The sequence below is a fragment of the Dryas octopetala genome, chromosome 8 (assembly GCF_963921425.1).
Source record: "Dryas octopetala chromosome 8, drDryOcto1.1, whole genome shotgun sequence".
Taxonomy (NCBI): domain Eukaryota; kingdom Viridiplantae; phylum Streptophyta; class Magnoliopsida; order Rosales; family Rosaceae; genus Dryas; species Dryas octopetala.
In genome coordinates this window covers 15,603,149-15,675,237 of record NC_141373.1, presented here as the reverse complement: position 1 = coordinate 15,675,237, position 72,089 = coordinate 15,603,149, and the positions used below count along the sequence as shown (strand labels likewise).

Genomic DNA, 72,089 nt, shown 5'->3' with positions numbered 1-72,089 from the left:
AAACTTTTTGGTTTAGTACAAGTTGGATCAGAGATAAATAATAAATAGCGGAAAACGATTAAATGACATCACCAATTAAATTAAGGTAGTTGACAAGCCTCACATGTTGCTCTGCTCGACCTTCATCCAAATTCGTCTCTTTACCGTGCTTTGTGCCTATAAAACATCTAATAAATAAGGAACAAAAAAAATGTAGGGGATACACATCACATTCGATCATAGCTTCCCCTCAGGGAACCTTACTATGCCACGCCCCGAACCCTGGGCACATGCGGCACGTACTTTAAGGATTTCAAGAGTACAACAGCTGACTGCCTAACATTGTATTCTCAAATTCCCTAAAATACATAAGCCTATTAAAAATTTAAAACCCGAATTTATTACAAATATATTTTACTTGCGGAAGCTAATATTTAAAATACAATTAATGAGCCAAAAATAAATACAAATACAAGTTAAATTGTTTAGTCGGGTCCCACTGCCTTGTCCTCTCCACACTGACTCCCTAAATAATGAAATAAGAAATAACTCACGTTTCCTCAAAATAAACAATCAAAAGTCCATAATACTAACTAAAATTTACTCATGAAATTCATAATTCAACTATAAAACACAAGTGTACTCACAAATCACCTTTTCTAAATTAAGCTTCAAATAGCCAACATGAAACAATTCATTCATGTTAATTTATTTCTCAATCCAATCTCAAATGCCCAACATAAATCAAATAACTCATGCTAATTTATTCCTTTCTCTTTTTGCCAGTTCATTTTCTTCTCATTTGCACCCCACAATCAGTAAAACCAACAAACATTCCACAACAATCCACTTATCCAATTAATAGTAAAACATCATCAATCAAATCAATTACAGCCATCACAAATCACAAATCACCAACAACAAGAACATTAACATTCTTTAATAATCCAATTATTCAATTCATATTGAATATATCATCAATTCCATCCCAGACCTACCATTTGATTCAATATACCGAAATTATAATTAACCGAGTCATCATATATCACAATCAACAAAACCAACCTAAATTAAATTCATTTAATCATGTATTCAATTATCAATCCCCAATCAGCAAAACCATCAACATCACCAATTCAACCATGGCAATTCACAATGATCTAATTAAATGACTCAGCAACAAATCAATATGTATTCCCTTATAAAGTTAATAACATCAGGATATTATCAATCAAATGGACAATCCATAGCAATCCATATAGTGCACTATCAGCCCAGAAACGTTATCAGAACAAATTCTGGAGTTTGTCCACATGTCAAACAATGTAAACCTTATTCGCTCCCCACACTCATCATTTCAATTTATTCCATTTACATTCTAAAATCAGAAGAAAAGAAACCAGATTAATCCATTTATATCGATTCATCTTCTTTCCTTTTTACCATTGCCCTGGTCATTTGGCCCAGTGTCGTGTTTACAAGCTTTCATTGACAGTCACGACTAACCGCCTCGGATTAAGGCTACCAAGTACACCAGTCGTATTTACGAGCTTTCATCGACGGTCACAACTAACCGCCTCGGATTAAGGCCACCGATTACACCAATTGTATTTACGAGCTTTCATCGACGGTCACGACTAACCGCCTCGGATTAAGGCAACCGAGTACACCGCGCACTAGCGGATCTTGATCGAGTTTAGGATCTTTCACCCAAGGGAGATACAGTCCCTGCTTACTTTTCAAACTTGGGCAACCAGTCTACCATTTTATCATCAACTTCCAATTTCCTTTCACATAAATACATTTCTTTCAAATTTCCACATCATTCCATTTCACTCATCAAGTGCAATTAAATATCAGTGCATTACTTCTTTTCAAATCAATTCTTTTCAGAATGCTTTTCATCTTTTCAAAACTTCCTTTCAACAAGAAGGATACCATTCATCATGCTTAGACTATCAAATAATAATGACATATCACAATTCAACACCAAGTCATCCAGATACTCGTCCTTTCAAATCACCCAAAAGAATAATAATGACATAATATTCAATTCTTTTTTATGCCGAGTAGTTCACATTATCAAATAATCTTGTAAATCATAATCCAATACCCAAATTATCTCAAAGAAATCAATTTCTCAATTTAATCTCATGCATCCGTTATGCATCCCCAACAATTTATATCATTCCAAAATAATCTCAAAACACCACATCATAACCAAAATAGCATCAATTCAATCAAATAAACAAATTCCATGCACACCAAAATTCACATCATTGTATCCCACAGTAACAGCAATTTTTATGAGTAATACTTATACTCAATTGAAAACAACTCAACATAAATATTTATAACTAATGCTCCTTCACGGCACCATTGCTCGGATATCAAATCCGGCAGCATAACGGCATCGGGAATGAGGTTTCCCGAGCCCGTATACCTGTTAAGATCAGACAACCAACAATTCAATATCCAGGGTTCACAAATGGCCGCTAAACGACTGAAATGGGCGGTAATCACTACTCACGGTGGCTGCCCGGCCTTAAACAACACAGAAATTTCACAGAACTCACCAAATAACCACAGAGGGTCTTCTAGAAATTCAATTTGGGCAAAATGAAACAAATGACCGCTGACCCGCCGCCACAAGCGGCGGAGGCAATGGTCGCAGTGACGACACATTCTAAAAAAAATTAGAAAGGTATTGTATCTATTGATTGATGAAAGGTGATGTATAGCCTGTATTTCTATTGTTGTGGCTGTAATATTTCTATTGATGATTGATGCAATTGAAAGGCATTGTATCTCATCTCATATGTGTTCTGTTTCAGGGAAGAATTAGAGAAGTTCTTGTTGTGAAAGTCTGGAAGATATTTCTATTATGACTAGAAGCCTGAAAGATTTTGAGTCTTCATGTGCATCAGATATTTCATAATTTCATTTACTTGTTTGTTTTCTCTTTTGCTGTAATTTTGGAACATTGTATTTAATTTTGGAACATTGTATAATTTGTATTAAAGTTTGGGTTGTTATTTATTTTAGAACTTTGTTTTGAATTTTGGGCTGTTAATCCTATTATTTATTTTGGAACTTTGGACTGAATTTTAGGCTATAATTTTTTATTTATTGTAAGATATATATTAATTATAAGTGCGTTTAAAAAATAGTAATTTTTAACAGGTTGAACGGGTCATGTCGTGCTCACCCGTTTTAATTCGTGTCGTGTTCGTGTTCGTGTTGAGGTTTTTGTCACCCGTTGCTTAACGGGTCGTGTCGTGTTTGACCCAAACCCGCAAAAAACGACTCGTTTGCCAGGTCTACCAGTGAGGGATGGAGAGGCAAAGAGAAATTTAGGAAACTTTTTTTTCTTTTTTTTTTTTTTTTTTTTTTTTCATTGGGTGGGATGGGCAAAAAATGTGGGTGTATTATTATTATTTTTTAAATATGGTGTGGGCTATAGCCCACCTAGCCCACAGTGTACATCCGTCACTGGCCTCTTGTAGATTCAATGGCAGCCTTTTCTAAGGCTGCCTACCACCTTTTTAATTTCCTGCTTACTCTGCTGGACAAGAAAGAATGGGCTTGTGCCGGACAGTATTAGTTTGTTTTGATAAGGGTGTCTATCAATTGAATACTGTTTCTTCACCTGGACAATGTAATTATCTATGCCTTCTATCTACATGGGTATGTGAACTTTGATTTAGCTGTGAATAAATTAGCTAAGATCTCTTTGTTCTCAAACCAATTTTTTGTTCTTCAAAACTGAAAATTGTTGTTAGGTGTCATTCTTAAATTTGAACAAAATTTGCAACACTGCATGTGCAGATAGTCCTTTAAATATATACTCTACTTTTAAATTTGCACCACCGTATGTGTTTCAGACCATAGTTGACAATTATTGAGTTTCTAATTTATTTTCATTTGGTCTATTGGCTTTTATTGAATAGATGAAAGTGCACAATGCTTGCATACCCCAGTCTCCAGTTCTTCGTCCTCATTTCTAATCTATTAGCTGCTTGTTACTGATATTAGTTAAAAATTTGATTTTTCATCAGTTATTAACACCATTGTTATTATTGTGTTTTGTTGGCAGTGCCTTCACAAGAAACAATGATTTCTGAGGAAAGAACTGCGGTGAGCTGGCAATCCGAACTGAGGCATCTTCTTTTACATAATAATGCAAATCTTTCTTGTTTTGCAAGCTTCAAATATTAAGTTACACCAGACTTGGGTATCCTTATTAATGAACCTAAGCTTCATTTTATTTCCAAGTCTATGATCTAAAGTATTCAAATTTGAAATTTTTTTTGGGGGAATCATGTCTTGAAGGTTTTTGCTCAGTCATAGTCATAACCATTGAGTTTCAATTGTATGAATGACAGACAAGTATCACATTGACCTGGATCAGGACAAATATATTTTCAAGACTTCCATTTTGTTTTTGTTTTGTTATGTGTCAACTGTCAATTCCTACTGAATCTTAAGTTTGATTTTTCATTGTTTTGTTACACACCAAGTTGAATAAAAACTTCTGGCCAGTCACAGTCCCTTAGATTTTGAATGTGACAGTGTATCTTTTCTCTTATCTCACTTTGGTCCATTAGCACACAAAAATGCATTTCAAAGCTCCCTTTTTTCCATTCTTTTCCCCACAACTTGTATTTTACAACTTATTAGATATTAGATGTCACTACAATTAGATATTGGTGTGATTTTCGTCTGATGAATGTTACATATGGAGAATGGCCTGGTTTGATTGTGATCGATAGAATGCTCAATGCAAGGATATTTCGTTTTTTTTTTTTTTTTTTTTTTTTTTTTTTTTCTGTTAATGCAAAATTAGCCACAAAATGTTGATGGGGGTTATCGTTTGCACAGCACACTCACCTTTTGGAGCCACTGTATCAAAGCCAAAAGTAAACTGAACAAGAAGGGTTTAGGGCACCTTCAAAAAATGTTTCTAAGGTCTTCTGGATATCATTCTCATGGGCAGAGGTCAATACTTTGCTTTTGGACTTGGGAGAGTTCAGATTGAATCCATTAGGAGTATGCCTAAGATTTTTCTACACATCACTTTAACTTGAACTCTCTTGTGGGCTCCAGCTGATAAATTTATTGTCATTATTTCAGATTCAGAAAATAGGACCAGCTAGTTAAAACATTTAAAAGGCATTTGATTGAAGTCATTGAACTAAAGGCTAAAGCAAAAGATCCAAGAAATGAAAAAAAATAAAATAAAATAAAAAGAGCAAGTACAATTTAAGTTCTAAGATATGTTTTTTTGACATGCTGAACTGACAGCAGATTTGTCCTTAACAGGCGCTAAAGATTCATAGTGATTTCATGATTATCTAAAATTCTAGTGGTTCAATTCTATCCTATGTTTATTTTACCTGGGCCGGGTGAGTAGATTGGCATCTTTGACCTTCAATAATCAATAATCAATACCATATACCTTTGACTCATGTTTTACTATTTAAGTAAAAAAAAAAATTTACTATACTTACACTGTTACACATATACAAATACATTTTTAACTCTTAGATCAATCTTAACAGATTCACTTTTTAACTACTTAGATATATATATTTTCTTCATTGTTAAATCTATTTTCGTATATAAACATATGATGCATGTTTGTAACATAGATAAACTCATCATGAGAAGTTTTAAGCTTAGGTTGTGAATATTTAATTAAAAGCCCTTTTTTTGAATGTGGTTCTGATTTAAATTATTTCAGCTCACTTATCACTTTGCTGAAAGGCTGCTATAGTCTACTTTACGCAGGAGAATGCCAAAGACTGGTAAATGCTATTCAAAGAATACAACTTCTGTTTGTTAGGGAGGGAGTGTTATACATTCACATCTTTTTACTGTGTATATGTAAGAAAAAATCTCATTTTGCATTGCTCTCAGTAGTATATGGGTGCTCTATCCAATTGGCCTTCTGCCTTCACATTCTTCATGTGGTGAAAATTGGTTACTGTATTTTTAAAGTCAAAATTCAATGTATTACATTAGCCCTTGAAATAGGTTTTTTTTTTTTTTTTTGGTACAAGCCCTTGAAATAGTTGAAAAGGCACAAAAACTGTATTTTAGGACTAAATTTACACGAGTTAAATTTATGGGGGCATCAAAAGTATAATTTAAGCTGAAAGATCCTGACCACGTGGAATTCTGTTTTAAAATTACAAAACTAAATTTTGTTTGTCTTTTAAAGTTTTAAATCAAACCTGAATATTATTTAACATTCTCAAATAAAAGATTTTTTTCTGCATGAGTCTAATTTTAATAGTTTTCGTCAGGTTCCCAATTAAAAGAATAATATGTTAATGTAAATCATATTAATCTGTTAAAAAAAATATAATATTTTATTTATTAGATATCTTATAGGGCCGGAGACTTTCATTCAGGTCATTTAATTTTATATTTTACTGACTAAAACTTTATGGCTTTTAGAATTCTAAATAAACTCCAATATATTATTACTATTCTACGTTACATAATATTGTTCTATTATTTTTTTTTCTTTCACGTATACCAGGCGCTAAGCGCTCGGCAGTCATTGCCAAGTATTCGGGAGTGCATTTTTGCTTCTTATTTGAGCTCTCGATACTGGTTTGTCAGAGTCCAAAATTTAGAGTTAAAACCTAATATGTAACCTCCACAAATATCATTGTACACCTTAGGAGAGTATAGGGTGAACTCATACCCTATACCCTCAAAAATAAAAAAAATGATGATATATGTCTTTGACGTGGCAATGGTCAAGGGCTTTATTTAAAAAAAAAAAAAAAAAAAGGGAAAAAAACATTTTTAGTCCCTGTGTTTTACCCCATAAATAGATTTGGTCCATGTTTCAAAACTCTACATTTAGTCCCCATGTTTTTATGGTTTTTGTAATATGAAGACAATTTTAACAAACTCAAAATTTTAATTTTTTTTTAAAATCAAATTGAAGGTTACATACATGATCTTTTATCATTTTTGAGTAAAACTCGCAGTTTATTATTTTAATTTGAGAAAAAAATTTCATCTTGGTTATAAAATGAGAATGCGTGTCTTTTGCAAATAATGTAAAACAGAAGGACCAAATGTAGAGTTTGGAAACCACATAAACCAAATTTGTTTTTGGGGTAAAACACATGGACTAAAATTGTTTTTTTCCCAAAAAAACCCATAAGGTTTCAGTCAAAAAAAGAAATGTAATAAGGACTAAACTCTAATTTTTTGTATCTTATATGTTATTATATAAGATATTTGTCATACCCTGAACCCCGTGTATGCAACAAAAGCACCCACCTTGAATGCCCCAAGAAATTAATACTACTAAATTAAGTATATATTAATTTTCCAATATACCCAAGGCGGGTTAAACTTTTTGGTTTAGTACAGGTTGGATCAGAGATAAATAATAAATAGCGGAAACCTGAGAAGTAATAATAAAATTTTTTTATAAAACCAAAACCCAAGGTTACGGTATTTCATTGCAATCTTGAAAAATTTAATAAATTTGAAATACACAGCAAGAATAAAATAAAAGTTCCAAAACTTTGCAACACATAATATCAAAGTAGATAACTTAAAACCATCTCCAAACAATGGAGGAAAAATCATTTAAAACATGCTCAACATGAGAAAACGATTAAATGACATCACCAATTAAATTCAGGTAGTTGACAAGTCTCACTATGTTGCTCTGCTCGACCATCATCCAAGTTCGTCTCTTTACCATGCTTTTGTACCTACATAACATCCAATAAATAAGGAACAAAAAGAATGTAGGGGATACGCATCACATACGATCATAGCTAGCTTCCTCTCAGGAAGCTCTGCTAGGTTTGAAAACCTATAAATTCTTCTCTAGAGAAAAACATAGTGGAAATCATTTTATATCGGACCTTTAAATCATCAAAATAAGTTCTTCAAACCTTTCCTTTGAAATTTTTTCAAAACATTTAAGACTCGGCTGTACAGCAATATTATTAACATTCAAATCCATAACAAATCATTCATACCTGATGGTCGATACACATTAGGTGCAACTAAAGCCAGCTATAATCAAAGAAATAGCTACCATAGTGAGAGTGTCATGGTCAACAGAGGTAGGAATTCTCAATAAAATAACCATACCACCTGCCACTTAAAAGTTATGAGCTTATGCTTCGCACTGGCACACGTAGCAATGTAATGTCTTGGTTAGGCCCTTCACAACTTAGAATACTTCTAGAAGGTTTAGGGACTTGAACCCAAGGTCACAAGTAATGCTACCTTTACTCTCAAACCAATCATAATAAACATAGAAATTAACATGTTATAATAATTTAAAATCATGCACACACACAAAGTACATAGTCAATAATGTAGGATAAATTCCCCTACCTAGAATCCAATGCTCTTCTTGTCTATGCGTCCCCATCTGTCTCGAGTTCATCCTCCTTCTTGTCATGTTACAAAGAAATCTTTCGGTAATTGGTGTTCTTAGTGTCTGACATACAACAACTTAGTCAATAGTTAAGTTCAACAAAATTTCATAATGACCATTCCTCTTGGGTCACACGTTCTTAAGAAAATCTAGACCTAAGTGGACAAACTTTACTTTTTAGGTATTTATAAGTTTCAAGTTTTATATTAAAGTCAAATAACTTGACTAATTGTTTTAACTCAAGGGGATTCCATAATTTAATTTAGGTTAGAATAAATCAAACATAAGTACTATCTAAGTATCTTAATTAATTAGTATTTCTCCAAAATAAACCACTAATTAATTAAGCTCGAATAATAGTTTAAATTTAACTTAATCTCTACAATTGAAACTTGCTAAACTTAACATGTTATTGATGTTTAATTAAGAAATTAGATCTTCAAAATAAAACTAGGCATGCTTAATTAATAAATAAATTCTACTTACTTAATCTAAGCATGTAAACTTAAAATTAATAGCCTAAGAAAATAAATAAGAAAAGTTAGAACACTTACTCGGTTGTAGATCTCCTTAGCTAGACTCCAAACTAAGCTCTCCAAGCTTGAGACTTCTCCTCCAAGAGAAGACTTCAAAATATTTTACTAGGAGAGATTTTCTAAAAAATATGAGCTTGCTCCAGAATAGAAAGAATAATAATCTTTTTAGAGAGAGAAAGAGAAACCAAAGTTAGAGTAAAGATATATCTCTCAAACTCTATTTGGTGGTGCAAGTGAAAATGAGGTACAAGGGTCTTTATTTATAGACACAAGAGGGTGGGAAGAAGTTGTAAGTTTTCAACGTGAAACAAAAACACCTAAAACACACTAACACAAGTGAAGAAACCGAACCGGGTTTGGGAAGGGAAAACAGATCACGAATACATCCGAGTTTTTTGTGAGACAATACGAGTGAAACCGGCGGGTAAAAGGGTCATGGTTCAATGGGTCAATACGCGGGTCAAAGCGACCTATCCAATTGTAATCGGATCTCTAAAGGAATCAACGGCCAGGATTAAAACATCTTTAATGATGTTGTGCGGCTGAGATTAAAAGAGGCATGATTCAGTGTAATGCGACACACATCAGCCTTTTGTGTGCATGCTAGGTCAGCGCCCACTGGGCGATGTGCCAGCTTGGGCGACGCGAAAGCTTGGCTGGGTGAATGGCAGCGCACCACGTGGGCGGCTGTTTGCCCAATCAGTATCTTTTCTCTTCCTATTTTCCAATTTCTACAAACTTCGGAAATTCACCAAAAATAACTCGGGACTTCAAATAATTCTCCGAAAAATCCTACGGACTCGTCTCACTGAGTATTAATTTTTTATGACCTCAAAATAGTCAAATCTCTTCCATAAAATTATGAAAAATCCTCATTTCATAATTTAATTTCGAAAAATGAAAATGGACATAATAATCACCAAACTCTTGGATTTTCCTTTCTAAAACTCACTTCCACACAACTAAACTCTAAAACCGCAATCAAAGGTCTAAGTTAGTTAATTAAAACAAAGTTAAGGAAATTTTCTAATTCCTTTAAACAAATCTTAAGAACAAAATTAAAAAACTAAATTAACAAAATTACCATAAGCCGAAAATTCAGGTTATTACAATATTATCAAATATATTTATTTTGTGTCACAATTTCTCCTATTGATCACATAATATTATAAGGCCAAGTAGCTAGGTCATCTAGATTCCAAAATGTCCTATTTAGAGAAATAGTCAGGGGGGGAAAGGAATCCCACTAAGTTATGTAGCCTGGTCTTATGAACAAATTAATTGTTGCATTTATTTAGCGGCTGATGATGCATGAAAGTCGTGTCTAATGACATTATTATAAACATTATAAGTGGATTAATCCTGAGAATAGAATTTGGATCCTTTATGTGTGGGACGCACTGGCCACTAGTAGTACGGCTTGTAATTTATTAGAAATTCAAATTAAGTAACTCTTCTATTATCGATTTAGTCTTTAAATAGATAGTATTATTTCCGATTAATAAAAATCATACAATAAGATTATTTGTATCATTTTAATATAAATTATATATTATTTATCTAATAAACATTATATCTATTTAGTAGATGTGAATTCTACCTATATTAAAAACATGACCGGTATATAATATGATCGATAAATAACAATGAATATAAATTAAATTTAAATTTAAATAAATAAAATATTTTAACATTTTTTTATGAATAAATTTTATCAGTAGGACTTTATAAGTAAACTTTTTTGTAATGTGATAAAAGTAGTGATCTTCTAATCGTAAGTTCATTCATAACTTCATTATGAAGGTTTGAAGATTCTTCTGCATAAAGTGCTATGCAGTTCACATTGCCTTTTCATAGCAATCGATCTACAGCCTACAAAAGGCTACTTGTCACATCACACAAAGCACATACTATGAATCGTTTTTCATTCCCTTCTTGTCCTGGTTATTAAATAGAGCGTAAACTATGCTTTTGGTCCACTTATTACTCTATAAATTTTGTTTTGGTTCATAAAATTTAAGTTTTATATTGGTCCATAAATTATTTGAAGTATTCTATTCTAGTCCAAATTGAGCAAAATCAAACAATTTTACCCCTCAGTTTTGTACTAATGAATTAACTTTGAAGAACTAAATTATCTATTTTAAACTAAAATGAAATACATCAGACAATTCATGGATTAATATAAAATTTAAAAAAATTTGTAAACTAAAACGAAATTTATGGAATAATAAATGCACCAAAGGCATAATTTTCTCTTAAGTGTATGAGCATTCTATTGATTCAAAAGACGAGATTGTGACACTTTTTTGTTTGTTAAGAAGTTATTTTAAAAACAATAAATATCAATATAAATACATAATAACTTAATAAGCACACATAAATTACATTATCATGTCACATTACAATCTAACAATGTAAAACTCTAAAATAACATCGATCGGCGTGAATTAAAAGAAAAATAGAAATTAAACATATAGAAAATTTGGATTAAATACCAAATATCAATAGTTTTTCAGAAAAGCAGAAAGATACTAATTTTTTTTAAATTTAGGTACTAACCTAGAGCAAAACATTTTGGATTAGGTCACAAATTAGTTTGATATACAGTTGTAATTAGTTTGATATACAGTTGTGATTGTCGAATAGTTACAGTTGTGACTGTTTCATATTCATAAAAATTCAAAATTTATAAGAGTTTAATGTTTTTTATTTAGGCTTAGGGGATGAAGTCTTATAACCCAAATACTAAATATTAAAGTTTAAGCCTTGCAAATATTGAAAAAACAACAAATCAATAAAAAATTATGATTGTTAAACAGTCCAGCTCGATATAATCATGTTTTTAAAAATTGGTATATAAACTGAAATTTAATTTTTAAAGTGAAATGATATAAGTGTTTTAGTTGTTAAAATAAAAAATATTGTAATTTGATACCTAAAGTCAACGGACCTGTATTTTATATTAAAAAAGATCTCAAAGTGTTATATGAGGGAGTAAGCTAGAATTTTCTTTTCATTCACATATGACATATCGTTCCATTTTTTATTTTATTTATTTAATTGGTAAGAAGCGTGATGCATATTTTTATTAAGACAATGAATTACTCTTTCCAAAAATAAGGTACGGTAGGGTGTACGGAATTTGGACCACCAAAGCCACTGAACTTGATGGTGCGAAGTTGAGTGATGTATCTAGAAACACTCAAATAACTAATTAGTATGTTTAGATGGATATATGCAATGGATTTTATGAATTGGTATCTTTGAATTGAAGTCTTGCAAACTATTGTTAGTCCTTTTTTCTTTTCGGCCGCATAGTCCTTCCAAAGTTAAAAGAACAGAATATCATAAGAACTTTTCTATTTTGCCAGCTTGTATCCAAGATCTAGGTCTATACATGCATGCATTACTTTTTAGATCGAGTTTTGTCCTTTGACCTTAACCCTCTTCTATCTGCCATTTCCATCGTACCCACTCCACAATATTCAACCTTCCCATTTTATTTTTAGAGAATAATATAGTTCTTTTTCTTTTACTGTTTTCTTTTTAGTTAATTGGAGGAAAGAATTTTGAGGGACGACTTCTACTTAAAATTAACAAAAAGGAAGGAAGAATACATAAAATTAAAAGTGAAATTTTAAAAATTATTTTTAGTTTTTATTTTAGAGACCATTGTTTGTGTATAAATCCACGTAGATTTAACAACCAATCATGGATCGACACGTGGCTGGTTAGATCCAACTTCAGGCTTTGACTTTTCAATGGTCAAACTTAGACCTCCACATCACCATATCAGCTCGGCACATTTTCATTGCCACTTCGGATCGGCCCATCTCAACGGACCCCCACATCCGATCTGACCCGATCTGAGGATCCTCCAAGAAATTGAGCGTTCATCTTTTTCTTGGTTATCCCAGTTCGGTTCAGCTCGGCTCTTGGTGATCATTCTCTCAGACAACGGACTACCGTCGAGTGACGACTGTCACATCATACGTCGGATCCGTCTGGACCAGTTCATCCATGTCCGATCTGAACGTAGATATGTTTCATACATGCGCATACGAAGTCTATGATCGGCTCGGCTCGGATCCCACCGTCATTCTGGAAGATTGGAGTCAGGATGAACCGCCTTACTTGAATATCTCTGGCATGGCTCTCTGACAGATGGGACATCCCAGTTCACAGCCATGACTATTAGGGCATCCCACTTGATCTTCCATCCTTGCATTGAACGCAGCATTGAATGTAAAGGAGGTGGGTAGTTGTGCATGCTACTATTCATGGCCAAACGCGTGGCCTCCTCTCAACCATTCACCCTCATGCAGGTAACTTACCCTTCACAACTTCCTTTGCCTATATAAGCTGACTTATATGCATAAAAAGGCAGATATAGATACACAGAACTTCACTCACAAAAAGACCTATCAAAATACACCCAACTTACTGAGAATAAACTCAGAGGATCTTACCTTGTTCTTCCTTATTCTCCCAAGTTCATCACATGTTTTTACTTGTTCTTACTCAAACACCTCCAAATATACATCACTGACTTCATCATCGAAGCATATTTGGCTGATACCACACCGGTCCTTCTCCTTTGATCTTGTGTTCGTGCAGAAAGATCTCGAGTCAACATCCACTTCATCATCCAGCAGGGCTTCCAATCAGCCAGATCATCCTTCTTAAGTTGTTGTATCTATCTTACGAAAATTTGCATCAACAGCCATTTTATGCGATAGATTTTATAGGAAAAGTTGAAATCCTGAGTATTTTTTAACATGCTGAAATGACAGCAGATTTGTCCTTATCGGATGCTAAAAGATTTATTGGTAATCTCAGGATGAAATCATAGTGGTTCAATTCATTCTTAGTTTAGCTGGGCCCAACTGAATCCATTGACGTGTTTGACCTTCATTTCCATATATTAAGATTCACATGTATACAATTTAATTGAAGAAAATTATACTATATGGACACTTATCTCTTCTAAACATGTTTTAACTTCTAGATTTTGATGGATTTATTTTTTTCAATATTAAATGCAGGTAATTAAATGTTACTTCAAATTAACAATACAAAGAGCTTCTTTTGTTTGGGATTTGGAAGGAGTGTTATACATTCACATCTTGGTACTGCGATCTCTCACTTGTGTTGCATTGCCTGTGTTTCCGGTCAGGGCTCATTCTGAGCCAAGTTGACCGACAAAGCAGGTACAATCGAGTGCCAGTATCGATCTCGGTATCCAAAATGACCTACCGAGATAACCGTACCGAATCCACCCCTAATCCTTATGACATCATTACAACCATCCTCCTCCACTCCTTTCTTATCTTGATTGTGACCATTTGATCTAATATGTTAATTCAATCACATCCCTTGATTTGAATCCATGAGATTCCTTTTCTATTATAATATAATTTCATCTTTTCATTTTCCTTCCATTTTCCATATCACATGTGATCACTATCTTTCATGTTTTTCACATTTTCATTTTTATGCCTTACTTTTCATTATTTACAAATATGACCCCAGATTATTGACCTAATCAAAGATTCTATCAACTATGTCACATGTGGATTTAATATCATAACCAAATCTCACTTGTATAGTTTAGTGATTAATTAATAGCCCTAATTAATTTAATCACTTGGGTCCGGAACCAATTCAATTGCAGTTACAATCCGATACGGTCACTTTATCCTTTAGTCATTCATTGTCCCAATCACTGATATGAGGTATGAAGTATTGTCAAAACCTCTTATCATGATTCTATGTCAGATATCTTTCTAATTATGAGTCCGGTCAAGATATAGTTAGAAAAACTTCATTATAACTGCCATCTCACCCATATGCTTCAACCGAAGTCTTTGATTCATGTCAGATCAATTGCATATCACAATCTTTCTTTCTGCATTGGGTAAGGCGATAAATCCTTTGTTGACCATTCATATGCCTTTCTGTTCACTTTCATTGAACCCATCGATACACACATTGTACCTAGATACATGTGTATTACCACCAAAGTGTAGCGGTCAATTGCACAACATGTCTTGATTGATAATTATATCCTAAAATATTAAACTTTGTCAAAAATAAAATTAAATAATAAAAAATATAAAAAATATATGCGTCGGTTGTTTAATTAATGAACATGCATACATTAAAAAATATATAAGTCCGTTCATTAAGTGGGCATAACATACATTTGTGAATTGTCAACAATCAACATCATCTCGTCAGCCTCTTGTACAAAAAATAAAAGACATCATCTCGTCAGAGCAGGATACCCTTTTCTTAAGTCTTAAGAAACTTATGAGATCACGAGCACGCACTAGGGATGTCATTATTAGACCAACCCTCTAAATATTACTTGCAAAATGTACCCATTAGTACACGTGTTAATTAGTCGTTGACTAAAGTCAACATCGAAAATATTATCTGTCACCACCACTCTCTCTACCAAGTCTCTAATTGTCTCTATCCGATAAGGTCTCTTTCCACATTAACTCTCAGTACGGCAATACGACAATGTAAACAAAAAATAAAATTTAAAATAGTCTCACAAAACGACAAGCCTACCGAATCCTGATAAAGATGATTGAACAATGTACGAACTTGAGGTGTTTTAAAGTTGGAACATTGAGTTAGCTCCGGCCAAACCAGTAGGTTTGGATTTAACAGCAACCAAGAATTAACGTATATAGTCCTGGATTGGGCCCAACTATGGGCCTAAACCAGTCAACCTTTTGACCCAGATGGATTGAATAGTGTGTGTGTCTTTATTATATCCAACAATTTTGAACGGTCTGAGTTTAATGAACAATGCTATATTTACTACATTTTTATACCATATTTTTATACCATCTTACGTGTCATTATTTTACTGGACAAAGTTTTTCTTTTTATTCTTGAATTTTTGTTTTTAATTTTTAGTGTCCAATGCATGAATGTCATATAAATTACCACATAAGATGGTATAAAATTATGATATAAAAATATGAGATGTTTAACACTATTGAAGTTTAATTGTGTATTTGGGGTAGGACCGTAGGAGGTAGGGGTATATGGTACTTTGAAGACTAAATGGTGGATTGGTAAATGTCGGAAGGGAGACGTGCTTTGACTGTGCTATTAAATAAACAAGAAAATAAGAAAAACAATTGAATACGATCTCTCATCACACTAAAAAACTAATTAAGTTGGTATTGTATTTTGGATGTATCCTTCAAATTCACAATCTAATAATATAAAGATTTTATGTTGCTAAACTATTTGCCAAAAAGAAAAAGTATTGTCCCGCAAGTAATGACAAAAGAGTGATCAAAACTTCTTTCGAAGTTTATTCTTTAAATGACGTGGTATGTGACATATTAATATTTCACTTGGTTGTTTTTGGTCAAAGGGAAAACAAGCCCAAAATTGATTTAAAAATAAATAATATTTAAAATTGGTATAAATATAAACAAATTGAACACTATTACGTCATCTAGAATTAGTTTAATTTATGTAAGCACTAAACACACATTAGTATATTAAGGAAAAAATTTCACAAACACATACTATAATGTAAAAGAATCTGATGTACCTTATTAGCATATTAGATAATAGTGTGTCCAATATAGGCATTTTTTAATGAGAGAATATCGCGAAATGCGAGTAAGCGTTCGAAGACTCAACATTGTTTAAATACTAAGTATTGAAACGTTCACTCACATCCCACATTAATCTTACATTTTTATCCCACCTAAGAGAAAAAATTTGTAATAATATATTGTTTATTTTTATGTCATTACTTTCTCTGGGACTAAATATTACAATTTATCTCCCTCTAGTTCGAACTGGGTGAATTTGGTTTTGGTCCTTATACTTACAACTATACTCTACATATTTTGGTCTCTCAAGTCAAGTTTTACCAGCACAAGAAGCCAAAAAGCATGCATAGTTGTAAGCATAACATTTTTGTCACCAACCAGATAAGTACACCATACCTTCCATATGGCATTTCCATCTAAAAATGATTGACGAAAATGATAATTTGAAGTCAATTGCTTGTTTTCATTATATAGGGGTATAATTATAAAACCAAAATTGAAACTATATAGATTAAAATGGAATTACAATGACCAAAAATGTTATTTAGTCTTTTTCTTCTACTTGTAATTACTTACTAAGATTAGGATTTCAAGTGTACGGGTTGACATTTATGTGCCCTACTCATAAAAGAAAGGATTGTTGATGGCAATTGCTTGCACAACAACTATTTTAGGTCATTGAACTATCGAATGCACAAACTTTAAATTATGAAATGGAAGAGCTAGTCAAGCATTGAAATAAAAGCTTAATTTTTAATTTCTTTGACATTTCATATATCCTTTTTTGACTGAAGAAAACTTCCAAAGCAATCTTTGAGACTAAATTAATAGATTTTCAGAACACTGAGATTGAAATATTCCTATTTCGATATGTTTAAGCTGCTGTGCTATCAGTTAAAAATCCAAAAGAGGCTCCATTAGAGACGTGAAGTGTAGTAAACAAATCAGTCTTAATTAATTAGTTAGGTAAGAGAATTTTGTACAATCTTCTCCACCATTTAAATTATTAGGACTGAGTATTCCTCTTCCTCACAACTACATATAATCAAATTAAGGTAGGCCAAGTCATCACGCTCAAACATTGGCATGCACGAACAAGTAGTAAAAATTATCTTAATTTATAGTTAATTGGGTATGTTCATACTTGGATTATCCATGCCTGACAAAAAAATGTCAAATTAAACCCAGTACAGGTGCTACTTAAGTATATGTGCTACTTGATCATTGGAAATAATAAATACTTTTTGAATTTAAGCCCATGTTGGCAAATTACCAATTATGGGCTAATCACTAAATTGAATTAGTCCTTCCCAGCCCAATAGTACTTATTACCATTAACTATTCAATCCAGATTGAAATTTTCTACTGGTTTTTTTTTTATATTAATCTTGTATTTCTATTCAAAATTACGCATCATTTAGCGTAAACGTCTATAATTATCTTTGAATATAAATTTAAATCGACCGAATATTTAATTTTTTAAATAACAAAATGACGTCGTTTTAGTTATACAGAAGAAAATGAGTAAAATTGTAAAAAGAAAACTTAGTTAAGATCGTATTTCATTCCAAGAAGTACTAGATGTCGGTATAGTCTGACAACTCAATTCAAAGATGAACTCTTTCTTCCTCTAACACCGACAGGGGATAGCATTCCCATTGAAGCTCCATTTATGAATATGCAAAAACCCTGTGCGTGATATCTCCAATGTGAACAAGGAAACCCCCCCCCACTAACACAATAGTCGGCTCGAACCTCTTCTCTAGTATATATCTTTCGGTTTTGGCATCACATCTAAAATAAAAGCACAAGCAAATTAAAAACCTTGTGCCATAAAAGATAAACCCCAATAATTATTTATTATTAATAATAACAAATAGAGTAAAATCATATATACATAATTATCAGAAAAGTGCATGTTGGAGTTCGATGAATTAAGGTATATATGAGAGGCAGAGTCCAGAGAGGTGCACTATTTTAATGGCGGCGCGCTGATCAAGTTTGAATTGTGCATCACCATATATATATAGCCGTTACTTTCGTTACAAACTCTCAAAAGGGTCTTCGCAATTTGTCAAAATAAGATATGGGTCAGTCTTAGATTTTCCATTTGATCGAGCTGAGGTGCTGGGTTTTACATGTGCTTGCTGAAGGTGGCGAACCAGAGGGGCTCAGGTGGTGGTGGTGGTGGTAGTGATCCGTACGACGCCGTTGGGAGGTTCCCAGCTCAAGACGACGGCGACCACGACGTCGTCGACTACGAATTAGAATTAATGATGAACCAATTACCAGCCGGTGGTGGACTTCAGCATCCTCATCCTCTTAATCAACAACAACAACAACATGTCGTTTCGCCGCCAATGTTTTTAGGGTACAGTCGGTCGGCCACGGAGATGTCAGCGATGGTCTCTGCTCTAACGCATGTCGTTTCGGGGCAGAGGTCAGGGGGTGGTGACGTCAGCAGCTGGGTACAGGGTCCACATGGTTTAAGCGGTGGAGAAGTTACTTCTGGTTTCGGTCAACTTTATTCTTCTTCTCCTTCTTCTTCCTCTTCGCCGCCTTTGTCAGCCTTTTCTTCTACTACGACAACCTCTGGTTCTGCTTCTGCTTCTGCTTCTGCTTCAAATTGGGCTTCTGGGCAGAAAAGAGGCCGTGAAGAAGAAGGTGGTGCGGCCCAAGCCCAACTCATCATGCACTCTGCTGGTGGTGGTGGTGGCAGTGTTTATAGAGGAGGAGCAGGACGCTTTGCTCATTTCAGAGGAACACAAACACAAGAAGACTCATCAACTGGTGCAACTGGTCAGTTCTCATACTTTGAATCAAAATCATCAATTTCTTAGATCATGTTTTCTTCCTTCAATGAATTTTTATAACTTTGATGTTATATTTTTTCTTACCATTCTTGATATAATTCATTGATTTTATTTCTCCAAATACAAAGTTCATCAAACTCCAGCCAGCTTCTGTAAATTTTCATTGAATTTGACTCTATCCTTAATCTAATTCAGAAACTTCCTTTCTCTTCAGATTTGAAAAAATAAAATAAAAATAACATTAAGATTTAGGGAAAAACTTTCTTATATGATTCATTTCAAGAGTTTTTTAGTGTAATATATTATAATTTATTGAAAATTAATTTAAGCAAGGCAATGAAACAGTTACCATTAATTCCACATTTCCACCATTATGAACAACTTAATTAATAATCTGTTATTGCAACATTATTCTAATAAATCTGTATACCATGTTTTACTCAGTGACAGAAGAAGCAGCTACAAATATTTCCACCACCGGCGGCGCGGTGGCGCAAACACCAATAAGTACCGAAACGGTGTCGTTGGAAGAAACAGGGGAGAGAAGGAGAAAATACAGGGGAGTTAGGCAGAGGCCATGGGGCAAATGGGCGGCGGAGATACGCGACCCCCACAAGGCGGCGAGAGTCTGGCTCGGCACATTCGACACGGCGGAGGCCGCCGCCAGAGCCTACGACGAAGCCGCCTTGAGATTCCGAGGCAACAGAGCCAAACTCAATTTCCCAGAAAACGTCAGACTCGTACAACCACCACTCCAAAATTTTCCGGCAGCCATTAATTCTGACTCTTCTCCACAAACCCAATTTGCACCAACCCCATCCGTACAACCAATACAGCAGTTTCAGCAGCCATTTCAGGGATCCTCTGACATGCTTAGAGACTACTTGGAGTACTCTCGGCTGCTTCAGAGCTCCACTGCCATCCATGCACAACAACAACAACAACAACAACCACAACAGCAACAACAACAAGAACAACCCACTAATTTACTACAACAGTTGTACTACAATTCACAATTGGATTCACTTCAATCCTCGTTCTTACCATCATCAACACCATCTACTTCATCATCTACATTACCATCCTCTGCTTCTTCCTCTGCTTCATTTCCTCTGTATTTCTCTGATCAGCAGCAAATGGGTTTTTTCCGGTCACCCCAAAATCAAAACCCCGGCGGTCCATCTCATTTTCCGGCACCTTCTTGGTCACATTCCGGACACGATCCTTCCTCTTCCGGTTAATACCTTCATTATGAATTTTTTTCTCTCTTTATTTTATTAATCAGAGATATTTTATTTTCTTGTTACGAGGTTTTGATTTTAATATATAAATATACCCTGTATTTTGCACGAAGTATTTGTTTTATATGGTTTTTGTTTACTATTATTGTAAAGGGCCAAAAACAGCGAACAGAATATAAAGCAAAGAGATAACAACAAGGCAGCGCTTAGGATTTAGGTGTAGTATGTTCTTAGTCATCTATGGAAAGTTGTAGAAGCCTTTGTATTTTTTTAAACCTGTTTGCATATTGCTTTACATCCAAAGATCAATTAAAGAATTCATTTTGTTTTGTCTTTTAATTTTTGTGTTGATGGTGATCGATCTCGATGATTATCCTTTTCGTTATGGGGATTTATTGATGCTTCTTTGTTAATTGACCAGTATACCCTATTTGTGTTGATCTTCATATATACCTAAACTATGGATGAGGATCAAACAAAATAGTATTATGTGGATGTATGATTATTCATGATTAATCCTATCCATATTAGGGGGCTATGAATAAGACTCAAACCCACCATATTGGAGGGATATATGTAAGAACAAATTTTTCAGTGTTTATTTTCCCTTTTTAACTAGATATAACACGCACTCACCGTTAGTTTTAGATTTAAAAAGACTGTCATTTGTCATTCCCTGAAAAATCGCACCAAAAAGAAAGAAGTTCACAAAAGTCACACTCTACCTTGCTTAAAACTTACATCGCAAACTGATAAAGAAATTTAACCCACAATCCACCCGGCCAAAAACTTACATTGCACGCCAAAATTAGCGCTGAGCACTCGGCAATTCCTACCTAGCGCTCAGAAATTCTTGCCTAGTGTTCAGTAGCTGCACATGCAGCCTACATCTATAATCTAAAAGATGCATATGCCACATGCATGTGCAATCTAAAATGAAATGATAGCTAGCCATGATCATGAACTCCTTGATGATTGTACGTGCTCTTCCTTTCTGGAATGTTAGCCATGATCCATGATGAGAACTCTTTGCAAATATATCACCAAATACAATTAGTTGGAAACCTCAGATAAAACTCACGAAGAAATAGCTAGGTTGGATTGGTCCATGGAGATGTCTTTAAGCCACCCCTCAATACTAGTTTATTGCGGCAATTAGGGTGAGAAATGTATCAAGCTATGTATTGGTAAAGTGCTGTAATGTACGAAACCACATATTGGTATAGTTAAAATGTAGCAAACCACATATTGGTAAAGTTGAAATGTACCAATTATTTGGTACAACTAAAATGTACTCTCCCCACCCACCCACTCCCCCCCCCCCCCCAAAAAAAAAAGTAGTCCAAATTAAATGTACCAACTTACATATTGGTGCAGTTGAAATGTATCCATTCACGTATATATATATATATATATATATCAATCCACGTATTTGGTATAGTCAAAATGATACAATTTAAATGTACCAATCCACAAAATGGAACAAATGAAATATACTAAACAGCATGCTGGCTCAAAAGAAATGTACTCGAGAGTTTTTAAGAGTATAAGGTTTCATATTTAGGGATTAGGTTGATAGGTTTTAAAGTCTCGGGTTTTGAGCTACAAGACTTAAAACCTAAAGTTCAAGCAAAAAACTTGGTATATATATTTAGGATTAAGGGTATTGGTTTTGGTTTTGGGATATAAGTTTCAGGGTTTCAAAATTAAATCTCATATTTATGAGAATTCTACAATTCAAATCTCATAAATTTTGGAATTCAAATCCCTTAAATATTGGAATTTAAATCGCCCAAATTTGGATATTTTTTATTTTTTATTTTTGGATTGAAAAAACTAAACAAAGTTACAATCAAATTGAAGTTGGTGTTGAAGCCATATAAGAGCTTTCCCACTAATAAGATCTACACATCGTAAAACAAAACAGGGGAGAGCATATGTCGTCCCATTACAATTATAGACATATAACTATAGCAAACTTGAAACAATTGAATCTAAAACTCTCTTAGTCTTCTCCAAAAGGTGCCCGTCAGGGGGTAAATCCTTCTTCATCTTCTGAAATCGAATGAACTCCAAGAAAATAGAAGAAAACCCAGCACCCAAGACAAATCAGATCCCGTGCAAAAACGTCAAGCTCTACTTGTTGGGAGGAAGCAATACGACCAAGAGGAAGGGCCATAACCAACACAACCACTTCGTGCAATCACGAAAAATCGCACCCACACCACTCACCCCGAAATCGAGAATGAAAGCACCATCGATTGACCCTCAAAAACAATTGGAAAACGCACCAACAAGAAATTGGTTAGGGTTCATCTCTATTGACAAAAAGTCGGAGAAAAACCCTAGACAATCCTTCTCAAAGAATAAGAAGGGACTCAACAAAACAAAACTAAGATTAACCCTTGATCAAGAGAGGGACTTGAAACCTTAGAAGATAAAATCACTAGCGGATCCTTAGGCCGCCGCAGATCGACATTTTGGAGTTTTTTTTTTTTTTTTGGTTGCGGCTAAGGTTTTTTAATGAAGTTTTGTCATTTAAAAATATTTTAAATAATAGTATGGACAATTTTGAAATAAAATAAATATTACGTGGCAGAAAATGACTTGATTATGAATACAAAGGACTTGACAACAAATTTTTATTTTTTGCCTAAAAATTTAGAGTGGTTATATTCTCATCCTCTTGTCTTATTTTCTCACCTACCTTATTTTTACACCCCCCGTTAAATTTGAAAAAAAAATTAAAACACTCTTCACACCTCCTCATTATTCCTATATTACCCTTTGATGTACCAACTCGATCACATTCAATAAACACTCTTCCCACCCCCTTAATTAACTATTATCCCACCCACCCAATAATTACTGGTAACTTCTTTTATATATATATATATATATATACAAGCTCCTTCTATTGAGGTATACCTCAATTTATTTATGTTGAGGTATACTCTATTAGGGCCCACACGAGTCGTTTTGTGTCGATCTGAACCGTTCATTTTTTACATCTTCATTGATAGATCATCTTTGCAAAAAATTAACCAAATCGGAAATCATTTTCCTATCTAACTTTGATCAAATAAATGGACGAACCAAATATTTTCGATGCCGTCAATTTGTTTTATCAAAGTTAGATAGACAAATGATTTCCGATTTGACTAATTTTTTGCAAGGATGATCTATCAATGAAAATGATCATTGCGAACGGTTCGGATCGACACAAAACGACTCATGTGGGCCCCAACAAGGTCATACCTCAACATAAACAAATTGAGGTATACCTCAATAAAAGGAGCCTATATATATTGCGAATTATATATTGAACTTACTCCCTTTATAGGATAAGTTAGGGAAAGATAAACCTACCTAATTCGAAGTGATCTTAACTAAAAAAGGAAAAAAAAAAAAAAGAAACCTTATATTACTTATAAAATTGAAAAAGAACAAAGGAATGAAGGATTAGAACGAATTCAAATTTGAGAATGTTTGAATATTTGAATCAGTCTTTCATTTGACTATTCCAGATGTTTATGATATTCCTCCACTTACTTAGCAATGAATGACGTAAACTTCCTATGAATTAAAACTTCAAAGCCTTAACTTCAAATAACATGCAGTAAGCTTTAGCAACCATTTTCTTCATTTTATGGCAAGATTTGGCAGTACTTCATCTCTATAAATCTTCTTTTTCTTTTCCTTTTAATTTCTCTCAATGGTTACACTTTGTTATTTGTACTAGAAGATTAATTAAAGATTAAAAATGGTATAAAACTTAAGAACGAGAGTCGAAGTTTTATGGTCGGTGTAAGATAAGTATTCCATCATTTCAAATATATCATATAAATTCCACACAGATATGAGCCCCACGTCTAATAATAATCTTTCACATATATGGAAATGTGTCTGCTTCTTATTTGTTTGGATTACAACGTGCTCTAAATACAGAAAACGTGCAAACATTTAATACTTTTTGGATTGCTTAAACTTTAATTTCTTTTTTTGTTTTTGGTTGAGAAGTTTATGAAATGCCCATTTCACGTTGGAATCTTGGTCGAGGTCATCGATGCGTTAAAAAGGGTACATAGCATATGGTCATAGTAGCCCACCCATGAACCAAATCTCAACATTAAAAAACAACTCGATGGGACATATGTACAAGTCTTTATCTTAGTGCAAGTAGCCAAGTAGCCAGTAGGTGAAAAGAAAATGGGATCGGGTCCAAATACATCAACTCAATTTTTTTATTTGCCAGAGGATCGAGAACACTAGAAGCTTACCAATTTTCTCCAAATTTTATATTGTTAAAATAAGTGTATTATAGTCTACTTTCTTTTTTTAGATTATTATATATAGGATGATGTCTTTTTAAGTGACTCTTATATTATATTGTCAAATTACTAATTTAAACATCATATTCAAACAAAATTTCATCTAATTCACGATTGCTGGAGCAATTGACAAAGGAACATTTCCACTCTACAATCGTTCTCTAAATTAAGTAGGCATTCACTTTTTAACAAAAGAATGAACAACATTAGTATTAACACATGCAAAAAGTAATCCATATCCAAAATGAAAATATTTATCTACTGATTATTTTGGTATTGGTTTTATGTTTAGCTCCAAAATATTTCATTTTAAATTTCGGGTTTAATATTTAGATCGAGTTCATATTGAAAAAAAGTGCCAATTACTTATAAGGGCCTCATAACTTTCAAATGTTCTGAAAAGAACACAAGATCAACACAAAAAGTCAAAAAGAAAAATGAGCAGAAGATCGGAATCGATGGAGTAATATTTAGTCAGTTGATTATCATTGTCATCATCCATTATTTATCTAAAATATCATGTTTGTTTATTTATTTGGCCATACTTAAGTGATTTATATCTTTTAATTTGATAATATTTTACAGTGACAAATCGATTAACTTAAAAGTAAACGGTTCACATATTCAACTAAAAGGTCATCCTATAATATTGTCTACTTTAAAGAATTTCCATGCCATTATATATATATAAATATATTGTGCGTGAGCCCTTATATAACTGCGAAAGCTAGTTTTGTAATTATAGTTATTGTTGTGGGATTACTTGTAATTACATTTTCTAGTGTATTTAAAGTTGTAACCCTTGTATAGATACCTCATGTTTGGGATGAATAAAATTACTCTAGTTTTTCTTTAGAAAAGTTTCTTAACATGGTATCAAAGCCAAGTTTGCAGGAGGTCTTGGGTTCGAATTCTTTATCCCCAATTTTGTTTGTTTCTATATGTCGGTATTTGTCTGCTCTCTATATGCAAGTTGGGGCTGTATCTAAGAGAAAATGTTAGCTTCATATACATTATTAATTTATTTTCTTGCAGCTTAAATTTTTTCAGCATCGTAGTTGTTTAATAAATATATTTATATATATATGCTGATATTAAATCATACGTTGCCGGTCCAATTGTGAAGTATTGGCTTTTAGCTATAAGTTGATGGTTTACTTTGAAATTGAAGTTTCCGTATGATTCAAGCTTTGGGTGCCACAGTGTCACTTTCTTCCTCTAAAATTTCTTTTTGGCCAAGACCAAAAATCCTTTTATATGAATAGTGAAGTGTCCACGTACGTGTGAGCAAAATCGACAGAGACCGAATGAGTAGGTCAAAAAACACAAAAGTACAATGCGGGTCCCACGATCCACGTGTGAGCTAAGCGCAATGGCACGGTCGATACTTGATGACACAATGTGAGTTCAAAGTATTAATTTATTTTCAAGAAATTTGATAATCAAGGAAGGAAGGAAGGAAGGAAGGAAGGAAGGAACTAGGAAGCATGCACATGGGGATACGTATCCTATGACCATGACGTGTCAAGTTTGATTACCACAAGGCACAAGTTTGGTAACCACAGTTTTGGACACGTGCTCTAATTCTTGGCTTTTGGATCTTTAAAAATTGATAATGCCCTAAACAAGAAAGAGGCAGAAATGTGTGTTGCATGATTTGGGATGAATCATGATTGGTAGTTCACCTACCATTTTTGGGAAATGTTGAAAAAAGGATAGGGGGTTTGCTCTGAACTCAGGATTTAGGGTTTAGACTCTTTTAGAGAGACTGGTCACTTTTAAGTTTTAAACAATTTAATTTTTTATTGCTTGAATTTGATAGATATGATTTTAATTGTTAGGTTTTGTCACTTTTAAATTAGTCATATTGCAAAAGGTGGAATTGTTATAAAATAGATTCTCCAACCGTGGGTGCATTGATCAATTCTTTGGGTGCATATAGACGCCTAAATTAATAAGAGGAATGACATCCATTTTTTTCAATTTATCTTTTTCACCGATTTTTTATTATTATTATTCTTATTTTATAGTGTAAATTCATGATTAAAACTGTTCATTTTTTAGATTTAACTATGAAGATCATATCTGTAAAAAAATCAACCAAATTATTTGGTTAGGTAACAATGATCAAATAAACAGACAGTTTTAATAACAATTTGGTTTACCGTTTGTTTATTTGATAATGATTACATAATCAAATGATTTCCGATTTAGTTGATTTTTTGTAGTTTTGATATAATTATCTAAAAAATGAACGATTTCGATTATGAAAATACATTGTGTAATGAGAATAATAAAGCAGAAAGTCGGTGGAGAAGGTGAATAGCATTCCCCAATTAATAAATTATAAATGTATGAAAAAAGGCCTAATTGAGTAGATCCAATGTGCTGTCTGATTAGCTCATTAGCCTTGGACTGTTTGGGTAGGAATAGCTCTTTTCTCTAATAATGTGGAGTGTGCATGTTATCACACATTAAAAAGTTAAATCCTTTTCTAAGTGCTTCTAAGGGTATTAGGCCTTTATACTCATAACCAATTTTGGATTTAATACTCCAATTTTCTTAATAGTATCAGAGCAAATAGCCAATTGATTTTAAGCTGATACTCCAATTTTCTTTAGAGATTAATAAAGAACAAGAAAATTTTCCAAATATACACTTTTCTTCAATGATAGGTCAGAGACTCCACGAAACATTGCAACCCGGCCACCTTGAAAAGCCCAGCTCATATATTCATCTCCTAATCACTAAAATCATCAAATATCAATATACTACATCATGGAGACTGAAAACTGTAGAGGCTCTAGATTGATCCTTGTAATTTAATTGTGTCACCAATAAACCCCTTTAGTCGAACCTAAGTAGCTTGACTATTGGGTTAATTGGATCTCAACCCCTTCAATTATTTATTTAAACACTACTACAAAAGCACTTATTCCTAGTGGAATTAAATCGCTAGGAAAAACAATTTTCTGGCGGAAAAATAGCTAAATCCGCCAGGATTATGAAGCAGTGGCGGATAGAGTTTCCACTAGCATTAAAACCGCAGGCAAAACACTTTTCCTGGCGGACAACTGTCTAAATCCGCCAGGAATACCATTTTATGCTGACAAGGCATTAAACTTTTCTTGGAGGATATATCCGCCGGCATTAACTTATTCGCGTCAGATATATCCGCCGGCATTAACTTATGCGTGTTGGATATATCCGCCAGCATTGAGTAATTCCTGGCGAATATAACCACCGACATTAACTAACCCTAACGGATATAACCGCCGGCATTGATAGTATATCCGCCATGAAAAGTAATAAAATATATAAAAAAAATACTTTTCTGGCTGATATATCCGCCGGTATTGATAGTGTATCCGCCAGGAAAAGTAATAAAATATATTAAAAAATCCTTTCCTGGCGAATACAACCGCTAGAATTATTGAATATATATTAAAAAAATAAATAAAATAATTAATATAAAACATTTCAAATAATAATTATACACTAATAAAGATAATATCTTTCAATTGACAATACATGTCAAATAATATTGTTCCATCAATAGAGATAAGATAAAGTAGGCAAACAAAAATAATCTACTCAAGTCCCGCAGCAGAACCTGAACCAGAAGCTGAATGTGACCCTGATCCTCCCTGCTGACCAAACTGACTCATAAATTCATCATCACCTAAATTACCGGAAAGCAATTCGGAAAATCCAACACCCGTAGAATGATGTGACCCACCAGGAGATGGCTGAGAAGGTACTTCTGGCCGATACATAGGCATCTGCAAAGGTGACTGAGGCATAAACGGCATCTGGTACATAGGATGCATCGAGAACATTCCATAGGGAGAATGTGGAGGCTGACTCAGGCAAGAAGGCTGTTGTGGATGTGAGCTTTGCGGGTGTGTCTGTGTCTGCATGATCACTTGTTGTTGCTGCTGCATAAACATCATCATCTGTTGATGCTGCAATTGCTGCTGCTACTGCTGCTGCTGCTGTAGCTGAGTCTTTAACAACTCAATTGCCTCCTCTTGGGGATCCTGCTTAGCTTGCACAGCCTCATGCTTCTTCTGCCATTCGAGGCACTGTGCCTTCAAAAGAGCTTTTCTTGTCTTCGATAATCTCCGAGAAGAAGTACTAGATTGAGCCCTAGCATAAGGCACCATTTCAGGTGTCACCCCATGTCCATAGAGCCGAACTCTATTTTTCCTCTCAGGACCCATCTCCTCAACATACAATTCTGTGCGAAGTTCATAAGTGTCATCCGCTCCAGACTCAACCCGTGAGTCAACAGAATTCTCCATGGACATCTAAGAAACAAATATTTAGATAAATTTGTAAGTAAAATTTAAGAACATAAAATACACATTATGGAAAAAAAAAAAAAAAAACTAGTATAATATTTACCCCTCTCTCCTCCGATGGCACATCAATCCAACTATTGTCTTTGCACGTGTGGGTGATACGAAAGAAAGTAACGGGATCGGGTTCAATTCCATGCTTCTTCTTCTAAAAATTTAAACCATTAAAAAAAATAATTTAGAATATATTTCTGTGCCCTAATTAAATAAAATTGTAACTCAATATGATGAAAAAAATTAACTATACTCACATAATCTTCACGAAGACGTTCAAATGTCCACGATCCTGATGTATGGCTCATCGTTTGTTGAGAACGATTAGTTTTATTTTTCACAGCTATCTCCTAAAAGGTCAAACAGAATATAAATTAGTTATTATTGCACATACTAGTATTATTAAATATTTGATTAAAGATTGTCACCTGAGTTTTTGGGTTATCCCAATGTTCCACCATCTTCGCCCACTGCACAGGATCTACATTATTGGGACATCTCAACCGCCTCTAACCTGTCCTGCCAGTGTAGTACTTCCCTTTCAAATATGCTCTGTATTCTTTATAAGCATGTTCAGCAATGTGCAAAGTCATGGTCTTAATCACGGGCATTTTTACCAAATCCTCATCACGAAAAGTGATAGTGCCCTACATCCATAAAAGATTTAAAAAAAAAAAAACAATTATAAGTAAATATTTACAAGTATTTTACTTTTAGTATCATTTTAAAAAAATAAATTGATATCCGTATTCTGTCCCACAAAGTGTTCTTTGTTTCTTCTTCAACCAATCTCCAATCATGCACTAGATGAACATTATTGGGATTGTTTACTTCAGAAGATATAAACTTGGAAAACTCTATACTGTTTTGAGAAATATATTTCCCGCTCGGACTAAATTCACAATACTCTTTACCCCTATGATCTTTACCAGCCCACTTAATCTTTCTGGGACCACGTTTTCTCCTTTGGGGCATTGCTACATATTAATCCAAATTAATATACATGAATGACAAAAATATTGTAAATAATAGAATAAATAAAAACTTTATATAAACAAACTATAACTTACCATTTGAACTAGTCTCAACCTGCTTATCGTGGTGCTCGTCCTTATGTTCTTCATTATCACTCATCTAAATAAATTATAATTAACCATATATATATACACCACCAAATACATACTACATAAAAATATTAATTAATTAAATAAAACTAAATTGCTATAAAACCAATATATAAACACACAAATATATTTTAACATGGAAAACCCTCGAAAGGTAAAAACCACGGGACCTATTCCAGCACAAAAAAATTCACTAATAAAAAAAATATTACATAAGAGTTCTTAATTACAAAACAACACCAAAAAAAAAAAAATTTAATTTAAGCATCCATATCATCATCAAGCTCATCGTCAGCAATTGAATTAACCAATTCAGTGGGCAAAGGTAATGCTTCATCAAAAGGTGTCTCTTCCACGCCAACCCTTGTTTGCATATCTTCATTGTCAAGTACCCGATCATCCAAATTTGGTATGGCATAATCATCAGTTGTATCTTTATCTTCTAATACATCAAAAAAATCTTTTGGATGCGTTCGGACCACTACATGCCAATCTGTTTCAATCAAATCTGCAACATAGAATACTTGCATTGCTTGTGAAGCTAGTATGAAAGGGTCATCCCTAAATCCCAATCGATTGAAGTTCACCAAGGTAAACCCATATTGATCTGTCTTCATACCCCTAGGACTTCCACTATCAACCCAATCACACTTAAACAACATCACACAACGACCCATATCTTCTGCCTCAGTAGGACCACAATATCTAACCAGAAACATATCAATGACAACACCATAGCAATTAACTTGCCCAACACCACCCGAAATATTTGCAGGTACAAATACACCACAATTCTGATTCTTATGCTTATCATCCACCTATTTTATTCGAAATCTAAAACCGTTAATAGCGTGGATTTTGTATTTCGTCACAAGTGTGTGAGGAGGATTAGCAAGCCAATGCAAGTCATCGGATATCAACGGATCATTAGCATAAAACCTTGCATTAATCTGTGAAAAAGATGATGTAGAAACATTAGGTAAAAATTAATATTAGGGACATGATGTAGAAACTTAGTAATTGAATTCTTACATGTTTCTTGAACCATTCAGGAAATTCCTTCTTCCTTATCTCCATGATTTGTCGCTTAGTAAACCTTTCCCTTCGATGTTTATCTCTCAAAAAGTCCTCCTGGCGGTCTATTTCGCCAGCATTGATCAATCCTAGCGGTCCAATCCACCCAGTCCCTCCCCTCTCTCTCTCTCTCTCTCTCTCTCTCTCTCTCTCTCTCTTTCTCTCTCCTTCCCTCTCCACTCCGAACATCCACTTAAAAAAAAAAATTGCAGGTTGGGCTGGGCTTAAGCTTTCTGGTAGGTGGGGGTGGCTGGCACGTAAAAGAAGTTCTGGGAAGTGATGGCCGGCCTCTGGGGAGTATTTTCTGACCAGTGGGGTGACTGGTGGTGGCCAGAGGAGGGAGTGGTGGTGTCGGGATAACTGTGCGCACTGGCTGGAGGTGGAGGCTAGGTTGGGGAGTCGAGGAAGAGAGAGGGATCTTTTGGCTGGGTTCTCGGCGCCTGGTTCGCCAACGGCGAGAAAGAGGAGGGGATGAGGGGTGGGGTGGTTGGCGGGAAAGAGGGAAGGAGAGAGAGAGAGAGAGAGAGAGAGAGAGAGAGAGAGAGAGAGAGAGAGAGAGAGAGAGAGGCCGGGGCGGGGTTGGGGTGGTCGGCAGGTGGTTCGTCACGGGGAGGGTGGGGTGCTGTTACAGGGAGGAGGGAATGAAATATAGAGGGATGAGGTTTTGGGTAATTTTATTTTGGGTGTTTTTTGTTATTTGACAAATTAAACTTTTGAGGTGTGCAAAAAGAAAAAAAAAAAAGTGTGCAAATAGTAGCACTCTTTTAAATAAAGCTGACTCATAAAGTTTAGAATGAAAAGTTGCTTTGTTGGAAACTAGTCAAAAGGATTATTCTTTAAAAATAAAATAAAAAAGCCCTGAATTTTTATTAAAGAAAAACGAATCTAGAGGGTTTAACCAAATTTTAATTGATTATTTTGGTAAGATAAAAGCCGGCCTTGATGTTTCAATTTTTATTTTCCGGTTTTTCTTTTGGATCCGTTTATTAACTATCAATAATCTGTAAGCCTATGTAATTTGGCCAAAAGAATTTGCTTTTTTTTTTTTTTTTCCTTCAGGAAAAAGAACACCAAAAGCCATAGATCCCCAAAGCTATTTCCAATGAGAACCTAGCAGACCATTGATAAAACCACTTCAACAAAGAGGATGGGGTGAGTGGGCAATTTTATATTCTTTGATTCAATTTTTTCTTTTTTGTTCTTGGTCTGCCATCGATGACTTTAACAATAGCAATGACAATTATCGAGTAATAAAAGGGGTAGTTGATGTAACTTTGCATTTCTTAGTTCGATGGAATAGAAATACCTGAAGAAATCTACGCATTCATTCCAAAATCAATTGGCAATGGGAGGAGTACCCCAAATTTTTATAAGCCACTAAGCAAGGTTATACGTTTCCAATGTGGGACAACACTCCACATTCTTACACGCCTCCACACGTGTGGTGTCACTTTAAGTCAAACACGTGGATAACTCATATTGGGTGACGTGGAGCACGTGTGGCCACTTGGCCTAATACATGTGAGTGAACCTGCTCTGATACCATGAAAAAATCTAGGCATTCATCCCAAAACCAATTGGCAATGGAATGAGTAGTCCAAATTCTTATAAGCCACTAGGCAAGATTATATTTTTCCAATGTGGGATAACACTCCATACTCTCACAATACCACCCTAGCTCCTCTTGGTCTTTCTATTCCGGCAATCTTAAGGAACTGTTCTAACTCTACTAAGGTCAATTCCTTAAAAATGAATCATTTCCATGCCAACCAAACATTATGTCTTGTTGGAATGGGAAATTGATCAATTCCTATTGGCAGGGGCCGGCCCTGAGAGCCTGCCTAGGGCCTATCCTAGTTTAGGGCCGGGCCTCCTATTGCATAAATTAGGCCTTTTATTCAGTCTACTAACTAAAAAAAAAAAAAAAACTAATTTAATTATTCATTATTTTTTGTCTAGATCAGAATCTTCTAGTAGTAGAAGACAACGACTTTAACTTTTCATTCTCTTCCTCTTTGTCTGAATCTGATCATTTCTGTCACCAGTGGTCCAGTACTCTTGCTTCTTCTTTTTTCTTTACAGTAATCTTGTTTCTCTTTTCATTCTGTTCCTCTTTGCTCGTCTCTGTCACTCTCAGTCTCTCACTACTAGGGCTGGGTTTAATTACCAAAATACCGAAAAAAACTGATGTCGTACCGATTCCAATACAGAAAAATACCGAATTAGTCGGTTATCGATACCAATACTCGGTTTTCATACCGATACCGATGATTTCAGTAACGGTATCGGTTCATAAAGCCCGGTACTGACAGTATACCGATACTGACCATATATTGAAAAAATATAATTAAAATAATTTATTTTTATACTATATCGATATACCCTAAATAAAAAATACTCAAATACTAAATACCTTTCTATATAATTTCTAATTTTATATAATACATTTCTAATTTTCTATAATTTATATAAAACATATATAAATTTATAAACCCTATAACTTATTAAATTATATGTTTTTTAATTTATATAATACATTTCTATATAAAAACTAATTAAAAATACCTAACCCTAATATTATACTAAATTATAAACCCTATATAGTATATGTATATGATACTCATACTAAATTACTAATTTCTATACCCTAATAGTCTAATACTATAAATTTATACTTCATAAATTCATAGTTGGTAACTTAGAGTTTGGTATATAGTATATAGTATAATAGTATAATATGGCATAATATGGTATAGTATAGTATAATATGATAATATAGTAATTTAATTAGTATATTGTATAATATGATATAATATAGTAAAATATGGTATAATATGGTATAATATATTGATATCAATATGGACTATTTATGATTTATGTAATTACCTCAATCATAAATGTATAATATGGTATAATATATTATTATTAGTATATGGTATTAGTCATTTAGCCTAACAGCCCTATTAGGTATATGACTTATACCATATATCATATACCATAAGGTTTAGAAGATGATAAAAATTAAAAAACATGTAAACTATTAAGTTATGGACTATATACTATAAATTATAAAAAAAACATATGTAATAAAAATAAAAAACTCCAAACCCCAATTGAAATTTGAAACCCCAAAATACCCTATTTATTCTTTACAAAATAAAACTTTATTTTTATTATTTTTTCTTTTCCTTTCCCCCTAACCCACGTGCCCCCCCCCCTTTTCTTCTTTCTTTCTTTTCTTTTTCTTCTTCTTCTTCTCTCTCCTCCCACCCATGTCTCTTTTTTTCTCTTCTCTTCTCTCCTCTTCTCTTTCTTTCCCCTTCCTTCTTTTTCTCTCTGTGTGTGAGACCCAACTCCCAAGCCCCAACCACCACCATCAATTCATCATCTCCGACCACCACCACCACCACCATCATCTATTTCCCTCTCTCCAAAATACCTTTCCCCCCTCTCTCCCTCTCTCCCTCTCTGTCGCACCCCTCTCCCCACCCCGCCCAACCCAGCCGAACCCACCACTCTCCCTCCCGACCTTTCCTCTCTGTCTCTGTCCCTTTCTCCTTCTCTGTCTCAACCCCCTCCTTCTCTCCCTCTCTCTGTCTTATCTCTCCTCCTCTCTCTGTGATTTTTTTTATTTTTTTTATTTGGTGTTGTAATCGGCAACCTAATACCGCTCCGACACCGCCTGATACTAAAGTGAACGGTTACCAACCACCGATGGTACGGTATCGGAACCAAAAGTCATCATCCCGACCCCTATCGATCGGAATTCGGTATGGGTGTTTCGGTACGGTAACCGTACCGAACCCACCCCTACTCACTACAATTGAAGAGGAAATAAAGGAAATCGAAGAGAAAGCTGAAAACAAGTAAAACTTTTTTTTTTTTTTTTTTTTCAATTTGGACTTAGATTATTAAAATTAAAATTGTTAAGAAATTGATCAAAAAAATTAACGCACTTTGTGAATCTATATATTTTTGTGGTTTGGGCCATTTGGCTTACAAATTACAAATTTACAATATATATTATATATAAATTTATTATCAATTTTCCTTTAATTTACAATATATATTGAGTTTTTTGAAAAGACGAAATTGTTTTCCAAATGCTACTATTGGTAATAGAATTTTATTAACAATACATGTTACAGCTGCATCTGTTGAGAGGAGTTTTTCAAAATTTAAGTTATTAAAATCTTACTTGCGATCAACCATGTTATAAAAAAGATTAAATGGGCTATCTTTAATTTCTATTAACGAAAGTGATTTTTTAAAAAAGCTTGATTGTGCAAGGTTGATTAATGATTTTGGAGCTAAAAATGCAAGAAGGATGGTTTTAAGATAATTTTAGGAGATAGTAATAGAGACCTGTCCTAACCCGTCTAAACCACCTGCGCCCAAGCCCATCCTCTTAGTCATATACTGCACATGGGATAAACTCTATCTCAGCTACACAACAACTCTATCCTATCTAAAGCACTCCCTGTTTTGTATTTTGAATATATAGAGTTTTACTTCTGCACATGTACTTGGCTTCTAATAAATACAAAGGATTAACCTCAGTTTAATTGAGGCTTTCAATCACACCTCTGTTCACTCTTATATGGTATCAGAGCAATCCTCTGTCTAACGACAAAATTTATTTATTTTTTTTTTCTCTCTTCATGGCTGTTCCCATGCCTTCCTCTGATGCACCCATCACTCCTCCCGTTCCTATTTCTCATTCCCACAACACAAATGACTCCCTCTCTTCTACTCTCAACATGACTAATGTTGGAGTGGCTAGCATGATCACCATCAAACTGGATCGAACAAATTATCCTCTCTGGCTTGCGCAGATGATTCCCCTCCTTCGCAGTCGTCGACTCATGAGCTACGTGGATGGCTCTAATCCTGCACCCGCAGCCTTCCTTCGAAATTCTGCTGGCCTTCTCACCGATACAGTGAATCCATCTTTTGACTCTTGGCTTCAAAATGACCAATATGTGTTGTCTGTTATCAATGGATCTCTTACTCCATCCATTCTTGCTACTGTTGCTCGCAATACCTCTGCCCGTACCACCTGGCTTTCGTTGGAGCAACGATTTGCGTCTCAGGCGCACTATCGCACCATTCAGCTGCGCACCGAGCTGATGCAGACACACCGTGGTGACTCTACCATCACTGACTTTCTTGATCGAATCAACAACTTGGCTGATCATCTTGCACTCGCCGGGTCACCAGTTCCGGATACTGATCTCATTGCTATTATCATGCAAAATGTAGGGAATCTCTATGAGAACACCATTGCCTCTGCCCAGGCACGTGAAACTCCTATCTCCTATGAGGCCCTTCAGGCCCTTCTTCTCAGTGCAGAGCGGCGCCTCCAGCAGGTTCAACTTCCTGGACCAGACCTTGGTGCAACTGCAATGGCAGCCTATCGCGGACCTGGGGGTAGCCGTGGTGCTCCGCGTGGTCGGAGTATTGGACGTGGTCGTGAGGGTGGAAGCCGTGGCCCTGGTTTTTCCTTTCCACCGAATGGGTCTTCTCATAACCGGCATCATGGCCAGCGTAGTGCCCCTACTTCTACCACTAGCAATGGCGTTCTTGGTCCAGCTCCCTTCAATCCTTCATCTTCCTCTTTTTCTGGAGGATTTTCTGGTCGTCCTCAATGCCAGATTTGTGGGCGCACTGGTCACGTGGCCCTTGATTGTTTTCACAGGATGAATCTTTCTTATGAGGGGCGTGTTCCTACCGCTCGTCTTACTGCAATGGCTGCTACGGCAAACAATCCTACTTCATCCTCGAGTTGGATCACAGATACAGGAGCTAATTCCCATGTCACTCCGGATTTGAGTAATCTCACCAATCCTAGAGAATATCGTGGCACTGACTCTCTTGGAGGTGTTCTTGGTGGAACAGGTTTGGCTATCAAACATATTGGGGATAATATCGTTTCTTCCCCATTGTCCTTTTTTAAATTACAAAATCTTCTTCATTGCCCTCAAGCCTCGGCCAATCTTCTTTCAGTCCATAAATTTACCAAAGATAATAATTGTTATTTCACATTTTTCCCTCATTTCTTTTGTATACAGGATTTGGCGACGGGGAGGACTCTTTTCCAAGGACCGAGTGAGAATGGCCTCTATCCTCTTCCGTTCTCTCCTGCATCAAATGGTTCTGCACAATCTTATAACCTTACAGCTTGTCTTGGTGTTCGGGTTTGTGCGTCTGTATGGCATGCACGGCTTGGACATCCCTCCTTCTCTACTATGAGCACTGTTTTATTTCATCATAAATTGCCTCTTATCGGCAACACCAATAAAAATTATGTATGTTCCTCTTGTTGCATTAGCAAAAATAAAAAATTGCCATTTGATTCTTCTACTACTATTGCGCATGCTCCCTTAGAAATTGTCACATCTGATGTATGGAGTTCTCCTAATTTTTCTGTCTCTGGATTTCGTTACTATGTTCTGTTCATAGATCATTTCTCTAGGTATACCTGGATCTATCCCATGAAGCAAAAGTCTGAGGTCTTCACCATCTTTGTCAATTTTAAAACTCAAATGGAAAATTTACTTTCTTCTAAAATTAAAATTTTTCAATCTGATGGGGGTGGGGAATACATTAATCATCACTTTAAGCAATTTTTTACACACCATGGCATTACTCATCAGTTTACCTGTCCTCACCACCCCGAACAAAATGGTATCTCTGAAAGAAAACATAGACATATAGTCGAAACTGGGCTCTCTCTACTAACTCATGCTTCCATACCCGTTATCTACTGGGCGGAAGCTTTCCATACTGCAGTCTATTTAATCAATAGACTCCCCACGCCTAAGCTTGCTAATCTTTCTCCATACCAACGCCTCTTTCACAAACCTCCTCACTATGATTTTTTAAAAGTTTTTGGCTGCTCGTGCTTCCCATATTTACGGTGTTATAATACAAATAAACTTCAGCCTCGCTCTATCAAATGTGTTTTCTTAGGGTACTCACTTAATCAGAAGGGTTATAGATGTTTGGATTTAGCTTCTAAACGAATTTTTCTCTCTCGGCATGTCATCTTTGATGAACTCACATTCCCTTTTCAAGAGGTTGTTCCCACTTCGTCTACGGGGGTGTGCTCTTCGTCACCGGATCCGGCACTTCAACTTCCCCTTTGGGTACCACCTCCGCCAGTGGCTCGCCACTCAGGTACGACTTCACCTTCTTGTTTACAACTCTCTTCTCCATTATTGACCTCATCTATATCTCTTCCTGTGTCCCCACTGCATGATCCCCATGTGCCATCTCCTAGCTCCTCTTCACCATCTACAATGCCTTCGCCTGTTCCACCTCGGGCCTCTTCTTGTGAGCCGCGGCCTGTTGTCTCTTCAGAACCAGTTAACACTCACTCTATGGTGACAAGGAGTAAGGACGGTATTGTGAAACCTAACTCTAAATTTTGCTTATCTGCTAGTCTGTCTAATATTTTGGTGGAGCCTACTTCCTTTACACAGGCAAACAAGGATGAAAGGTGGCGTCAGGCCATGGATGAGGAACTCCATGCTCTTCAACGGGCTGGTACCTGGGTGCTAGTTCCTCGTCACCACTCTATGAATGTTCTGCCCAACAAGTGGGTTTTTAAAATTAAAAAGAAGGCAGATGGGTCCATCGAGCGTTTCAAAGCTCGCCTAGTTGCCAATGGCTTCCGCCAACAATCTGGTCTTGACTATGGCGAAACCTTCAGCCCAGTGGTTAATCATAGCACCATTCGCCTTGTCCTTGCCCTTGCTGTCCAACATCATTGGCCTATTCGGCAATTGGATGTTCAAAACGCGTTCCTGCATGGCTATCTCACTGAAGATGTGTTCATGGCCCAACCCCGTGGCTTTGTTGACTCGACCCATCCTCACCATGTTTGCAAGCTCCGGAGATCTTTGTATGGTCTTAAGCAAGCCCCGCGGGCTTGGTTCACCTGTCTTTCTCAACATTTGGAACACCTAGGCTTCCAACCATCTACTGCCGATCACTCTCTCTTTGTTTATACTCATGGGTCTGTGATTATCTACTTATTAGTGTATGTGGATGATATTCTGTTGACAGGTAATGACTCCGCCCATATGCAAACACTCATTGCTGAGTTGGGCCGTGCTTTCTTGATCAAAGACCTTGGCTCACTTCACTTCTTTCTTGGCATTGAAGCTGTTCGCTCATCCTCTGGCCTTCATCTCTCCCAACCCAAGTATGTACTTGAGCTCCTCCGTCGCACCAATATGCTTGACGCCAAGCCGCTTCCCTCACCGGCCATTGCTGGTCGTCGGCTGAGTCTTCACGATGGTGATCCATTGGTTGATCCTACTACGTATCGTAGTGTGGTTGGGGCCCTTCAGTATCTTACTCTTACCAGGCCAGACATTGCTTTCTCGGTGAATCAAGTCTGTCAGTTCATGCACTCTCCCACTTCTGATCATTGGACTGCAGTTAAGAGGATTCTTCGCTATCTTAAAGGCACTTATGGTCATGGACTTTTCTACTCTCCCAGCTCTCTTCACTTAGTGGCATTTTCTGATGCTGATTATGCGGGTGACCCTGACGATCGGCGGTCCACTGGCGGGTATTGTGTCTATCTTGGTTCCAACTTGGTTTCATGGAGCTCCAAGAAACAATCTGGTGTTTCTCGCTCTAGCACAGAAGCCGAGTATCGTCAGCTCGCTGCTACTGCTGCTACTCTATCCTGGTTTCGTGCTCTCTTCCGTGACCTCCGGTTGCACCTCACATGTCCAAAGGTTTGGTGTGATAATATTTCGACTATTTCATTGGCCTCCAATCCTGTGTTCCACTCTAAAACCAGGCATATCGAAGTGGATTTCCACTATGTTCGTGAAAAAGTGGTTCGTCATGAGCTGTCAGTTGGTTTTGTTTCTACCCACGATCAGCGTGCTGATATTTTTACAAAGGGGCTGTCTTCTCCACCCTTCTCACTTCTGGTAAACAAGCTTCCAGTCCGACCACGGACTCTCAGCTTGCGGGGGTGTAATAGAGACCTGTCCTAACCCGTCTAAACCACCTGCGCCCAAGCCCATCCTCTTAGTCATATACTGCACATGGGATAAACTCTATCTCAGCTACACAACAACTCTATCCTATCTAAAGCACTCCCTGTTTTGTATTTTGAATATATAGAGTTTTACTTCTGCACATGTACTTGGCTTCTAATAAATACAAAGGATTAACCTCAGTTTAATTGAGGCTTTCAATCACACCTCTGTTCACTCTTATAGATAGTACGTTGCTTCATTTTGATCCCGGCCACATTCAACTGTTTGTTTTTTTTTTTTCTTGTCTTTGGCTGTTGTTGGTTCTTTACTCTTCTTGGGCTGCTGTTCTTTTATTATTTTTGCTTCAGGTGGCTATTTTATGTTGGATGATTGTTGGATCTCTGTTATGGCTTGGCAGTTTGAGCTCTTTGTTTTTTGGCTTATTTTGGTTGTATATGCTTCTCTTTTGTGCTTATGAGTCACTTCTCTGATTTTTTTTGCAACAAATAGAACCAATTAAGCTTGTAACAAATAATTATGTTGATAAAATTTGCTTGTTATTTATTTATTTTTTGTTCAATTCAGTTTAGTTATTATATGAGCAAAGACCTCAATTTTTAATCTTGCCTAGGGCCTCCTAAATCCACGGAGCAGCCATTGGTTTGGATTCCAGCCAAACAAACAGAGCCAAAGAGTTTATGTGAACTAGTTTAATTTTTGATTTTTTTTTTCTAGTTAAAAATAATCTATATCCATTGTTGGACTTTCTGGTTTCTTCTTCTTTCCTTTTTGCCTTTTTTTTTTTTTTCCTATCTAAATCAAATAGCTACACCCAACAACTCTTTGAACAAATTGCTCTCAGTTGGGAGAATATGGTTTGCAGCCGTATGTCTAAAGAAAGAGTTTAAATTCATTTGGAATATGTAACGCCAGTGATGAAGTACGTTGCAGATCCCACCCGTCCTGCCGTCCATTAGTGGAATACCTTCCAATGATTCTCTTGCCTCATAGTAACCACTTTTAAGTGTATAAATATTTAGGAATGAAAGTAAAAGTTCCCTTTTTAGTTTTTACCAAGGAAATGAGTGAAAATTCCCAAACTGCCTTCTGCATGCATGTGTGCACCAAACAAAAAAGGTCTATTATTTTTTTGGCTAAATGAAAAAGAAAAAATATTAGGGGAAAAAATCCATAAATATATCTAAATTTTCTTTACCTCAGTATCATGTCTATTTGAGTAATTAAATACAGTTATAGCACCTCTAACACTTATATATACCAAATACATACAAACTATTTTTCGTACTCATAACATTTTTAACATTACAGTTTACCAAACACTCAATTACTTTAATTTACAGCTGATTATTCTAACAACACATTTCAAATTGATTATTTTCACAGCACAACAATACCAAATTAGCTCTTAGAAAATCATATGCGATGTGTAAGAAGAATATATGTTACTAAATGATGGAAAAAATTAATATGAAAAAAGAAACATTTTTCATTAATATTGGTCCTACAACAATTATGTCAAAAGAAATCTTGATGTGCGTTCTTATTAAGATAGATTGAGTAGCACTAAAGTGCTATATTGGATCTAGAGGGGGAAAGGGAACATCATGGCCAGAAAGCTTTTTCAGCAAATCAAAGTTGATTTGTGATAACAAATCCAATGTTACTATATAACTTGACCAAATGGTTTCTGGAAGATATTTTAGGAATCTTAACCCTTTTAGAATTCAACACACTTTCACATTCATAGGCACCATCACTTGCAATTTTGATGTCATAGTTGGCCGTTATAGGATCCTCCTTTAGTTCTTGTAATGCGCTTTGGAATGAGATTACCACATAGTCGTATGAAGAAGCACATTGTTTAATAGGCTCGGTGCCTTTGCTCTTGAGCAAATTTTTAATGAAAGCTTGACTATCTTTTGCATTTTTTACCGCCAACTCAAGAGCAATTTGAGCAAGATCTTGGATTTTGGATGCTGATGCAGTTCGAGGATCAGAATCAAGAGCTTTCAGGCATTCAGAATTGCTTATGGTTTGTTTGCAAATGCTTTGAACAAATTGAGTTGATGCATTTGCTGGTGAAGGGGTAGAAAGAAATAAGAGCAAGGAAGTAACGAAGAATGTTAATACATTACCAAGTGAGGAGTCCATTGGATATGCAAGTAGTGAGTTACGTTAATGATGCGAATGTGTTATAAATAGTGGTGGGATAAAGTGTTATATTAGTAGATTTGGGCTAAATTGGAATGTGGTAGGTGAGGTTTGGATGTAGTCAAATTACAATTCACTGAATACTGAGAACCCAAAATGATGTACACAAATTTTGAGTACACAATCAATATATGGAGAAATTATACAGAGTAATTTTTCCAATGTATGAGTATTAAGTTGCTAAATATTTTAGGAGATTTAAGAGATTCATAATAAATTGGAAAGGTAATTAAGGGTGATATCTTAACATTATTGGGATGGATTACAATCCTCCATTGAACGAGCGGTTGGAGTGTTCAGAGGAGGCTTAGGTTTAGGGTTTCAATATTTTCTGATAAATTGAATAAGACCACTAAAAGTGGTTTATATACATGGGCCTATAACTAAAATACAGGAATTAATAAATCACCTAATTAATTCTAATAATTACACAATAATCACACGTGTTGACTCACACCAACACTCCCCCTCAAGTTGGTGCATATATATCGCACATGCCCAACTTGTCTAGTGAGTCCAAAAACACCCGATTTGCTACAGCCTTGGTCAACACATCTGCAAGCTGATCTTCGGACTTCACAAATGGAAAGTTAATAATCTTCGCTTCAAGTTTCTCTTTGATGAAGTGTCGATCAATCTCAATGTGTTTTGTTCTATCATGCTGAACAGGATTATGTGCTATATCAATAGCAGATTTGTTATCACAAAACAAGTCCATAGGTTTGGTAGGTAGACATCCTAAATCAGTCAATAAATGTCTCAACCACAAAAGTTCGACCACTCCAAGTGCCATACCTCTGTATTCAGCCTCTGCACTCGACCTAGATACAACTGATTGCTTCTTACTTCTCCAAGTCACCAAATTTCCTCCTACAAAGGTAAAATAGCCTGAGGTAGACCTTCTATCATCTGCTGAACCTCCCCAGTCTGCATCAGAAAAACCTTCAACATTTACATGACCATGATTAGCAAACAACAATCCTTTACCAGGTGCAGATTTTAGATACTGTAAAATTCGCTCCACAGCATCCATATGAGGTTTGCACGGGGCATGCATAAACTGGCTTACTACACTAACCGCATAAGCAATGTCAGGTCTAGTGTGAGACAAATATATCAATCTTCCAACAAGTCTCTGATATCGCCCCTTATCTGCAGGCAAAGCCCCCAAACACTCAAAAAGTCTATGATTTTTCTCCATAGGAGTGACAGCTGGCTTACACCCAAGCATACCAGTTTCAGACAACAAGTCTAAAACATATTTCCTTTGAGATAGGAATATGCCATGTTTAGACCGAGCCACTTCTATCCCAAGAAAGAACTTCAAGTCCCCCAGCTGTTTCATTTCAAACTCTTGAGACAAGTACCTCTGCAAATTAGAGATTTCCTCATAATCATCTCCAGTCAGAACCATATCATCAACGTAAATAATAAGAGCAGTAATCTTCTTCCTCCTTTTCTTTAGGAACAAAGTATGATCAAAATTACTCTGCCGATAACCATAGTTCTTCATCGCACGGGTGAATCTCCCAAACCAGGCTCTCGGAGATTGTTTAAGACCATATAAAGACTTTTTCAGTCTATACACCAATCTTGTATTATCAAACTCTGGTATACCTGGAGGAGGATCCATGTATACTTCTTCAGTCAAATCACCATGGAGAAAAGCATTCTTTACATCAAACTGAAGAAGTGGTCAATCTTTGTTAGCAGCCAAAGACAACAGAACCCGTACTGTGTTTAACTTGGCCACTGGAGCAAACGTCTCCAAGTAGTCTATGCCATAGGACTGTGTATACCCCTTTGCTACCAACCTTGCCTTATACCTTTCAACTGATCCATCAGCTTTGTGTTTGACTGCAAACACCCATCTGCATCCAATTGTCTTCTTCCCCTTAGGTAGAGAAACCAACTCCCAGGTTGAATTCTTCTGTAATGCCGCCATTTCTTCAGCCATAGCTTTGGTCCATCTAAAATCTGCAAGAGCATCCTGCAATCTACTAGGAATAGAAACAGAAGATAATTGCAGAACATACGATTCATATGACTTTGACAGCCTAACAGATGACACATGATTATTAATTGAGTACCTAACTTTGGCATTTGGATCTGGCTCATATTTAGCTGGTGGTTGTCCTCGGTTAGACCGAGGAGGGAGTGTAAATTTAGAAGCATTAGAAACAAGATCTGAACCAGAATGTGAATCAAGAGTATTGTTTGTTACCTCAATGGATGAAGAAGATTGATTCAATGGAGTAGGAGAGATGGCGGTACTATCATGGAGTGGTGACTCCTCAGGCTCATAATTTGTAGGTTCTTGTCCTACCATATCCTCAGTATCATCTTCAGTAATTTCTGCATCCTCAGTATCATCCGCAGTAATTTCCGCATTCTCAGTATCATCCTCAGACACTGGGTGATCAGCAGTCTGTTCTGACTCTTCCTCACTACTACTCCCATAACCAAACTTATCAAAAAACAACACATCATCTCGATTCTGCGCTTCACTAGAAACCTCCCCCTAAAGGGTAGAATCCAGTGGACGTGGAGAATAAAAAGGTTGATATTCATGAAAAGTGACATCCATAGAGACATAGAAGCGCTGAGTAGAGGGATGATAGCACCGATACCCCTTCTGGGATGGACCATAACCAACAAATACACACTCCAAGGCCCGAGATGCGAGCTTAGATCGCTGATGAGAATGTAAATGGACAAAAGCAACACACCCAAAAACCCTGGGTTCCAAATGAAGGATACCTGGTAAAGAGACAAAATCCGAGAGAACATCCAACGGTCGCCGAAAGTCAAGAACACTAGACGGGGTCCGATTAATCAGATAGACAGCCGAACTCAAAGCATCACCCCAGAGTAAAGATGGCACGTGACCACCCAGAAGAAGGGACCGAGTGACTTCCAATAAATGCCGATTTTTGCGTTCAGCAACCCCATTCTGTTGTGGAGAATGAGCACAATAAGTCTGATGAAGAATCCCCGTAGAAGCAAAATACTGAGTCAACTCAGTATTAACGAACTCACCGCCATTATCAGAGCGCAAAACTTTAATAGGACAGGCAAACTGGGTGAGAACCATTTTATGGAAAAGGCGAAAAACAGCACACACATCACTTTTATGTTTCAGAAGATAAACCCAAGTCATTCGAGTACAATCATCAATAAAAGTCACAAACCATTTCATTCCTTTATGTGTAACACATGGGGCAGGACCCCAAACATCCGAGTGTACCAAATCAAAAGGAACATCCATACGTTTATCACAAGAAGGAAACACGGAACGATGGCTTTTGGCCAACACACAAACTTCACAATTAAAATCGGAAATGTTTAAACCAAGAAATAACAAGGGAAATAAACGTCGAAGATAACTAAAGGAAGGATGACCAAGTCGGCGATGCCACAACCAAATCTTCTTCTTATTTTCTAAGGAACCATCACGAACTAAACGCACAATGCCACTACTGTCTGAAGCGGAAACCCCACTATCCAGATAGTACAAACCACCACTCTTTCTACCACTGCCAATCTTCTCCTTGGTATGAATGTCCTGGAAAACACAATGAGTAGGAAAGAAGGTGGCCACACAATTATGAGTTTTGGTTAGTTGACTAACAGAAATAAGGTTACAATTTAGGGAAGGAACAAACAGCACATTATGCAAAGATAAAACAGAGGAGAAGGAGACCGTGCCGCCCCCTAGAACAGGAGATGACACACCATTAGCATTAACAATAACTGGTTTAGGACAGAAAGATGAAAAATGACTAAAAACATAACGATCATAAGTCATATGATCCGTAGCACCTGTATCAATTATCCATGCACCATTACTAGTACAAGCAGAAGTACTCAAAACAGAGTTAGAGATACCTGACTTGGCAACAAAGCTGGAGGAACTAACAGAGTTCACCCTGGAGCTTGAGTTATCAACCTTCGGATTAGAAGAAGAAGAAGCTTTCATTCCCTTCGGATGCCACTCTGGATAGCCATGAAGCTTAAAGCATTTTTCGACCATATGAGTTGTACCCCCACAGTGAGTACACTTCCGGTCAGGTTTCTTAGCATCTTTATTGGAGAATTTTCGGGCCGCCATAGCGACCGCTCCATCAGTACCCCCCATCATAGCTTCTTGCCGATTAGCCTCGAAGCACACAATCGCATAGGCCGCCTGTAATTTAGGCAGAGGAGACATGGCAAGAATACGACCCCGAACTCCATCTAGATGAGAATCCAAACCAGCTAGAAACATGTATAATCTCTGAGAGTTAATCATAGTGGTATATTTTTCAACATCACTCGCATAATCCATAATGCAAGGTTCAATTGCATCAATATCCTGCCAAAGTTTTTGTAGCTTGCCAAAATAGGAAATAATAGATCCACCATTTTGACGTACAGAGATTACCTCACAATGGAGTTGATAGGCTTTGGAAGCATCTTGGCTCACTGTATAAGTCTGTTTGGCCGCGTCCCAAATATCCTTCGCCGTCGGTAATCGAATAAAGAGAGAACGGACTTCTTTGGTCATAGCATCAAGAAGCCAAGACTTGACCATGCAATTCTCATCCTCCCATGTTTCAAACTCATCCGAATTCACATCTTCTGGAGCTGCTCGTGTTCCTGTGATAAAACCCCACCGTTTTCGACCTCTAATTTTATTTTGCACAATGAGAGCCCAATCAATATAATTCGAGCCATCAAGTTTCTCGGGTGAGACAAGTGATGACACATCCTGGGAGCTTAACGGAGGAAGAGCAGGCAACGGAAGTTTGGAGTTAACCACATCTTTGTTCTTATTTCCGTTCGAGCCTCCAGGACTAGAGGGAGGTGTTTGAGACATGATGGCACGTGGAGCAAACAGCCAAAAAATCACAAAGAGGAACAGTCCACTGCACTGCTACAGTACAAAGCAACACAGAAAATCAACAAAAAAACAAAAAAACAAAACAGCGCCCCTACAAGCGACAGGCCAGGTCGGCGTCGCATAGGCTGGTCGACGGCACGCAGGCAGAGGCGGAGCGACTCGCTGGTGTTTGACGCGAGCGACGGAGCAGGCGGACAGACGACGGCTGCTGATGTGTGGCGGAGGCGCACAGGCTGACGTCGCTGTTGATCGGCGTGTGACAGGGGCGCGCAGGTAGACGTCACTGCTGGTCCGCGTGTGACAGAGGCACGCAGGCAAGGGCGGAGGTGCGCAGGCAGAGGAACAAAGATGGTGTCGGCGTCGCTAATGGTGGACGCGAGCACTAGGACCGACGTGGAGCAGCAGCAGAGAGCACGCGACGGTGGCAGGGGTCCGGCCCGCGAGCAACGGTGGCAGGCGTCCGGCGGCGTCGCTGCTGAAGTCAGATAGCAGAGGACATACCAGCCTTCGAAGTCAGGGTCTGAAGGCTTTGGTGCATGCACTTAACCACAAAGCTGAAAGAAGGCCCGTGAACAGTAGAATTTTTCTGGAAAAACTCTTCAAAAAAACCAGTAGGATAGAGAACCATGCTCTGATACCATGTTCAGAGGAGGCTTAGGTTTAGGGTTTCAATATTTTCTGATAAATTGAATAAGACCACTAAAAGTGGTTTATATACATGGGCCTATAACTAAAATACAGGAATTAATAAATCACCTAATTAATTCTAATAATTACACAATAATCACACGTGTTGACTCACACCAACATGGAGTGATTCGAATTTGGATCTTAATTATTTGGATTATATTATGCAAATTTTGAAAAAAGTTATATTTATTGGGCTCTTTGAACTCGAAATGCCTCATAAATTCTTGAAAATATGTAGAAATTCTAAAAAATTCTATGCAGTTTTTCTAAAACATTAAAGATAAAATTACAATATTTTGAAATTGTTTTTTTTTTTTGTGTCACTTTAATACAGTTGCTGATGTAGCGACCTAAAATGTATAGTTACTTGAATTATATATTATGGATTATTTGGGTGTGCAAGGGCATGTTTTGGCAAGATATAGGAAATTTATGGTTTTTAGGGACTAATTACAACTTGCACAACTTGCACCCTATCATTTTTGTTTTTCTAATTTATTACCTAAGGTTTTATTAATGATATTGTAATAACCCAAAAATTCTAATTTAACGTACTATAAAGTACTTTAAATTACCACACGTTTGATAATTGCCAAATTTATCCTAAATCATTTAGAAGACTATGACAAGTCTAGATTCATTTGTATGCATTTTTCTAATGCAGAGAATTAAATGTTTGGTAAATTACCAAAATACCTTTACTTAAATTTATTTATTATCCCTACATCCATAACTTGTGTTTGAAACTATGAATATGAATTATAGGTTATGTATTCCATTTAGCTGTAATGTTCATTTTATTAATTCATTTTTTATTATTTAAATTGCTACAAGTGAAAATTACCGAACTACTATTGTTTGTATATTTATTATTTTTAATTTATTTTTATCTACAGTCATAATTGTTGTTTGAGCCTATAGATATTATTTTTAAGACTAAGTATGTGATTTGTGAACTAATTTTCATTTATATACATTTTATTACAAAATCAAATATTTATTTGTGAAATTACCATTTTATTCTTGATAACAAAATATAAAGAGGGCTGCTATTTGGACATCGTTTTTTTTTTCTTTTAGCACACCCTTCTTAAAAAAAAAAAACAAAAAAAAACTCATGTGAAAAGTCTACTCAGCCCTTCCCCTCTTTGTCCCTGTTTCTCCTTCCCTCACCCAACACACCTCATCCATGTACATACCCCCCCTCATCTCTTCTTTTTCTTCTTCTTCTTCCCCCTACCCCTACCCCCACCCCCACCCTTTCTCTTCTGTTTCGTTTTCTTCTTCTTCCCCCTGCACCGAGCCCCTCTCTCTCTTTCCTTCTCTCTCTTTCCTTCTCTCCTCCCTCCCTTTCTTTCTCTGGCTTTTCAACCCAGCCACCACATTCTCTCTCTCTCTCTCTCTCTCTCTCTCTCTCTCTCTCTCTCTCTCTCTCTCTCTCTCTCTCGCTCTTTCCCCCCTGGCCAGCAACAGGAACCCAACCACCCCGAACATCAAAAATATATATATATGCAGGTGGTTCGGCGAACCAGCGTCGAAACTGGTGGTTTCGTTCGGCAGGTAACTGCCGAATAGAATAGGATTGTTCGGCAGGTACATGCCGAACGACACTGGTCCGCCAAACCACTTGCATATTTTTTTTTGTCTTCTTCTCCGGCGAGCTGGGTAGGTTGGGTGGTCAGCGTGGTCTTGGCGGCTTTGCATGCATGTGCGCAGGTTGGGTGGGGGGAGGAGCAAGGAAGGAGGTGGGCTATGTATGGAGAGAGAGAGAGAGAGAGCCGCCGGCGACCTTACCGGCGGTGGGGGTGGCTGAGGGAGGTGTCGAAGATGGGGGTGTGTGTTGGTGGTTTTAAATGCAAAGTGTGTTGCAGGCGGTGGGGGTGGGGTGTGTGTTGTCTGAATGGGTTGGGTGGGGGTGTGTATTGTTTGAATAAATTGGGTGGGGTGTGTAAAGAAATTTGATAAGATTAATTAAGTTGGGGTATTTTAGTAAATGGGAGGGGTGTGTATATGAGAAATTTTAATTGTGAGAGGATTATAGGGGTATGAAGTGAGAAAATAGTGTGCAAAAAAAAAAAAAAGTGCAAATAGCAGCCCTCAATATAAAACCAGAACACAAGATATTCTACGTACGTAGAATGCAACATGAGAAGATAAATATCTCATCCCATTAAATTCTTTAAGTTTTAAAGAATTGAATTTTTAATTGTTTGAATTTAAGAGAATTGATTTTAATTGTTACGTTTTTGTCATTTATAAATTTTGTCATATTGCAAAAGGTGGAATTGCTATAAAATAGATTTTCCAACCGTGGCTGGATTGTTCAATTCTATGGGCACATATAGATGCCTAAATTAATAAATCATAAATGTTTGAAAAAGGCTCGAAATAAGGCCTAATGGAGTCCATCTAATGGTCTGTCTGACTAGCCCATTAGCCTTGGACTATTTGGGTGTGTATGGCTCTCTTCTCTAATAATTAAGAGAAAGTGGAGGCCTTGCTTGTTTAACTGAAATAGTAAAAAATGAATTGGGATTATATTCACTTTTTTTATTTTCTTTGAATGGAATGGTCTTGACATTTCCATTATAATGTTTGGATCGAACTACTCAAGAAAAGAGTGAAAATGTGGAGTGTGTTATCCCATATTGAAAAATTAAATCCTTGTGTAAGTAAGGGTACTGGGCGATCTCCATTCATTGCTAATTGATTTTGGATTGGATACTCCAATTTTTTTAATGATATTAGAGTATAGAGCTAAATGATTTTGAACTGGATGCTCAAATTTCCTTTGGAGAATAAAAAAGAATAAGATTTTTTTTTTTTTTTTCCAGAAATACACTTTTCTTCTTCATCTTGTCCTCTTCAATTTCTAAACTTGGAAATTTCTAAAATATTTGTGCAATATGTGTAAGTATGCAACTGGTTTTCAACACTAATTATCTGGTTTGTGTTTGTGCATATTGTTTATGTTTTTCACTAGTTATATATGCAATAGATTTTTGTGCTACTACTTTCAAACCTAGTCAGGTTCTAATGAGAGGAAGCAATGAACGTATATAATGCTTACTCTTTATTGTATTTTTGAGTTCAGATAAGGTACTGGTTGACGATTTGGACTAAGGGCGTGACCTTGCTTCAATGGATTAAGTGCTAAGTGCAAAAAGTGTCAAGTGTAACTGCAGTCAATACCGACTGTTTGACGTAGGCTCCAATGGATTTGCCCATTGTGTATGATAGGTTATTAATTAGTAGGTTAAATGTGTATTATGCCCTTACTAGTCGAAAACCCAAAAATAAACTGGTTCTATTAAGGTTGGGCCCAACAATATATATAATTTTCACTTTTTTTTTCATAAATCAGGACATCATAAGATGACTATATGATGCACATATGTATATCATTCTCCACAGAAAATCATATGCAATGTGTAAGGAGAATGTTACTGATGATGGAAAAAATTAATATGAAAAAAGAAATCTCGATGTTCTTATTAGGATAGATCGAGTAGCACTAAAGTGCTATCTTGGATCTAGAGGGGGAAAAGGAACATCATGGTGAAAGATTTCTCAGGAAATCAAAGCTGATTTGTGATAACAAATACAATGTTACTATATAACTGGACAAAATAGTTTTTGGAAGATATTTCAGGAAACTTAACCCTTTTAGAACTCAACGCATTTTCACAGTCATTGGCACCGTCACCTGCAACTTTGGCGTCATAGTTTGCCGTCAAAGGATCCTCCTTTAGTTCTTGTAATGCACTTTGGAATGACATTACCACATAGTCGTATGAAGAAGCACACTGTTTAATAGGCTCGGTGGCTTTGCTCTTGAGCAAATTTTTAATGAAAGCTTGACTATCTTTTGCATTTTTTATCGCCAACTCAAGAGAAATTTGAGCAAGATCTTGGATTTTGGATGCTGATGCAGTTCGAGGATCGGAGTCAAGAGCTTTCAAGCATTCAGAATTACTTATGGTTTGTTTGCAAATACTTTGAACTAATTGAGTTGATGCATTTGCTGGTGAAGGGGTAGAAAGAAATAAGAGCAAGGAAGCAAGGAAGAATGTTAACACATATTCAAGTGAGGAGTCCATCGGATATGCAAGTAGTGAGTTTCGCTATTGATGTGATTGCATTAATAGTGGTGGTATAAAGTGGTATATATATGGGACATATTAGGAGATTTGGGCTAACTTGGAATGTGGTAGGTGAGGTTTGGATGTAGTCAAATTACGATTCACTGAATATTGAGGACCCAAAATGATCTACACAATTTATGAGTACACAATCAATGGAGAAATTATAAAGAGTAAGTTGCTAAATTATAAAGAATAATGTTTCCTATATATGAGTCTAAATTAAGTTGCTAAATGTTAGGAGATTTAAGAGATTCGTAATAAATTGGAAAGGTAATTAAAGGTGATATCTTACCATTATTAGGATGGGTTACAATACTCCATTGAACGTGTTGTTGGAGTGACACGAATTTGGATCTTGTTTTAATTCTATTATTCAAATTTTGAAAAAAGTTATATTTATTAGGCTCTTTCAACTCGAAATGCCTTATAAATTCCTGACAATATGTTGAAATACTCAAAACTTTCTAGGGAAACCTAGGCTTAGGTCTCTCATAAGAACAATTTTTAGAAGAAATCCCGCGGTGTTTTAAATTAGTAGTCAAGTCCTTTGTATTCGTAATCAACTCCTTTTCTGCCACGTAGGAATTTTTATTCCAAAATTGTATGCATTAGTACTTAAAATATTTTAAAATCTCATGGGATATTTAAATCCCATAATTTTTGAGATTAAAATCCCACAATTTAAGTAATTTAAATTCCAAAATTTATGAGATTTGAAGTTTAGAATTCTCACACATTATGAGATTTAAACCTTAAATTTGAAAGCTTAAATATATACTTGGTTTATCGTTTAAAATTACACCATAATCCCCAAATTCGAACCCTATATACCTTTACAAAGTTTAGGGTACCTTTCTTTTGTATTTTTTAAATACATGAGTTGGTACATTTTAAATGTGTCATTGAGTGTGTTGGTACATAACAGTTGTACCGATACGTAGGTTGGTACATTTCAATTGTACCAATACGCGGTGGTACATTTCAGTTGTACCAATACACGAGTTGGTACATTTTAATTGTACCAAAAACACCGCACCACCGCCATTATACCAAAACTCAATCATGGAAGACAAACCCCAACAACACCACAATCAAGAGCCAAAAATTATAAGCCATCCGTGAAGCCGCTACAATAAGAATTTAATTAGAATATGAAAAGGTATACTTTTCAATAGCAACTGAAGGAAATTTTTTATAATCTAATATATTGATTAAACTGGAATCCATACCGTAAATTGAGAACATACCCAATTGAGCAGATACTGGGAAACTTGGAGCTATATTCTTAATTGAAAGAAGGGAATAAATCCCCATCATAATTGGATGATTGGCTTGACATTGTTAATGGTGTCCTAGAGAGAGAGAGAGAGAGAGAGAGAGAGAGAGAGAGAGAGAGTAGGTTAAACCAAGACTTCATGTGCGGAAGAAACAAGCTTTTGTATAAACCTGTATATAGATAATAACATAGAAGAAACAATATATAAACATTAAAAATTAATTGTATAATTATACCAATACATACCAATTAATATACTGATATAATTGAAACGTACCAATCTACATATTGATACAATTGAAACGTACCAACCCATACTTTTTTTTCCTAGTCATTTGGTGATTGTTTTCATTTTGTAGACTAATGCATATTTATTTGAATAATTAAGGTGAACATTTTGTGAAATTTCTACAATTTAAATCCTATAACTTGTGTGATTTAAATCCATTAAATCCCTAATATAGTGGGATTTAAAACTAACAATTTATGAGATTTAAATCTCATTAATTTTAGGATAACATTAAGGGTAATTTAGGAACATAAAATGCTAACAAGGCTGATCGAACAATATTTTTGGACCTCAATTAATTCTTACAAACAACTATAATATTAATCTAATTAAGAAATGTAATTCAATTAAGTATATGCAATTGAAATATTTCAACTAAGCAAATGATTATGTAGTAATATTGGGTGTTTAAGAGACATAATCATTACCACTATCCATTTGATGAGAAGAGTGTTATAGTGTGACCTAATTGATGTAGGACAAGATATGGGTCAATTCATACACAACAAGTTAAAGAAATTAAAGCGATTCAAATTATAAAGTTAGGAAAAAGGGTTCAAAGTTGAGAAATTATAGCTCAAGAAGGTTACGAGCTGCTGAAAAAAATCAAAGGTTGTTTTTCTAGATATTTTGGGATGGTGTAACTTGGTGTAGAAGTGTTTGATGTCACAAGTCCGAGAAAGACAAATTCTGATTTTCGGAGAAAGATGATCTATCTAGAGTAAGAATATGGTTGAATTATATATCAAATCAAAGGAAATCACGAGAGGAGTGCAACTCATAACTTGTTGTGGTATATGGGCATTTTAGGCCAAATAAAGTCCTTTACAGTTCAAAACAGCATTTTAAGTTATTTCCGAAATTTATTATTTATTTTCTTATTTTATTATTGGTGCGCAAGGAAAGCTCAATATCCTACATTGAAAATTGAGCACAGCTCACCATCTCCTTAGCCCTTATAAATAGACCCCTCATGTATGCTTTCTATTATTCAGTATTTTTATCAATAAAACTCTTTGAGAATTCTCTCAATTTTCTGGTGGACTCCAATTTATCTTTTCTTTTTTGTTAATGCTTATTTTCCATCCCTTTACGATTTCGCTGCGTCACTAACTTTCTATCGACCAACAATTTTGTAAATAAATAGTAAGTGCGTGTAAGAGTATAATAATAATACTTCACGGTCAGTGAGCAACCAATGTCTTTTGATCAAGTAGTACTTTTCTTTCTTATAAGTTGTTTTCAACTCGATATCTATTGCTTTTCCTCCTAAAAAAAATATAGAAATATATTGATCTAAAATGTCCTTTTCATTTAATAGTAAGAACTTAAATTTATTTCCAAATTAGTTTATATTCATGCATATAGTTTTATCCAGGCCCTCTGAATCCGAATTCGTTGTACCTTATTATCATTTACCCTATAAATAAGATCCTATTTATGGAAAGTGTTTGGTCAAACTTTCTGTCCAATACAATACTACAATGACAACATAATGCTATTCAGCACAACCGTATAAATAGATGCCTAGTGCCATAGTCATTCTCGTCCTTCATAAAAATTGATTGTACGTAACTAGGTCCTTTATAATATGTCTGTTTTTTCAAGGGTTTATCTTTTCTCTAGTAATATTTGCATAGGTTATCTTTCAAATTACCATTTTCTTAATTCTGGGTGCTATATTTTTCTCATTGGTGTCATTATATAGTGACTAATTAAAAAGTGTATGAGAATATAGACAATATTTAGGGAAATCCCCTACAAATTTATATTTCTTCCATTAAAACCTACATATGTTTATTTCATGCCTTAACCCCTTTGACTAGTTGTCAACTCACCTACTTTCCACATATATATATATATATATATATTTCTGAGTCAGCGTTTTTTAAAATTCAGATATTGTAAATCTCTTTTATACCCTCAACCCTATGTCAGACTATTATTTCACTATTTATTGTTGGTAATTATTGTTATTACTTCCTAAATCTTTAGTGTTTTTAATGCTCATAATTCATTGTTTGGACTTTTATTTGTTTTATTTCAAATATGAAGTTTTCATAAACTTTTAATTAAACAACCTACACTAATAAAATTAGAATATATTATGCAATAAATAGAAATCTACGGAATATATATACTCCGACACACCTACACCATAAAATTTCAAAGAATATAATGAACCTACAACAACAAAGGAACAAACATTTGTATAAAAAAGAAAAAAACTAAGGAATCTACATGAATTATTCAATAAAAACTTACGTTATCATATTCAATAAGGAACCTACATTAGAATATTTATTTAATAAGGAACCTATATTAGCTAAGGAACCTACATTAGCGAATATGTACACCTCCAACAGACAAAAAAAAAAACACCTACAACATAAAAACTCAAATATTTCCAAAAAAAAAAAAGCATATATATATCTCTAATAAAAAAAACTTACATATCTATTACTTTCTATATTTAAATATGAGTAATTTAATGATTCCCTATAGTTTAGTGATTTGTGGGAGAGAGAAATATGAAATCAACATTAATTACATAATGGCAAAACTTGTAAATAATAGGAAACTCATGGATTATTGTTATCTTACGTGGCGTAGAATTTTGAATATGGGCTTTAGCTATTAAAAAATTAGTATAGAATTTTGAATTTGTATAGAATTTTGAATATGGATTATTGAATATGGGCTTTAATATATGGTGTTAGACTCTATACAAAATTAGTTTAAAGGGCTAATATCCTAATATCCCATGAGAATATAATGGAGGAAACATTCTTAGCTTTACGAATAGGAAAAATGTCAAAGAAGAGTTGGAGGCTCCACAACTTTTGGGATCTTATCGAATCAATGATTTACCAAAACTAATGTATTGTTTTATATCTCTAGATCTTTCTTTGTCATAATCAATTATATATGTAAGACATGTATGCTCATGTGTAATATATATGTATTTATATTAGTATTTTTCGTGTATATGTGTTTACACCCTAAATTGACATTGGGCCGAGATCACGGTCAAAGCCTATGGCGTTGTTATGAAAGGATGATGGTTTAGCCCAATTGTTCGCCAAGACCAAGTTGAAGCCCAAGCCCACGCAAGAAGGTTCTAGAATCCAAATCTGGATTAACATATATTTTTAAAGCAGCCTAGTTGTGCCGAGAGTCCTTGGTAGACTAGAAGTTCTGAATTAGGCAAGGATTAGAAGACTTTGGCGTGAAGTAAAGGAAAAGGAGTCCAAAAGCAATAAGGATAGGGTTTCCTAAAACCCTAAGGGGCTGATCACTATATAAAGAGGCATTAGCAAGAAGAAAAGCTCTCTCCAACACATTCAACACAACTCAAAACAAATCTAAAATCAAGCATCTCGATTTCTCAAGTTCCTCAAGCTCTCAAGCAAATTGTTCTCTCTGTTTTAGTTTTGCTAGGATCTCATTGTTCTAGTATTGATTTATTTTGTCTTAATCCTAGTTTTTCATGTCTTTTCATCATGAGATTTGTTATTAGAACTACAATTGTTACTCGTTTTCAAGACAATCAAATTGTTCATAGTTTTCACATCAAAGTTCACAATTTCTTTTTGCATCCAGTTACTCAAGCACATATTCATCGTATTTTTACTTTCGAGCACACCGTTATAGTCGCACTAAGTGATTAGAGGTCCTTGAGGATCAAGGCGATTGAAACTAGGTGAGGTTTTTGTTCCTTATCTTGACGCGCAATCATTCGGTTACAAGTTAGAAATCTCAGCGCAATATAGCAATTCAAACAAGATAGTTTTGCAATCCGGCCATCTCAATGGTACAGTGGCACGCCCACATATAATATTTGAAGGACTACCAGTGTTCTAATCAATCTTCTTGGCAATCTTTGCTGTGATTTTTTAGAGTAACATAATTTGGCACACCCGATGAGACAACACTTGGTGAATGACTGTGATGAGATTGTTTCATAAGATGATCGAAGAATTTCTCGACGAAGCTAAGTGACGTGGAATGGCTTACGAGGAGCTCACAACAATCACGAACGAACAGGGTTGGGCACCAATCAACAATAGGACACCTGAAGAAGAACAGGCTACAGCGGCAGAGATTGAAACGACCAAAAATCATGACCGGATAAGTCACGAGTTACAAGGCATGCAAGCTAGTGTAAGGGGTCTTGAGTGAACATTCACTGAGATGTGTAATGCAATGGGGGTGGATTTTTTACAATCTAGAGGTTGGTATGCAGGGGCTCTCGCTGCCACAATGACAGAAATAACTGCAGGCATCGATCATTTGATTGAGATCATGACCCAGAACCTACAGAATCAGCCTCATGATAGTTTTGCCCAGTCACCGCCAAACAATGAAGTTAATCAGATGATACCTCCACCTCCAATTGAACCTGAGGCACCACTACAGAATCAACATCAGCGATATGTTGCGCCACACGCCAGGAATCACAACATAAATGACAATGGAAATGGTAACGGTAGAAACCTCAACCGAGGTCTAAGGCAACCGCCGAGAGGAATGTACAGGGATGCCAAGGAGGAGGCGGCTTTTTATTAGCAGACAATTATCATGGCTGCCGTGGAGAATCTTCTCCAGGATTACATGGGTGATCAGGGTAGGCACTCAAGGCCAGCATATACTTTGCCATTCACAGAAGTGATTTTGAATCATGAGTACCCAAGAAGCTTTCGGTAACCTGAGTTCACCATGTTTTATGAAGAAGATGATAGGGTCTCTTCTATTGAGCACATCGTCAGGTTCTCAGCGCAATGTGGTGAACATGGCAGGGACAAAGCTCTGAAGCTGCGGATGTTTGTCTCATCTCTTACTAGGGCTTCTTTTAGATGGTTCATGCACTTGCGGCAACATACCAGTGTTATAATCAATCTTCTCAGTAATCTTTGCTATAATTTTTTAGGGTAACAATATGCATGTATGTATCATTATGAATTTTCACTAGTGCGTATGTAATGTATGGTTGTCTGATTTTTTACTATTGTAGGTCCTTGGTCTGCTAAAGAGTGTTAACTAGGGTGCAAGGATCTCATATATGTACAAGCCATACTCGTTTGGGACATACCAGGTGGAGCAAGAGGCTGATATTGCTGCAGTTGAGTGGGGTATTAACTCTCTCAAGGAGCTAACAAAAAAAATCAGTATCAATTGAGGATTTTTTGAGTATGCTGAAGGATAAAAGTTAAATATTATGAATTTTTGTTCAGAGCATTCATCAAGTATGAGAACACAACCGAGAGATTTATGAACTAGGGATATCACTTACTATTTCAGAAGGAATTAGGGGTGGGCATAATAACCGACGCACCGAAAAACCGAACCAAACCCACCGTAAAAAAACCGAAAAAAAACCGAGTTGACCGAAAAGTCAACACCTTAAGAGAAAACCGAACCAAACCGTATATGGACGGTTTCAGTTTTGGTTTTATGCTCATTTAACCCGAACCAAACCGAACCAAACCTAGTAATTTTAAAAAAATATAATTATATATTTTTATGCACATTTTATACATTTTTGTTCACATTTTATACATTTTTATACACATTTTATACATTTTTATTTTAAACCCTAAAATATATTTTATATAACCCTATGAGTTTAATATTATATATATAATAATGTTTTAGTATATAATTTTAGTTCTATCTTATATAATCAAATTAGTGTATTCTATTTCTATATACTCTATAGTCTATAGTCTATATAATAATGTTTTATGCATATAGAGTTATATATAAACTTAGTATATAACTATATAGTTAGTAACTTAGTATATAGTTGTATACATACTACAATAGTTATATATAACTATATAAGTAATCTATAATTATAGTAGTATACTAGTATATACTATAGTAGTATATAGTTATATATATACTATACTCATTACTCTATAGTAGTTATATACTTATATATAATCTTATATATAGTTATAACTTATAACCCAAATTTGCCCAAACCCCAAACGAAATCTCAATCTTCCCAAACCCCGGCCCAAACGAAACCCCAAATAAAATAAATTAAAAAAACCAAACAAATAGACCAACAAATAGATTATATAATATATATAGTTATAAATTATAATCTTATATTAGATATAACTTATAACCCCAATTTGCCAAAACTCCAAATGAAACCCCTACTACCCAAACCCCAAACGAAACCTCAATCTCCCCAAACTCCAAACGAAATGCCAAATAAAATAAATTAAAAAAACCAAACAAATAGATTATATAATATATATAGTTACAGATTATAATCTTATATTAGATATAACCCCAATTTGCCAAAACTCCAAATGAAACCCCAATCTACCCAAACTCCAAACGAAACCCCAAATAACTAAAACAGAAAAAAAAAAAAAAAAAAAAAAAAAAAACCAAACAAATAGAGTAATACATAAATACTGTAATAGACCAAAAACAAAAAGAACAAATTAAAAATCACAAAATCACTTAGAAATCACTCATCACTCATCAGACAGTGGCATACCTAAATTAAACTAATTAAATAATTAATAGTGTAAAGTCTGTAATATTAGAATAGAGTCAATAGACTCAATACTCAATAAGTCAATAGACCAAAAACAAAAATAAAAAATGACAAAATCAGTAAATCACATATTCATTTAGACATTCACTCTCCAACCAAAAAAGAAGAAGACATTCACTCATCAAGTGATTCAAGTCATCAGACAAATCTAAAGAAATTAAGAAAGCAGGTTCTTAACTTTGTTTGGTTGTAGACTTGTAGTTATTTTTGTTGTTGTAGTAAATTAGTAACTTTTAAGTGTTAAGCAGGTTGTATTTGTTTTAACTTTTAAGTAGGTTCTTAACTTTGTTTTAAGCAGGTTGTATTTATTTTAAAACCGTGCATGCACCGAACCAAACCGTCTTTGCAATGGTTTGGTTTGGTTTGGTTTTTCTCTAATTTGTTCGGTTTACAACACCGAACCACACCGAGAAAACATTTATGGCGCGGTGCATGGTTCTCGGGGTGAAGTGAGCCGAACCACACCGTGCCCACCCCTAGAAGGAATTGATCGATCGACCTTTCGCGGGTAGACTTGGATGAACTAGCCTGATGATAATCGATGATGAAGCAGGAATGAGCAGATCTGTAGAATGATCTTCTAGTTCTTGTTTTGGTACCTTGAAATTAGGTGGATCGAGATGAACTAGTGACTTATTGTAGATTGTTTTGCTTATTGTTTAGGGGTAATATTGGAATTCAATATGTAAGGGTATTTCTTGATTTGTAGTTATATATATATTTTGAGAAATAAAGAAATAAATTCTAAATAAACTGATGGATTTTTATCTTCTTTTCTGTAATAAAAAAAATAAGCAAGTGTTCTTATATGGGTTAAGGACATAGAGATTCGCCTTGGAGAACCCCCTGCGGCTAAAAAAAGTGTTATAACCTTAAAAAATAAAGCAGTCATTCTTACATAGGAACTTGGTGTAAAAAATAAAAGTGGAGGGTTATAACCTTAAAAAATAAAGCAATCATTCTTAGATCATCTCCATCTGAGTCAAAGTTACAAACTGACTCCATTAATATCCAACCATTTAGCTTTTAGCTACATGCCTGGGCTTCATATTTTGAATTTCATTATTTACACTATCACCCCAATATTTCAATATATTTGTATGATTTTCCATAAAAAAAGAACTATATATAATTTTACTATATGGATCCACATGTGTCCCATCTCATTTATATTCATCTGCTTAGTTGGAAAATAGTAAAATTGCCATACTACATGTTTTCTAGTTGTTTGTTCTTCACAAATTGGGGCAAACTATAGTCATTTGGCATGCAAAAAATTGCACAAAGTAAATTAATAAACAAAAACCACCAAGGCTATTTACATTCAATGTACTATTTTGAGTTGTCATTCAATGACACAACTTAACTATTTGCCATTTCTGCCTTCAGAAGGTGTTTAATCTACACCTTATACTAACAAAAAAAAAAAGTGTTTTAAAAAATGGAACCTAAATAAATAATAAAAAAAATTTATAAGTTTAAAGCAGGGTAGGTACATCTACCCAATTACTAATTAATTAGTACGTAATTAATGCAAATGCACAAGTGGTTAACATGCAAGCTTTGCTAGCTGAACTGTTGGGGCAAACTGATCCAGTGTGGCTAATATACAAAACTTCCCAAGTGGCTGATATATATGCAAATGCATAACTTGAGTTTATCACAGACAAGAACAATTACATAAAATTACATATTTCCATATGTTCACTGTTCACACATTGGGGCAAAATGGTCATTTGGCATGATGTTGCTAGCATCCTCTCTTCAATATATACTAACCCTTAATATGGTATATGGTGTGGCAAAACAAATACTAGGCACTAAACCCAATATTCATTTCCAATGCTCATTATCCTCTACTTGCTCGCGAAAATGGTCATTCTTTATCGAGCCCTCAAAATATATACGAGCCTCGATCTAACCACCCAGATAGAGGTGATGAACGTACCTAAGAGGCTTCGAGGCTGCAACCACCACCAAATGTTCAGCTAGCTCGTTTCCGGCAGACGCCTTTGGCTGGTTACATCCATTATAGCACTCAAAATGGCATAGAGGCCCTCACATCCCTGCCCAACGAGGAGGTTGTAGGGCTTGAACATCGTCTACAAGAAGATACAATAAACAACATATTGTAAAGTAAGAAAAGAGGCCAAATGAAAAAGGAATGGGAAAGCTATGTCTGTATTCTACGATAATTTCTCTGCTGCCATGAGTGGCTCATAGATGGCTAGATAGTCGAAAAAAGAACTCTGCCATCTCGAAACTCGAAAGACATATATTGGATATAATTCTAAATTTCTAATCAAATATTATTTCATCCTAAAAATTATATATTTTTTTTTTCTTTCTTTCCATTTACATTTTGTTTGTATAACTTTTTTACTATATATATTATATTTGAAAATTTATTTCTCTAAAATGAATTTGTTTTATAAAAATATTATTTATCCTTTAGGTAGATTGTATTTTTTTCGTAATTTCATCATATGTTGGTATGAGGAGAACACCGCTAGCTAATTTATTTATGATAACAAAAAAGTATTTACTTTTTTTAGGATAAGAAGAAAGTATTTACTATAAATACTAGACATTAAGTATTATAGTTCTCAAATATTTAGTATAAAATAGAAACTCAGTTATAGTCCAATAGGAGCTTTCAATATTCCTATAACTTTGTATTGTGTAGCATTTAAATACAGCCTTCAATAAAACAAAAAAAATTTTAAAATGCATCATATAGTTCATATTAAAGTCAACAAACCGGTTCTATGTGATTAATATATCTAAAAGCTCTTATAAAATAGTCCATCATAATTAATCCCTCACAGCATCACAGGAGCTATACTTGGAAAATGAAATTAAAAACAGAATATATGCTATAACCCACATAAATATAAAATGGCTAGAAATATTCTAAAAAGCTTTTTTACTCAAATATCACTTGGACTATAGGGAGTGTGCTCTCGTACCACCGAAACTTTTTTTCTTGCCAATTTATCACCTAAAGTAATCAATATGTGCCAATCTGGCACCGACCATCCATATTTCTGTTAAATCATCAACTTTTTTTCTCAAACTTCCTAATTTGCCCTTAAGTATAATTAAATATTACTTTTGTAAAATTCGTTAAAAATAGCTCGAGTCTCGAAAAAAATCACCCAAAAATCATACGAATTCGTCTCAGTGAGTACTAATTATCTAAGGGGTCAAAATATTATTTTTGACTTCCAAACTATTTTTGAAAATCACAACTTCTTAAAATAAATTATTAAAATCTTATAATAAATCTCAAATAAAATTTAAAAAATAGTACCATGCACATCGAGGGTGAGGGTGGATTGGCTGGATTTGTTTGTTATTTTTTTTATTATTTTTTTTTTCAGATATTCTATAATATGAATTGATAATAGTACCCTTTAAGTTAACAGAACAATTGACAAAAATGGATGACAGGTGCTACATTGGCATATATTGATAACTTCAGGTGGTAAATTGGCAAGAAAAAAAGTTTGGGTGGTACGGGAGCACACCCCTTATAATTCAGGTGATATTTGGGTAAAAATGCCTATTCTAAAATGTTATTTGTCAACAATGAGGAGCCAAAACGCCTATTTGGAATTGAAAATTTAAATTCTTATCTCAAGCAAAATAACATCTATCTTTTGTTGGATACCAAATTAATTAAAAAATATCACAATAAATGACTTGAACAAAATGAGCTGTGTTTTGTCTTTACCAAATGAAGTGCTAAAACAACTTTTTCAAACAAAGAATTAATAATTAACTAAAGCAAATTTTAAGTTCTATCTCTATTAACTTGATGATTAAATCATAAACCCATCAAGTTGGAAACCAAAGTAATAGAGTGAATAAAAAAAAACCATTAAAGTGATGAAGTTAATTGAACATTCTAAAAAATTTACAAATTAAATAAGTGATATAGGATCATTAAGTAATAATAAGATACATAAGATTTATCCAATGAACACACCTAAAGCACACATCTGTAGAAAAAATTAAGAATGACACCAAGATATATAAATATACGTATGTGTGAACAAATTAATCTGGATAAGAGCAGAACCATGACTGAATAAAAGGTATATTTTTATAACTTTATATACCTCTGGTAAATCTGGTAAATCATTGAACCAATGATTAATTCAAAGCAGTACGCAAAGGTCATCATTGGCACCATCTTTCTCTTCATCTTGTCCTTCATAAACATCGGATACTTTCAACATTTTCTTTATGGAAGAAAAAACCAAATAATTAGACTAGGAAGTAGGATCATTGGTTTGTGCACACCAACCGACTGCGTTGAGTCAATTTATAGGTGGAGTGAAATGTTCTCGAATAGCTGTTTTGGAAAAACCGTGGACTTAAATATGTGGTATAGAAGGGTGGTTTTGAAACCAATGGGCTAAAATATAAAAATCCTATAATTTTTTTAATAACAAGATCCCTATATAAATTACTAAGATTTTACATACTTTAAATAATAAAATAAATTTAGGACACTTTTTTTAATCATATTTTAAGAAAACATAAGAAATAAAAACTAAAAAGTAAAAAAATTGTTTAGACAAAAAAAAAAGTAAAAAAATTAAGAAAAAGAAGAGAGATGGAGTCCTCTTTATATTTTTTTTCTCTTCTCATTGATATATTAATATAGAAGAACACTCCAAAACTAACTGGTTAGTAAGATAATTTAGCCCTAACCATCCTTGGGCCCACTACATAACGTGATCTCATAATCCAAATAATTTATTTTTAGGGTTTCATTCAAAAGTCATTCTTGTGAAAAATCAACTACATCGATCAAAAACCATGTAGTCGATCACTTATTAATAAGCTAATTTTGGTCAAATAAATGTACCAACACAGTTTTTTTTATATAAAAAATTGAAAATATTGTGATGATAATCAGAGTTCTAAGAGTCTATAAATGTATGGGCTAGCAAAAAGTAGTTGACTTTAATAAATTTCAACAAGTGGTGGATTTTAGGGTGAGTGGTATAAATACTGAAGTCCATGACAATTCCAACCTTCCCCCCAAAGATAATCAAACTTGCTCTCTTTCCTCAAAGTACTCTCTCTCTCTCTCTCTCTCTCTCTCTCTCTCTCTCTCTCTCTCTCTCTCTCTCTCTCTCTCTCTCTCTCTCCTCTCTCCCGCATCCTCTCTCTGCCTCACTTTCTCTCTCATCTCTATCTGACTATCCTCGTTCTTTCATCCCCAAAACCCAATCCCCCAGCCCCGACTGTCGCCCTCCCCCTTCCCCCGTATGCTTTCTCTCCCTGCCTCCCTTGACTAACGCTAGAGGACCGGCTAGGTAATGATTTTTTGCAACGGGGCCGGGTTGATCTAATTGTTCTTGATTTGGGTTTTTTTTTTTTTTTTTAAAAAAAACCCTTTTGTTTATTGTTTAATTATAGCTACTTATTAAAAAAAAAGAGAAAGAAAAACAGTTTGTTGTGCTATCAACATAGAAGCCAAATAAACTTAGATTTTTTTTATTAGTGTGTGGTTTTGGAGTCTGTTAGGTGTTATAGGGGGGATTAACCAAAAAAGGAAAGCAAACACCCAGAGAGCTAGCAAGAAAAGAAGAAAAGAGAAGAAGAAAAAAAGAAAGAAAGAAAGAAAGAAAGAAAGAAAGAGAAACCAAGAGAAAGAAAGAGAGAAAGGAGAAGAAAGAGAGCAAGAGAAAGAAGAGGAGAAGAATAGAGAGGGAAGGAAGGAAAGTGGAAGAAGAAGGTAAACCCAATTCTTTTAGCTAGTGAGCTCGCTGGTTTTTTTAGTTTTTGAACTTAGTTTTGATTTCTATTGTTGTGAGGTCAAGTGTATACGTAGATGGTTAGAGGTGTTTATAGGATAAAAAATAACCTAGGAGTTGGAGGGAAAAAAGTGGAGGTTTTGAATTAGGGTGTCCTTAGTAAATTTTGGGGTTTATGTTGTTTAAAGGAGTTTTGATTTCTAGCTTGGTTTGAAGTTGGGTGTTTGATATGGAGACTTTAAACATGTTTTTAGAAGATAAAGAAACTTATTTGGAGTGTTAGAATTGAAGGAAATTGAAGTGCGTTGAAAGTTCAAAAATCTGAAATTTTTCTGGAATTTTTCACAGTTTTGGGTTGCCTACTTTAAGACCAGATATCTTGAGTTCTAGAGCTATGTTTTCGATGATCTTTGTATGGATGTAAAGAAGAGAATCATAGATTTATAATGAGTATAAGATTTCTTAATGTGGTGGAGATTTGATAGGTTAACAACTGAGGAAAATTTGAGAAAAAAAATTGTAATTTCTGGAAAAACAGGGGGAAAAGGTTGAAGATGATGAACAGTGCCACCAGCCAACCCCACTCGCACCGCCGGTGCGTGCGGCGGCTCTGATCACTGGGGAAAGTCTTTTCCCACTGTATTTTTTATTTCAAGTCCGATGATAGCCTTTTTTTTGCGATCCGAGGCTCCTAATTTAGCCAATGCACTACACATATTAGGGTTAGAGAGTGAACCATTTCTGTGTACACTATTTAATTGTGGTTTTTTTTTTTAATGTTATTTTTATGACGGAATTAGGCTCGAAGGACGATCAGGAAGCACATGACAATTTGTAAATGAGGTTCAAGCACAAGTTTGAGGTGGGGGATATGGGGATCCTTTGACTGTGAATTGATTCTGTTGAATCTTTGTTGAAAAATATATTATATGTGTGCTACATGAATTTTATGAATTATGTGTATTATGTGAATTGTATGATGTACACGAAATTAGTTTATTATTTATATAATAGTTATATTAATTAGTAATGCATTATTTGAAGGTGCATTTATTTGAACCTATAGCATGATTTATTGAGAGATGGAGATTTCGATGGTGAGAAGGGATTGAGAGTAAATTTAAATTTCATAGTGTGCATGGAGAGTGAAGTCCCTTCCGTTGCTTACGGATAAAACGATCGATCTATTTTCATAAGGTGCATTGGGACCTTCGATTGCGTATCGAAGTTAGGATGTTTTGCACTTTAGTTGTGGATTAAAGTGAAGACGTGTTGCAATTTATTTTTCAAGGGATTATTAAGGAAGTGCAACATATAACATTCATGCATTAGTTTGGTATTATTATATTATATATTATTTGTTAATTGTTGTGTGTTTTCACTGAACTTTAGTTTAATCAATTATGTATGATAAGGTCGTATGTCCCTACTAAGGGGGTGAGTGGTTGGTACTCACCCCCTCATAGACTTTGCAAGTGTAGAGAACGAGAAGTACATTGGAAACGATTGGGAGTAGTTCTTAGGAATAGACATGAACCGAGTAGAAATTAAGTTTGATTTTGAAACTTATGGGGAATGTAATATAAAGAAGTACGACTTATTTTGTATATGAAGCTTGAATCCAGTTTGTGGCATAATAATAGCACAAAGTTTATTTCTATTTATTTATTTTTTCCTCCGTCACATTCTAGTTATGGAAGTTAATTCTATAATTAGAGTGTGATTCACACCTTAATCCGATATTTATTCTTAATCCTAAATTGGGGCGTGACACTGATAGCCCAATAGTTTAGCGTCACCTGTCTTTGAAAGGCTGGTGCCAGCTATTTTATGCTCCCCTTTTCAGCCATTCAATGCGCAACACATGTCTCTCCTTTCAGATATTTTGTGTGATGCACCTTCCTAGCAATTTCCTAACTTCCTTGTGTATTTGCCTATAAAAAGCAACTCCTATACCACATTTTGTGTTGGCCCAACAGTACGAGCCACCTGTCCTTGCAAGGCTGGTGGCAACTACTTTATTCTCCCCCTTTCAGCCATTCAATGCGCGACACATATCCCTCCTTTCAGATATTTTGTGTGATGCACCTTCCTAGCAATTTCCTAATTTCCTTGTGTATTTGCCTATAAAAAGCACCTCCTATACCACATTTTGTGTTGGCCCAATAGTTGTGAGCCACCTGTCCTTGCAAGGCTGGTGCCAGCTGCTTTATGCTCCCCCTTTCAGCTATTCAATGCGTGACATATGTCCCTCCTTTCAGATATTTTGTGTGCTGCACTATCCTAGCAATTTCCTAATTTCCTTGTGTTTATTTGCCTATAAAAAGCAACTACTATACCACATTTTGGTAGCTTTTGAATGCTAATTTTATTTTTCAATTTTTGGTTAGAGAATCTTCAGCCCCTTGGAGTTGGGATTTATGAGAGAGTTGTGTGAGTTTTTAGTTTCTTTTATGTTTTTAATTTAATTTTTGTAGTACTTTAATTTATGCTTTTATTTAATCTTTGTTCCTTAGTTATTTTCTTTTCTCTTGTCATTTCATTTTAGTGCATGTTCTTTTTTCTTTTATTTCTTGCAATTTATTTTTAGGTTGAAAATCATAGGAGGTCACTAGACCTTCTTACCATGGCAAGGTGGAAGCACCCCATGAACATTCTCTAGTTAATTTTTAGTCAATTTCCCATGTTCTAGTTCCTAAAAGTGCATTGATCTTTGTTTATAAAAGTGAAAAGAACAAACTTTCACCCATGATGCCATGTATGATGGGTAGTTAGAAGCATCTTTTCCACATTTATGCTTGCTTGTTAAAGTTTTAATAAAAATTTCTTTGATCCTTAGTTTTTACTAGCTTAAATTTGGTTTCACTTGGGATGCTTAGAGGTTGTACTCTTAAACTAAACAAGATCTACCATAAAAAAATAATTTATCTTGTGCTTAAAATATAATTAAATATCTTTGGTGAGGGCATCAAGTTGAGTCATAGGTGCCTTCCTTTTTATGGGGAATTGCTAGAAAATTACTAGGTTTGCACATGGTGGTGTGGAACCCTAGACCTTGGTTCCATATATATACCAATTTCTAGATCCTTACACCTATATTTGCCATTTTATTTACTATTTAGTTTCTTTTATAAAAACTCAAAAATCTTCAAAGCTAGGTTAGGGATAAAGAAATTTAGTGTTTCTATTTTACAACACTCCTAGGGAATTCGACCTCGTTAAATATATGACTCTTAATATAAGGCTCGTATATTTGCGAGTAAAAAAAAAAAAAAAAGATGACCTATAATATGGACTAAACTGAATCAATCATATTTTTTAACTCCTCTGTCTTTTACTGCTAAATACTTCCTGCATCTCTTTTTTGTTTGTTTCTCTCCTCTATTTCTTCAACACCCATGGCAGACTGCAGCTCCAACCACCCATGGTAAATCCCCAACCTCTGAATCTTCTTATTTAATTATGTAAGGTTGCCATGCTTCTATACACCTACTTTCCAAAATGTTCTTTTTCTCTTAAACCTCAGTTTTCAACTTTTCATCCTAGAACAGCTAGTCGACATTGCTAAGAGAAAATCATTATGGGTGTTTAATTAGATAGTCATGGTGGTTGGAAAAATTTTGCCAAAAGAACATTTAATTCATTCTTCAAAGATACAAATCAAAGCAAAATCTTGTGAAACAAAAAAATAACAAAATCCCAAAGAATTAAATTTATTTCTTTAAAAAAAGAGGGAACAACACTTCAATCATGAATCTTTTAAAGATTTAAATAGGTCACCTTCACCACTCCAATCTTGGTATAAACGGTAGAGCAACGGCTAGTCTTTATTTTTTTTTTTTGGTTTCAAAGGAGGCCAATAAGAGGCCTAGAGGGGGTAGGGGGATCGAAACCCGGTGAGGTGGGGGGTAGCACAACTGCTTGGCTAACGGGCCTAAACGGAAAGTCTTTATTTATGCTCTAAACACTACAACAAAAATGTCGATAGATATCAGTCGTGGACTGATATCTATTTGGGTAGTCGTCTGATATAGCGCGTCGTGATATCTAATGTTCACATTTTAAATATCAGTTTTAAACTGATATGTAAACATTGTTTATATATCATTTTTTATATTATTTCTGATATCTATAAAATTCGAATATCAATAGTTCTGATCAATACATATCGTATTTGAGGTAGAATATGATATAAAACCATGATATCAATATCAGGTTTGAGGTAGAATATGATTTAAAATCTTGGTATCAATATCAGGTATATGATAAAATCTGATATGTAATCTCGATATCAATATCAGGTATGGAACATACTCTGATATCTAAATATTGTTTATATATCAGGTCTGAGAGAAAATCTGATATCAAAATGACATAACATTTCAGTTTTTAGACCAAAACTGATTTGGAATGTATGATATATATTAATTTTTTTTTCACCTAAAAAGCATATCAATGAATTAAATATACAATTGTGCCTGTATTTTGAAATGGCCTGAAATTTGTGCAAGTATAAAATCTTTCATTCCCATATATTTCATATTTTAAGCACCAATAACATTCAAAGTACCCAAAAAGGGATTACAATATAATATCCAACAAGTAGTTCTATAGTTAAGGAAATACATAAAGAATTACTAAGGTATGACTGATGGTACTAATTTGAAGATACAAAAGCTGACAACTTCATCTAGCTAGTGGAGTAGAATCATTCACATCTTAAAGTTGTGTTGATTGAGACTAAATATACATAAGCTCTTCTCATGAACACTAGACCTGCAAAAGCATAATGCAACCCAAGTGATCTGAATGTGTCAACAATTATGTTTGCATTCTCCTTGTAGTAGTCAACCATAGTGGTTATAGCCTGAAAATGTAAAATTTTTTTACTTGAAAGATAGACCTTGCAATGACTAACTTGGAACAGAAATGGGATGTAAATTCTAACCTGGTAACCTTCTGCAGAAAGGCATGCTAGTCCTCCAGCCTGAGCAATATTTGATGCACCATTGAAGCAGGTACACACTATGCGGTTATAATCCTTTATGACTGGAAATCCATTTGCATACAACAACTCTTCAGGGACAACCGTCCAACCAAGGCGGACCCCTGTGAACCCAGCAAATTTGGAGAAGGATGAAATTTCAATTGCAACCTGTACACAAAATTGGCCAAAAGCAACTTCCAGTAAGAATCAGGTTGTGGATTTGCTGTTGTCAAACACAAAATGATATATGGTGGTGAGAACTGAGAAACCTCTCTGGCCCCAGGAATTTCATAGATTGATCTTGGGCTTTCATCTGATATATAAGCAGCATATGAGGAGTCATAAACTATTATTGATCCATTTGCTTTTGCAAACTCCACCAATTGCTTTAGTTGCTGCTGTGATGCAGCATTGCCAGTTGGATTGTTTGGAGAGCAGAAAAATATGATATCTGCCCTTGAAGCAGTTATTAAGTCCAGAAAAAAATTATTCTCAGGCCTACAGTTCATGTACTCAATGTTCTTATACTTCCCGGTACGCTCTTGAAACTTGCCTGCTCGACCAGCAATGACACTAGAATCTATGTATGCCTATCCCAAAACATAGTACATCAATAAGGTATCCAGCAAAAACGTTCAATGTAGCCTTACTTTACTATCCAATAACAATAGTCATTGGAGCATAGTTATAACGGAAAAGGAAAATAATATTGACAGTGAGATGACAATGAATCATTTTCATTATGTCTCATCT

The 72,089-nt window shown here is 35.1% G+C and overlaps 4 protein-coding genes and 2 pseudogenes across 11 annotated transcripts in view; 1 reads left to right on the top strand and 5 right to left on the bottom strand.

Annotated features, from left to right (window-relative positions):
• The first annotated feature begins 18,501 nt into the window (after positions 1 to 18,501).
• Positions 18,502 to 20,720, top strand: LOC147277589 (uncharacterized). The gene is made up of 2 exons (XM_086253244.1): positions 18,502 to 19,337; positions 19,796 to 20,720. The coding sequence occupies exons 1-2, from the start codon at positions 18,677 to 18,679 to the stop codon at positions 20,590 to 20,592; spliced, it is 1,458 nt and encodes a 485-aa protein (XP_086109370.1). The 5' UTR covers positions 18,502 to 18,676; the 3' UTR covers positions 20,593 to 20,720.
• Positions 20,721 to 28,513: 7,793 nt separating this feature from the next.
• LOC147277588 (uncharacterized) lies at positions 28,514 to 30,412 on the bottom strand (annotated as a pseudogene).
• Positions 30,413 to 30,662: 250 nt separating this feature from the next.
• On the bottom strand, positions 30,663 to 31,482 carry LOC147277587 (uncharacterized; annotated as a pseudogene).
• A 10,649-nt stretch (positions 31,483 to 42,131) lies between these two features.
• LOC147277586 (pectinesterase inhibitor-like) lies at positions 42,132 to 42,653 on the bottom strand. Its single transcript, XM_086255315.1, has one exon. The coding sequence runs from the start codon at positions 42,651 to 42,653 to the stop codon at positions 42,132 to 42,134; it is 522 nt and encodes a 173-aa protein (XP_086111441.1).
• Positions 42,654 to 51,863: 9,210 nt separating this feature from the next.
• Positions 51,864 to 52,385, bottom strand: LOC147277585 (pectinesterase inhibitor-like). The gene has a single exon (XM_086254857.1). The coding sequence runs from the start codon at positions 52,383 to 52,385 to the stop codon at positions 51,864 to 51,866; it is 522 nt and encodes a 173-aa protein (XP_086110983.1).
• Positions 52,386 to 70,850: 18,465 nt separating this feature from the next.
• LOC147277583 (putative LL-diaminopimelate aminotransferase, chloroplastic) overlaps positions 70,851 to 72,089 on the bottom strand; it is a 5,329-nt gene continuing 4,090 nt past the window's right edge. For 7 of the 8 annotated variants that reach the window (XM_086254863.1, XM_086254866.1, XM_086254864.1 and 4 more), the window contains 3 exons: positions 71,606 to 71,926; positions 71,298 to 71,504; positions 70,851 to 71,216 (listed from right to left, as the gene is read on the bottom strand). In XM_086254863.1, the coding sequence (XP_086110989.1) occupies positions 71,058 to 71,216; positions 71,298 to 71,504; positions 71,606 to 71,926 (687 nt within the window). In that variant the 3' untranslated portion in view covers positions 70,851 to 71,057. The remainder of the gene's footprint in view (positions 71,217 to 71,297; positions 71,505 to 71,605; positions 71,927 to 72,089) is intronic. The other variant, XM_086254870.1, reaches the window with a different exon arrangement.

Coding starts and splice junctions, on each gene's coding strand:
- LOC147277589 (XM_086253244.1), top strand. CDS start 18,677: ATGTGCTTGCTGAAGGTGGCGAACCAGAGGGGCTCAGGTGGTGGTGGT. Junction 19,338..19,795: donor CTCATCAACTGGTGCAACTG/GTCAGTTCTCAT, acceptor TGTTTTACTCAG/TGACAGAAGAAGCAGCTACA.
- LOC147277586 (XM_086255315.1), bottom strand. CDS start 42,653: ATGGACTCCTCACTTGGTAATGTATTAACATTCTTCGTTACTTCCTTG.
- LOC147277585 (XM_086254857.1), bottom strand. CDS start 52,385: ATGGACTCCTCACTTGAATATGTGTTAACATTCTTCCTTGCTTCCTTG.